Raw genomic sequence first — 72,089 nt, 5'->3', positions numbered from 1 at the left:
GAAAAGTACTTTTCAAAATAAAAAAATATACTTTCAAAAAGAGAAAAACAAACACTACGTTGAATATGGCTAAAGGTGTCAATAAAAAAAATCATTTTTCAAGGCAAAAACCTAGAAGAAAAGTGGATGTTGAATTGGTGTTAAGTTGGAAGCACCAGGAAAACAAACACTACATCCAATAAGGCTGAAGGTACCAATAGGTGAAGATGATGATGTCTCTCATTATTTTTTCCAACCCGAATCAAACATCACAATTAGACTCCAAACAAAACTCATGACTGTTTAAGGTGATATGTTCATTTACATTGAAAAAGGTAAAAAATAAATAAATAAATAAATAAATAAATGGATGACTGGTTTTCTTTCTTGATCTCATGCATTTACGCTTAACTAATAACTATCATTCTCATATTTATTGCATAATCACTGTCAGATTTTTATGTTTTGGAGCTGGTTAATGAGCACTTTAACTAGTTAAGAAATAACAGTGTGATAGTATTAGTAATTTTTTTTAATATTTCTTATTCATAAAAAAATGTTACATTTTATTTCTTAACCAATATCCTCATTAGGACCTTATTAGTGGTTTCTTTAATTTTATAACCACGACTTCATTTATGCGCTGTTGCCCTTGCATATAGTATCTGTCATATTTACACATGTTTCAGGCGCACGGACCAATTTAGACTATTTAGTGCACACCTTTAACAGCGAGACCCTAGCTATCAGACACTCACTCAATGCAACTTTATTTACTTGATAGTTGATATCTTCATCCAAACCGATTTCTATGGCTTTCCTTTCTCCTCCTTTTTAAGCGCCTCGTGAATAAAAAGTTAATGTTTGTGGAATAAGGCTCGTGTGACATAACTTGTCTCTTTCCTTCTTCAAGTAATTGTTTAACTCAAAAGCATAAAGTTTAGAAAAATATATGTGGTTTTACCATTCCACCATGTGAATGCCCCACAAGCTGTATTGCTGCTCAAATCTGCTTCTATTGGATTACATCCAATCGTTTTGCTAAAAGCAACAACTTTTTTTAATGGCAACCAACTTTCTTATTGTATGGTTATATTAAATAGATGCTTGAAACAGTATTCTAATATGTCTTCCTCTTGAGACTATTGAAAAAGTAAAAATATACGTAAAACTGGAAAAAGAAAGTCATGACAATGTCCCAACTACCTAGCGTGGAAGTTCACTTGGAACAGCCAAATATATGTGCAAACAAACAAAAGGCACACTTCTATCACATTAAATTTACATGCAATAATTACTTCTCATTAGATCTTTATCGAAAAAATCTAGCAAGTTCACGGACACTGAAACTGACACTTGCGTTTCTAAGATCCACACATGTTTACAATGTCAGATTCTCGGAAACAAGAAGAACTACTATAAATAGGGTTATTCCTTCTAGCTTATTGAACAATCGAGGTACATGCATATTATTATCAGTTCTTCTTAAAGACCACTTATAAGAATCGAGAGTGTTCAAATATCTTCTTAGATTATGGCACCCCATGGAGAGTGTTTGCCAAGGAACAACAACAACAACAACATTAACAAGAAGATGTCGAAACCTCCAAGGATTGATCACATTCAAAGAACAATCTCAGACATATCGTTTGAGCTAACGAAGGAAGGGATTGATTTGTCACTTGCACCAATAACTGAGGTTATGGAAGCCAAGTGTGAGTGCTGTGGAATGAGTGAAGAGTGCACGCCAGAGTACGTGGAGCGTGTGCGTGACAAGTTCTTGGGGAAGTGGGTGTGTGGTTTGTGTGCTGAGGCAGTGAAGGAAGAGTTGGAGAAAAATGGAGGGAAGAAGGAAGAGGCATTGAGTTCACACATGAGTGCGTGTGTTAGGTTCAACAAATATGGAAGGGCCTTCCCGGTTCTGTTCCAAGCTGAGGCCATGAAGGAGATGCTGAAAAAGAACAAAATGGAAGGGAGAAGGACCAAGTCTTTCAACACAAAGGATCAAAAGAAAGGAGGGATTGCAAGGAGTTCAAGTTGCATTCCAGCAATTACAAGAGAGATTAATGGTCTCATCTCACATTAGCTAATTAATTCTAAGTTTCATCTTATAATATTATCACATTCAGTATTTAATTATTAATCAATTCCTATGTGAAGGGGACATGGTTTTATTCTATCTTTCATTAATTGTTTACCTGTTCCCATGATTTTGTTTTTTCCTACTGACTAGTGACTGCTCCAAGTTTTAGGGGATGAACATGGCCCTATGTTTTCATGGAAAGAAAAGAAACCCAAGTTACCTTGAGGTGCAAGGTTTTTTGGGGTCTCTCTCTCACCACATTCTAGTTTTTGGAAGTTGGTTTGTCTGACTTGACTTCTTTGTCTGTGTTTTAATTCTATTGAGAGGGTTATGGTTTGTTTTTGGTCAGTGGCTTTTCTTGTTTGAAGTATTCCATGTAATCATGTATTCTAGTATTTTCAATCTCATTCTGGAATAACATTTATTTGATGCATTGATTTACTCTACCGTTATTACAAATATTTAGTTCCAGTTTTTTAATGTAATTTTTAACTACCTTACATTATATTTATTTGATGCATTGATTTACGATACCGTTATTACAAATATTTAGTTGCAGTTTTTTAATGTAATTTTTAACTACTTTTTTCTAATCAGAATTAAAATTTTACCTCTATAATAGTATATATCTAAAAGACCGGAACCTATAAGATTCAAAAGGATATATACAATCTAAATTACGGTCATGAAAAAGGAAAATAATAAACCTGAAAAAATTGAAATGATTAAAGTGGATAATGTTTATTTCTTCTATTCGATCATCAAAGAAGAAATATCGTTTAATATTCGAAAAGAGGATAATTTTATGTACCGTTCTTGTCAATATAAGGCTTATTCAACTCATACACTCTATGTTCAAGGTCTTATCTAACAGAGGTGTGCAGGATTCAATTTTTAAAAAAAATGTCACCTATCACACTACACTACTATTTAATCGAATTGAATAGGAATTATTTCAATCACATCATTGATTCAAAATTAAATTACTTTTATAAATAATTTAGAATCAATTTAAAATTAATTTCTGAATAAAACCAAATTTCAAACCGATTAAAATCTGAATCAATTTTAAACTATTTTTTTAAGGAAAAATAGTTTTTTTTTTAAAAAAAAATTGTGAACAAAGTCATGATTAATGTGCTTTTTATAAAAAAAATTAAAAATTTATTACTAATTTAACTTGATGACTAAATAAATAGACACATACATCATAATAGCAAAATAATTATTAAAAAATATTTTAAAAGAAAAAAAAAAGTTCACACAACCCATAGAGGTCTACTCAAAATCATATAAAAAATTATAATTGTTATGTGAACAATTAATTGTGAAACATGATTTGATTACTAACATTTAATTTAATAATTTAAAAATAATCAAAAAGTAAAAAAGATTACAATAATCGTAAAAAATACTCAAACATTTTATACGATATTGTAAATTACTAAAATATAAGAGACATAAATAAAATATTTTGATTTAATTTTATTTTATTATTTAAAAAATGGTGTACCAGTACACATCAAACCTAATTACCTATGTATTTTGATTTTTTAAAATCTATTTTATGTGAACAATGCAATTTAGTTTTTTTTTTTTATAAAAAAAAATTAGTTATGATTTTTTAAAATGATGTAGTTCAATTTTAAATTTAACCTCATTCATTTGACTTTTTTTACGCCCCTATCATTTAATATAATAATGGTAACAAAAATTAAGAAAGTTGTTTGTAAATTTAGTATCATTTCAGAGTATACGGTTAAATCAGATTATGCTAGGAACAGAAATAGCATTGAGGTCAGTTCACAAGATCAATTTTACACCAAGTTTTGGAATTGGCGTATATATTTATACCTACCAAAGCAGCAGCTACTTAGAAGGGTAGCTTTGCATCGGTCCAATGTAGTTCTTGTGAAAGTTCGTAAAGAAAGTATGTACTACATCTTCTCTGAATGCAACATTTTTGCAAGAACATGGATGGATTACATTTATTGGGGTGCAATGATGAAACAGCTAAGTCCCACTTCCTACATTTCTCTGTTTAACGGGATCAAGAGGCAGAACTAATTTTCAATTTTATAGTCAGTGTGGTTAGCAAAACTAAAACATGTGAAATTTTCAATGCAGTATATTACATTCAAAGTTAATTGAGTTAATCAATTTAAGGTCTTGGTCTTGGTCTTGGCTAAGTCAAGTGCACAGAATTTAAATATCCATTTATGAATTGGTACAATAGTCTATTGAGTGCATAAAGGCTTCTTTGATGAAGCAGCAAGGAAACGAGGTATTAGGTGGGTACAAATATTAGTAGATTAAAAATTATAGTTTCATTCAATTCAAAACAATTTGGTAGGTGGTGATGTAGCTGAATTCAAGGAAAATGATGGTTTTATGAAGCAAGGATTTCTGTGTTTTAGTGATTTAAATTTTAAAAAGCAAAGTTGTGGTGGTTTTATGCAACAAGGATTTGAAGCAAAATTTGGGTTGGTTTATGCAATAAAATGCATGGTGGTTTTAGTGAACGTAGCTCGCTTATTAATTATGTAGAAGGGCAGCTAAGTTCTGATCTCGATATTCGAGGCTACCACCTAGCAATCTTCAATGTATGATCTTTGGCTAAAAGTATGTCTTTCACGTAGAATTTGATATGCTAGTTTGTGGTAGAGGGAGTTAACGTGTGTTCAAGATTTAAACTTCAAATTATTATTTAATTTGATATAATCGTGAACTAATTCCTTTGGTCAACTGAGAAGAAAATGTTTTATGACATGAGTTTAAATTTCAAATTTTGTACATATCATATAAATCTCTTATTATTAGAGTTTACTCTAGTAATTGTATGAAATAGTTATATATGGAATTAATCGTGTAATATAACCTTCTTCATTTGTATAAAAATGTATTGTGAGTTCGTTCATTAAGATGTTAGTTACTTCAATGAAATCTATAAATAGAAGTTATACGTAATTTATTTGATATATTTTTTTATTAATATTCTTTTTCATTTGGTCTATGTCAGTCATCTTTATCTAGCTATTCTATCTTTTGATTATCAACCATTTATTTTGAAATAAAAATAATTAATTTTGAATCGTTGAATGTAGTTGAGATATGTGTCCAAATTAATCTCAGCTATAAATTTTGCGTTAATATGTACGTACAGTGGGAGAAATTAATTTTGAAAATGGCTAACTACCCTTGCCCTCCTTAATAGAAACAAATATGTGCTTAACCTATCTAGTACCTTGGGCTAGATAAATGGCATTATGGGAACCTTTGGTCAACCATTACAATATCCTAATAAATGATGTTATTAAAATTTTTAGTATTGATTTTTTTTCTTCTCATTTTACATGCATTAATTTGTTAACAGTGTTTAACCCGCATAAAGTTTTTGATTTTTTCCCTTTATTTGAGACTTTTTTTTCTCTTCCAAAAGGAACTTCATAAAGACAGAGGGACAGGAGATATACGAAAATGTGGAAGACTAATCAAACCTCTATGTGTCACAATTTAAGTAAATATATTAATCTGACTTTAGGAGATGAAATTTTTGTTTGCGCATCATAATGGTTCCTGTTAAGGTCATTTTCAATCATTTCAATTACACGAGCCAATGATTGATATTAATAGCACTTAAAAAAGAAGTTTTGAGAAAAAGAATTGTTAGATTGCATCACAAAATATGATGACAAGAATCTTAATTAATGTGGAAGATTTCACGTTAACCAAATGAAACATAACATCCTCTTTATAAATTAATTATGTAAGATTGAACTAAATCAAAAACCAACATTCTTAAAAAAAGAAAAATCTATTTTCAAGAATTAGACGTTATTGTATTAGATTTAAAATGATGAAACAAATTCCATAATAATATGTAAAGACTTCCGAGTTAAATAAAGTGGTCCATGAATTTGATGAAAGATATGTATAGTAGCAGGAAATATGAAACGTGAGGGGCTCCAATGTGGCACTTTAGCATCCAGTTCAAGAATGCATGCATGATGAAGCCATTGGTCACTCTAATCCGACACGTACCAATACATTTCCTCCACGTTTTGCTTCTCCACACTATATAAACCCAATAACCCTTGCTCTTCTCTTCAAATTCAAAGCATTAATTTCTTAACCTATAGAAATGGAAAGCAACGCCCCAGTACTATCAAAGAAAGTGTGGAACATGCTGCATGCACTCTTGTTCATGCTCAGAAAAGGCATAACCAAGGGGAACATCATGGCCCTCAACCTCATGCTCAAACGCCGCACCAAGATCGCCGGAAAGGCCATTGCCAACTTAATGTTCCACCACGCTGCTGCCTCCCACCACCACTTCTCCGCCCCGAGGGAGTACGAGTTCAGCTGCAGCAACACGCCGCACAACTCCTTCCAGGGGAAGCGCCACCGCCACTTCTTCGCCTGCGTCCACGCCCCCCCCACGCACGACGACGACGCCGTCACCGTCAACGCCATGAAGGCCGTGCTGGAAATGCTCAACAATAACAACGACGTCACGGCGGCGTCCCCTCTGCCGGGGTTCGGACGGAGCCCCGCCGTGGTGAGGCAGCTGCGCGTGACGGACTCGCCGTTCCCTCTGCGAGAGAGCGACGGCGACGGCGACCAGCAGGTGGATAAGAAGGCGGAGGAGTTCATAAAGAGGTTTTACAAGGACTTGAAGAAGCAAGATTAATTCATTAGCTACCTTGTTTTATTTTCTCTCTTCTCTTTATGTATCAATCAATGTATTGTTGTTCATTATCAAATTTTTGGATCTTTATCATCTACGCTGTCTTTCTCATCATTTAAGATCAACATGTGCATGTCTTTTGCTTCATATATACTTCATACAATAAAACAATAAATTTACAGCCTCACCACTCATTCATCTCTATCGTTTTCTTTCTTTCAACAATCGCAACTACATATCACTTTTTCTTTCTCTAAGCCTTCATAGCTATAGCCGTGCATGCTTTTCTAAACGTACGTCCTTTATCAAAAAGGAGCTACACTAATAATTCAATCAGGAAATAAGACTAATTAATAATCAAAGTGTTGTAAAAAATAACATACTTTATATGTATTTTGGTTGTTTGATAGAATGTGTTTGGAAGGTTTCTCGCATTATTATTAATTGAACTTAAAAAATAAAAGAGTGAATTTCGGTATTATATATTATATGATCTGACAAAACAGGAAACAATTATTGGAATCTTTTTTGGCCGGGTATCCAATTCGTACTCAAAGAATATATTGAATCTTCCGATCTAGATTTAAATACCATTCCTACCTTACAGAATTTTGGGCTGAAATTAACCAAGCTTTGTTTTTCCTTATGTACTTGTCCTGATTTGTTATTCATCGTTTCTTCTTCTTTTCTGGTTTTTCAAGTTCCAATTTTCTTACGTTTAGTTTCTTGTTTCATCTTCGTGCCTTCTAGCTAGCAAGTTAATACTATTATATCTTTGTTGAATATATAGAAATTGCCTGCGCGTATCTACATATAGACAACATTGGGTAACAAAATATTGCATTGATATAAAATATTTTTTTGAAAGATTTTAACCTGTATTGCATTTGGTTGGTGTGATTGGTGAATGGTGACCATGGTTTGGTTTGTAGTTAAATTGGCTTTTACAGCATCACATCCACTCCCACTTGGTTGTCCTCATATGATTCTACTAACATGTCAAAGTGAAACTATTAACTATATCGGTCCCTCCAAAATATGGTTGCCTTTCTCAACTTTTGCCTTTTTCTGTCTCTCTCTTCCTTTATTTCCCTCTTCTTTTACCTAAATTAGCGTAAGGAGCTATTCAAGTTTTCTAAAATGCTACTTTTCTGTTCCTTAAGCTGGTTACTGGTTATGAAAGAAAGTGTTCAAGCACGCCCCTCATAGGAAGATGACCCACACATACATAAAGAATAGGGTAAGGTGACCAAATTGACATTGTTTAACAAATAATGCTTTTGATCTTCCCATTACCACGTACGTACCTTTAAAGATATATATAAGACACTCAATAATCATACAATTATAACCATAAAGTTTTTCGGATAAATATCAATTTTCATTTAGTACTTTCTTTTTAATTATTTAAATTTCGTATATATGGATAAATAAGTGGATAACTTAACCTCCCAAAAATAAAGTGGATGACTTATCTCTTAGCAGTTCGATAGGGAAACTTGAAAAATACATTTTGAATAATTTCTTTAAATACGCTAAATATCGTTTTCAATAACATTTTAAATATTCATTTACAGATTATGTTATTAACTGATGTATATTACGTATATATTTTATCTCACATTTTAATAACTTTTATAGTATTATTATAATATGATATGATTTTTAATTGTAGTAATAATGAAGTGAGGTGGCTGATTTGATTTGTTGTTTATTGCGGGCAAATGAAAGATGGAAGAAACGACCCAGTCGTTTTAACTTTTTTCAATCACAATGAAAGGTGGCAGTGTGTAAAGCCAAATGTTTAGGTGAAGTGCTTGTTGAAACGACCAAATTAATTCACATTGGGAGACACGTGTACCTTAAAGAACTTACCACCTCTGTCTTTTATTTCTTTATTTATTTATTTTTATTTCCATTTTATTCACGTGTAATTAATTGACATGCTATCACAGTTTTCTGTATTTGCATTATTCACTGCTTCATTATGTTATACAGTAGTATTTTAAAATGGAAAAGAAAAAATACGAGCAATATAGTTACATAAGATTTTCCAAACAAATAATTTTTGACGTGAATAAATATATTAATTTAAATTACTTTATAATTAACTTACTGAAATATAAATATAAGATTTATTCATTTATTTTTTTTCTGACAATGATTTAGTTCATGTTATCGAGAAAAAAAATTGGCGTAATATATACAAGAATTTTTAGTTTGTAAAACAATTTATCCTCCTATATATCAAATAAATTAAATGTTATTTTAAATTTAGAATATATTTTTGTTTGTTGAGTGAATATTATAATATTCTATATATATTATATATTAAAAATTATATACCAACTTGAGTTGACAGAAATAGCAAAAAATTGATCATATCATTTATCAAGCGACTGAAATCAAATCCTGCCTCTTATTAATATAAAAAACTAGAGAGAGAATATTCATCTATTTAATGAGCATATCAAATATGATATTTTTAACTTATGAGGAATAATTTTCCAATAATAACATATTTTAAAAAATATATCTAATCCTACATCTCAAAACAAATTCTCTTACTATATATATGCTGAGGTACAATAATTAATTAAAATTAAAAATATTGTGAAACCCAAATCGTTGCTGCAGCAAATAGAGAGCTTCTCTTATTTGTAAATCAAAACCTTTCGAGTTTGGAGTTTATTAACATTAATTCTTAATTAGGTTGATTTTAAGTTTATTAAAATAACTAAAATTTTATTAGGAAAAAAAAAGAAAATAAGTATTAATATTTTCCTTTTCCTTTTCCTTTGCGTGCATGAATTAATAACTAATGAACCGTATATAATATCTACTTTTAGCTGTCTAGCAACAATGTTTTGAGCATAAAAATTTATATTTCTATGGTTTTACCGTTTTCCACGTGAGCCCCCCTTCCCTTTTTCCCCATAATAGCTCCTTTTATAGAACCATATGGAAAAACTATAAAGCATGAAATGCAGCTAAAGTTTCACCAGTTGACCCCTACTCAAATTCCACATGACGAATATCGATACTAAAGCTATCTGAACTCTTTAATTTTACAACCTTTTGTTATAGTTCATTATATACCTTCTCCTCAACCTCAAGTTTAATTTGCTTCTATATATTAGTATATACATACTTCGTATGAAACATTGTTTCTTAATTTATTCAAAATAATCAGAATGAAAATTTTCAATTGTAAAATAAAGAATGAAAGCTCAGATACATTAATTAATGAGTATATGTGGCTTAATTTCATCCACGTATATAACAATCAAGTGCACTAGCTAGGTCCGTTTGAATAATAATGGTGACTTATTTATATCTGGGACCTTCATGTTGAAGATATTTTGTTCACAATCTGAATCTAGCAACTGATTACAATTCAATTATTGGAGTTGAAGAGTATTATTCTACTCCATTTTTCAATTCTTTTCCCCGCTAACACTTTGAACGTAAAATACATTGGTGTCCTTTCTGTAATGGAATGTTTGTTTTTACATTGTTTTGTCTTCTATGATTGGAAGTGGTTGATCCGTCGAAATCATTATGATGTATACGAACATGGATCATGGAGAAACCATAGCACTCATGATTTAGCTTTCATTAATTTTTTAATTCATTAATCAAACTGAACGTACGTATTAAAATCTATGTCATTTTGTACACCAAGTTTGAGGCAAATCCTTGTTCCACTTCTATGAGCGATATTCCCTGATGTAATATGTCCAAAAAATTGTAACTATTTAGTTTTACTGTATTTATTTAAATTTGCCGTGCACTGAACTATAAGAAGATGATTTAATAATTAGCAGCTGTTATGAATTGCTTTTGTAGGGTAACCTAGTAACCTAGTGGTCTTTTATCCCTGAAACTAGGCTCGAATTTTACTTATTTATTTGCACAAATATGAAGAGAAAGGAAAAATGTGAATAAAAAACAGCATGCATTATATTATAGAATATAGAAAAAGGTTGAAAGAGGGGTGATGTTAGGAAAAAAACTAATTTTCTTTGGGGTTAAGGTTTCTCTTATTCGTCCACAATAACAAAACCACACGCTCTTCCAGTAACAATTTCCCACCATGCCAACTCATTCATCAACATATCAGCGCGTGTTCATCACCTTCCACGCGCTCTACATTATCATAATACTACTCATTAATCATGTGTCATGTCCATTCAAGATATGCCAAACCCCCTATTTAAGCATCCTTCAACTTCAAATATATACTAAATATATGAATGCAACTATATAAATAGAATTTTCTAAACAATGTCAGAATCCAATAATACGTACTAAATTAAAATATTTAAAATTCTATTGTCATTAATTGTGAGGTAATTCCCATTTTCTTCTTGTTTTATATATACAAAAGGGAAACATGATTAAAAGTTTAAATCACGATTCACTTTAGGTTTTTTACATGGTAGAGTGAACTTATATATGGATATTAAGAAAGTTAAAATTATGTTACTAAAATAAGAATATATATACAAGTGTGGATTAGTTATCGAATAAACTAACTCAATCAAGAATAACTACTGATTATTATAGTAACTTGACTTTTTTCTCTCCTGCAGTTAAAACTAAGTCTCTCTCTCTCGATAAAAAAAATAAATATTTATTTAATAATTTTTCATAAAATAAAAACTTAACTAATTCAACCGTTATATTTGTATATCAATTACCCAAAGGCTAAAAAGGAATTGGTAATAAAAATAAAAGCTTGAAAAATTATTTATCATGATCTATCTTTATATAATTGGGTGATACACTAATTTAGGTTTTTTTTTCTTTTCAAATTTGTCCTACAGACTTGAAATTTTTATTAAGATAGTGAAACAATTTTAAGACAATTTTGTGAATATATATATAGAGACTAAAAGTGAGTGATAGGATATTTATTATTCTCTATAACTTTTAAACACATAATTTATCCATATGTTATAAAATTTTAATATTTATTTACTCAGAAGTGTGATCATTTTTAGAAATTATTTTTTACACTTTTTATTAAAATAATGTAACATACTTGTTAATTTTAGGATGAGTGAAATAAATCACATTATCATAATCACTTTATCTAATTTAGCAACCAGTTTGTGTTATGTAAAAATTTTAATTATTTTTTATTGTGTAATATTGCTATTTATTTTTAGAAAAAAAGAATAATACAAGATCTTCAAAGCCACAACATTATCAAATAATTTTTTATTTTAATAATGACGATATCATAAGTTAAACTTAAAATTATGAATATATTACCTTAACCTTCTATTTGGAAGTCAATCCTAATGGTCCCATTATCAAATAATTTAATCTCAATTAATTTACGTAAAATAAATGATTGAATTTGTTTATGTGTATACAACAATAATATGCCTCTTGTATAGTCGAGTTCTTAGAAAAAAGCTGGTTTTGAAATAACAATAAAAAGGAAGAACAACTAAAAGTGAGGCAACTCGGTGCGCAATTATTGAAGTGGAAATGTTCAATTCTGCTCTACTAGTTTTTTCTCAAATATATGTAATAATCCCCACTTTCTTTCTCCATCACGACCACAAACCCACGACTTTTTAAGGTTTAGTGGGCCTTTATAGATTTATGTGATTAATATATAATGCATGTTAGACAAAGCCAACTTATAAAAATAGTGTTGTCTTCAAACCATTTGATTTGCGACACTTGCATTGCATCTACATATATCGACTTAATGAAAGAAAAACTAGGCAAGTAACATCCAAAGTAGCTTTTATTACACGCGTAGTATTATCGATTCAAATATGTGCATTTTACCTTTATAATTCATATTAGGTAAAATCATGCGCAATAACCTATATTTACTTGATTTTGCTAAGAAAGGAACCTTCCTCAATTCTCATTTCTTTTGTAAGTAAGGTTAAGAGAGTAAATAAATAAAGTCCCCAAAATGAAAAAAAAAACAAAAAAAAAGATATTTTAAGATTATAAAGTATCTATAATCTCAACAAATTACGGTATAACATACATGTTCATTTATGCGTTTTTATCTACATTTTCCTATATTTTTATGTTAAGAAAATGCATATAATGAAGAAACAAGTTGGAATAACTTTAATTGGATGTAAAAAATCACGTTTTTGATGTAAATATAAACATATTTGACATGTATTTAATAAATTTTTCAACTTATAAGAAAATAATAATTACTTCTGAGTATATATCATGTAGAGACTAATTAAAGATCATGTGATTTAGGATTACCTAACAACTTCTCCTAAAATATATATATGAGAGTGAGGATTACAACGGATATATTTATTATATAAAATGCAAATGAAAAGAGGTTGCTTTTAATCACTTCTAATTGTTTACTCAACCAAATAAAGGTTGTTGCAAATTAAAGCATAGCTGCCGCAAACTAGTGATAAATTAAAGGATGAAGACTATTAGATTAAGGAAAAATGATCTTTTGGTTATCGAAGGAAGCTGCTGGACTTGGAGGTGGCAAATTCAGACCAAGCCACCAAATTCCAAGCTAGCTATGCTCCCAACTTCAGTTATAACTAAATATGTTCATTTTGCTTTTACAATTATCCATCTTTTCAAATGCTATGCTATTTTTGTTCTGCTTCTTTACTTTAAATCAAGACTATATTCATTTAACTTCACTCTAGATACCAGATTTAGTAAAATAACACTTTTAAAGCTTTTTATAGAAAATAAATTCTACCAGTTTAATTGTTACACGTGCGATATTATGTTAAAGTTACCATGTATTAAATTTTAGACGGATAATTTAAATATTTTTATATTGTATTTATAGTGACGTTTTTGTAGTGATATAATATCAAATAGAAATCAGCAATATAGTAGGCTATTCAATTAAAAAAAAAGAATAATATTAAACTAGTTACTAAATTAGTGATGACCCTATTTTCTATTTATTGGTTCGATTATAGGATTGAATCGTGGCTGAAGTAAAGTTTCATTTTAGATCTTAAAATGGTAATGATATAGCTAGCATTGTGTTGCTTTTTGAGACGTGTCAGAGCAACCATATACAATGGATCACCTGACAATACAGATATAAAGGACTAGATAAAATTTAGCCTTATCCATTTTGTTGAATTCATTTTTTCTCACAATCGCTTTTGTTATCATAAAATAATGATTATGATTGTCTTCAGAATCTAGATTAACTCTTCCTTAAGAATGTCTCCCTATTTTAGTGGCAAACACAAGATAATTGATCATAGAAAATTTCGCTATCTCCAATGGAATGGATAAAACGACATTATCAACCCAATAATCAGGCCACGCACATTTAGGCTTCTATCTGAAATTAGGGAAAAGCTGCATATTCTGCTGCTTTATTTTTTTATTTAGTGCTATAATTGCAAACTTCCTTTATGACTTATTGACTTGTGATTATTTCTGGTACGTGGTAACAATAATCGAAAATTCACTCTTATTTACTTGTTTATTTTATAATTTGCTCACACATTTGCAACAAAAAAGGGTAGCTAAATAATTTGACTTTTCCATTTTTTTTTTGGGGGCCATAATATGAATGGAAATTTATATATTTTGATATGCTGTTTATAATCAACCGTAAAGCATTAGTTTGATTCACTTTACATTTTAATTTAGGCTTGGATTTAATTTTTTAGGTCCAAGGGGTGGGGTGGTGGTATTAAGATTATGGGCCTTTACAGCACTATTCCTCTGAACTATATACGGGGGACAATTTTGGTTTCAACTTTGTACATGTTAGCCCACCGGACTTTGGGTTTCTCAAGTTTTGGATCAAACACAAATAATTTGGATCTGATCGATTTTATTTTAGTGTCGTTAGACTATGATATATAGGTTAGTCATAAAAAATAAAAAAAAAAACTAGGATTTATAGGTTGATGGATATTTTTGGCCTTCATATCAATTCTATACATTTTTTTGACAAAGTTTTTAAGTAAATTGAGTCCTTGGGCTCATGGCTAGAACATGTTTCAAGACTCAGAATATAAAAATACTTGCAAATAATCAACTTGATCTTTCAGGTCAACAAAGAAATCTAACTCACGTTTTTGTAGGAAATAGGTCTTCTCCAGCCAGCTAGATCAAGCTTTGTTGGTTTTATTGGTGTCAAAAATCTCCAATTATTTTAAAAGGTAGCGAAAAATAATTTTTTGTTTTGTGGAATGCACAATACTAGCATTTGAACTTCTGCTATTTTCTGGTTCCATTTAGTCTTGTACTTATGCTATTTTATAACCCGTGATGAGAAACTATAATTACAAACGAGGGTTATGCTCCATTTGGTAGGAAATTGGAATTGTTTTTAGAGGAAGTGTTAATACGCATTTGTTTACTCTCTGTAAAGCTAGGTTTCTCTCTGAAAAATCCCTCCCAATCTTCTTAACTTTTACAACAAGGACATGGACACAACCAAGAAAGTCATGTTTGCCTATAAGCAGCTCTCGTTGCTACATGGATGACTTTAGCCACAAGGGAAATGAGCTTCTCCTTTTTACGGGACCTAATTAGATTCAAATTTATTTATGATAATCTTTTGCCAACCTCATAATTTTGAAGAGGATGCTATTGATCTTATTGGCTATTTGGCATATATACTATACTTAACTCAAAAAAGATGATATTGGAAATTCCAAAGCATTAATGTGTGTTTAGCAACTCCAAAAAAGTCAATGACAAGATCAAATTTTTTTGTAGACATAAATCAGGACATGATAGACAATGGTCAGAATCATAGCTAACATGGCTTGCAAGGCTAGGGAAATAGTTCTTTCCCTACTGGTTTCATAATTGTTCTTGCTGTTTGGTGGAGAATAGAGGAAAGCCATTGAAATGAAGTCCCCTTTCTCACCCTTAAATATTGGCCTTCCAATCACATGCTTGTAGTGCCCGTCGCTCAAAATCTATAACAAACAATAACACAAGTTATTATAGCATTATAGTTATTGGAGGTATTTTATACATATAAAACCATATTAAATGGAAAGAAAAAAAAAACCTATTCTACCATATTCATCTTGTTGTCCCTCTTAACTTTGTTACTTCAAAGCTAGTTGAGACTAGATTTATTCAAGTATCACATATATTTCTTAAAAAGCACATTTAACAACTTCCTCCAATTAATTTGTTACAATTTCAGAAGACCAACTACAAAAGTTGATTTGTGAATACAAAAAGTGATCACCATTTTTTAAATTAATTTATTTTTCTTAATTTGTTTCAATATATAATGTGCAGAAACTAAAAATGAAGAGTTAAAAGTGGAAATTAACCTGAGCTTGGTCCCCTCCGGTGATTACTAGGGCTCTTTTTTCTGGGGAGAAAGAGAGCCAACCTTTCTTGGAGTAAAGTTGAAAGTCTAAAGCATCATGACATACATGCAAGCACAATGAATGAGAGTAATCGTTTCCCCTGACCAACATCCTAATCACATCGTACCTTAAAGAGTTTGTCCATTGGCTTTGCGTATTAGCTGGATTGTGCTTATAAACACAACAAAGTGTCCCACGTTCATGCCCACCAATCATCTCAACACAATTTGCAAATTTTTTGGGAGAATCTTTGATTATCACTGTCAAAATTATCTCCGCAACCTTTTCTATCCTCGACTGAAGAGTGTCCATCTTCTTACTGAAAGTTCAACAAATTTATAATCAGACACATTATCACTGCTTGTTACATGAAAAATCTTGGCATCGATTGTTAATTGCGTTCCGCATTGCACTGCCATTGTTTATTTGAAAAATTGTTGAGTTTATTTAAAAAAAAATTATAAAAATTAAATTATTTCAATAATCGATTATAATTATAATAAAATTTTACTTGGGTAAATTTGTAAGAAAAAATAATTTTAAGGTGCTTATTTTTTTTAATATAATAAGAAAATCATTTTTTTTTACTTTTTATATAGTAAATCAACTTAAAATTAAGTTGTTGAAAAATAATCATAACTTCCAAAACAAAAACAATTTTCTTAATAACCGCTTCAAATTTGGAAAGTTTGTCCTCCTCAACTTATATTTTTATTGTTTGCTACATTATTCATGATATTTTTTTGGTGTTGTTAATTTTTCTTTTAATTTTTTGAATGATCCAAAAAAAATTCCAGTTTTTTTTTAAAATATTTTTTTTACAAATTTAAGTTATTAACCCTAAAATATATGTTTTGTTGTGTTGTGAAGACTCAATATTCTGTTTTTCAACGGTGAACTACTGATTTCTTTTTTGTCAACTAACTATAATGAACTAATGTATAAAGTAGTCTGGTCTCATTCAGACTCTTGGGCCAATCATCGGCCCAAATCTCAAATATGAATTTTCAGTTGATGGGGCAGTTCAACTATGTTTTGCATTGAGTTATAATGTATGACAGGCAATATTATGTTTCTCTTTCTCTTCCTTCATTCTATCAAAGCTCAAACCAAAAGACTATTTTTAGCTTGCTAATGGACTATTAAACCCTAACCATCTAAATTATACAAATATTATATAAATACAATCACATTTTTTACATATCAGATTAGCAAAAATAATGGTAAAAAAGTTTTTTTTTAATAAAAAAGTATAACCTATTCTTACTAGATCAATCTATATAAAAATAAAATAATATCTCTAATTACATCACATTCAGCAATTACTCTTAGATAACATAATATGTAAATCAAATGAAGTCATAATTAAAAATAAAATAAATAAATATTACGAACATGTATCTTAATTTGTTTAAAAGAATTATGGTATTTAATGACAATTGATTTGCATGTTAGATACCTAAAGTTTGAATATCCAACGGGAAAAAGAGTCTCCATTTTGATGTTGAAGTCGATATCTGTACCCCACACGAACTCTTGGCTTAACTCATTCTCCTCTGAATCCTGTTCCTCGAACCCGCAAGGACTCTCCGGCGACCTCGCGGCGGATGCTCGCTTCTCCGGCGGCATCTGGAAGATTCCGACGGCGTCTTCCGCGGTCGATGCGATCAAGTCCAGTGGAATCCCATGGTTGATCAGCTGAAAGCATCCGACAGTGGCCAAAGATTCCGAAACGACATGTCGGAGAGCGTTGTCGGAACACAAATATCGAAAGTCAACCTTGGGAGGCGGTGGTTGTCGGTGGTCGTTAATGGTTGGGAGACGGAGCGAGGTGTCCAAGAATTGGCGGAAAACGTCGTCGTCGGGGAGCGACGAGCGCCGCGCAGAGGCGACGGGAGATGGCGGCGGCGCACGGAAATCCATTGAAGAGAGAGAGGAGTTATGGATTGAATTAAGCTTAGGTGTACAGTGTACTATTGTTGTTAAAAGACGAGAAAAGAAACAAGTGAAGCATTGGTATGCATGATTAGCATGTCCCACGTTCCATTCACTTCTTCCCTTTACAACCATCCTTACGAATTTTTAACGTAAATAATATTTTTTTTAAAATTTTTTACCAAAATAACACCCGTGCAACTTTATTTACACAACTAGAACCATTTACTGTTCACATTCAGAATTCGGTTCCCGGGGAACCGAATTCTGAGCTTCAAATTTTTTTTTTCTTTTTTTTTTGTGCTCAGAATTCGGTTCTCGGGAACCGAATTCTGAGTTATTTTTAATTTTTTTTTTTGTTTATGGCTGATTTTTCGCGAGTGTGGGAAGTGGAACGGGCCGTTCTGCTTAAACACATTGAGTGTTTTTTTTAACATTAGAACGGGTCGTTCCAATTTAAAAAAAACACTCTATGTGTTTAAGCAGAACGGGTCGTTCTGCTTCCGGAACGGGCCGTTCTGCTTCCCAGACTTGCGCAAACTAGCAAAAAATGCAAAAAAAAAAATTAAAAACAACTCAATTCGGTTCCCCGTGAACCGAATTCTGAGTGTGAACAGTAAACGGTTCTAGTTGTGTAAATAAAGTTGTACAAGTGTTATTTTAGTAATTTTTTTTAAAAAAAATATTATTTACGTAAAAAATTCCCATCCTTACCCAATCACACCATTATATATTCATCTAAATAACTATAAATTCTTTTCTTTCTTTTTTTTCTTCTATTTACATCCTTCTTATTTCGTTTTTCTATTTCTTCATCCAAGCATTAGTTTCAGTCTCTATTTCCAAAAGGCTGTTGGGACACATGCCTTTGTTTACCGCAATTAATGGCCCTATTTTCAAAGCCCTACTTCGAAACTACTATATGTTAGCCCAAAAGAATGGCCTTACGTAAATGTTTCTGTCATTCGCAACAAAATGACCAAAGTTTATGCATTCTAAAAGTAATTTAATTAATGTAAATCAAATTTAAAAATATTTGTCAACATTTTTTTTCTTTTTTTTTTATAGAGGAAAATGTCGAGGTGTAAAACTAAAACTAATAAATTTTTACAATGATTTAAATGAGAAAAAATATATTTATAGTAAAAAAATTTATTTGGTGTTATTTTCTAATTAAAATTAGAAATTTACGCATATAACTAATGTAAACCTCTAATTCTAATAGAAAAACATTATCAACTACACTTGAAAAATTATACTTAGATTTTAACCTTTTAAAATTTATCATATATATATATGATAAATTTATTATTATCAACTAAATTAACTTTTTTTTAATATTAGTAATTGAATTTTATATGAAAACAGGGATAGTATATATTTTAAAACCTTATATTAATCTTATCTTAATAATATTATGACTTGATTAAAAAATTATCTCATGAATTATGCATAGAGGTGTCAAATGTCCAACTCAACCTTACTTATACGAGAAGGTTAAACTAGTCCAATCTATATTCTTTTTGCACTCCTTTTTTGGCCCAACCCAGCCCATGACGTGTCAACTTAGTCCATCATGCCATCGAGCCAAATTGCCCTAATTGAAAGAAATAGATTAAAAAAAGTAAATGCTTTTTTTACAATAAAAGGAACAATATTATAACATAATTAATTAATATTATATACTGTCATGAAATACTTAATTATTTTTGTGTAGATGATAATTGAAATAATATAGGAAAAATGTCAAAACAAGAAAAAAGACTCAATTAGTTAGGTAAATATACTTGAACAATTGACATGTCATAAGATTAATTAAGTCATCAAGGACATAATAGGAGTGATAAAACTCCCACAATGACTAATCTTAACTCTAAGTGTATAACCACAAATCTATAAGCAAATATAAAGGTGCGAAAGACTATTACTATTAGATTATTATTATATTTTATTTTATTATTTTATAATACATGGCAAAAATTATAAATTGATGATAGTTAAGATTATTCCATTTATTATTTAATGGAACAACTCTTAAGTTGGTGGGCGAGACTAATCTTTACCCATTTAACCTGTCAAGCTTAGCTAATCAAACTAAAATGGTCAAATTCTATTTAAGTTATCTTTTTAAAGCTCACTCTGGCCTTATTTGTGGGTTGATCGGACTAATTAGACCCAAATTGACAGATCTTACGGGATACTAATCTAGTTCATATATATTTTTAAAATATTTTATTAATATAATTATTATATTAAATTTATTTATAATAAAAAATAAAAATGAGAATCATTTGTATATAATAAATGTTAATTTTTACAAAAAAATATTATAGTAAATATTGATTAATAATTTTATGATATAATTTTTATTTTCATTTATTGTATCATAGATGATAGATTTAATTAAAAATTATAACATGTGTTAACTAAACTCTTCTTAGGAATTCACTTATTCTAAAAGTAAGACTACTTATACTTATTTCACTCAATAGTTCATGTTTTATATCAAATTTTAATAATTTAAATCTTGAATTAAAAGTTTTTAATACATAAATTAAGTCTACAAAATTTTAAAAAATTAAAAATTATTTAATACTTTATTTTATTAATTTAAATTAATGTATAAAATATTTTTATGACTAATCATCAATATAAATTAATAAAGGCTTAATTGCACTTTTGATCTTTCTAATTTAGTGTAAGAGCAATTTTGGTCTTCATAATTTTAATTCCATAATTTTGATCCATAAATTTAAATAATAGACAATTTTTGTCCTATAAACAATTTATCATCTAAAATTTAACTGAAATCAATGATGTAGAAAAGAAAAATGGTATATGCGCCGAATGGAAAAGTAAGTTAATTGAGAGAGCCGAAGATTTTTACGCGCAGTAAAATAAGGCAATAATCCTGCAATGGCCAAACAACCCCTTTTGATTAAAAGAAAAGCATGTCCAACAATTTGTATTTGCAGAAATATGATGAAGACGAATTTTTTCCCCAAAAAGTTATAATTATAGTGACGATTTGTTTAGATCTATTTTCACTGTGTTTCTCTATCTATTATTTCAGTATTTTATAAAAATAATTTGGCTTTATAAAAAATTAAATAATTAGTGTCATTTTGATGCTTATATGGCACAAATTATCCAAGTCAAAAAGTTATCTTACTAAATTTGTCATGTCATTAACATCCGTTAAAAATTAGATAAAAAATTAATGGTGGAACTAAAATTGCCTAAATTTTAAATTTGTGGATTAAAATTAAACAATTAAAATTATAAAGACTGAAATTACTCTTCTATTAAATTAAGAGGACCAACACTATAATTAAGTCATTAATAAAATATAAATTCAAATATTTTTAAAACTTACACACTTAATATATACATTAAAAAAATTTAATTAAATAATTAAAATTTAATATAAAATATGAATTATTAAATCTATGTTCTGTATTTCTTTATCTATCTATCTTTATAAATATTTTGATATCATACGGAACGATATGATTTCAAATGGAAAGGAATTTTGGAAAATTTTTAAATTTGAAAGCAGTTATATGTAATAAAAGTCATACGATATCATTTATGTCTTTTTAATCGATAATAGCTTTTGCTGAATTAATTTTTTTTTCCTATTCTTTCTCTCTTCACCTTTCCATTTTTTCCTTCCTTTCTCATATGACTATTCTTCTTCTCTCACTTCATTCTTCGTATTCTTCTTCTTGTCTTCAATTAGATTCTTCAGACTTTTTATCTAAAAATTGCAGTGTGCATTTACATCCATTTTTTAATTTCAAATGTAAGTTTGTCCATTTTATACTGCTTCTTAAAATTTTGAAATTCATACAATTTTCTTTTTAATTTTTTTTCTCATTCATCCTCTCTTGCAACATGCTCACAAAGAAGATAGAGAAGAAAGGAAAAAAGTTGCAAAATTTGCGTCAATCGGTACGGTACGTCTCCATCATTTAATATTATAATTTTGATTTTCTTCGGCATCTGTTGGGAATTTTTCTTCGTATTCAGTGGTTACCTATGTTATCATTTTGAAAACATTCTATCTTAAAATACTTGCGTTTAAACGTTTGGAGTATTTGGATACTTTGAATTCTACCTTTTTAACTGAATTTGTTTTCTTCTAGTTTAGAGTAGGCATATGTTTTTAAGTAGTAGTTTTTGTTGATGTTGTTCTAAATATAATTTATTATTATTAATCAGACATCTCTAAATGAAGCTTTCAACTTAAAAATTGCATTACCTAAAATATTGATAGAGTGCTGTTTACTTGTTTATTATATTGCAGAGACATTCATGACCTAAATTTGAGATATCAAAATATAAGTCTAGCTCGGAAAATGGACTGCAACACCGATATATTGCATATTTCAAGAGAGAAAATTATAGGTAGGTTATTATTATTATTATTATTATATCCCTTATAAAAAAATTTATATAAAAACTAAAATCAAAATACGTTTATTTTAAATATACCAAAAACATGCATATTTAACTTTTATTATTTTTTTTTCTATCTAAATATTTCAGGAAGTTATACATTTGAGATTTCGAGGTAATAGTTTTTCTTCTTAATGAATTTCATGCGGTAAGTTGTATTGATACAACTTTATTTGCTTGCGTTGATAATCTCTCTATATATATATTCTTGGCGGATATTTTAATAAAAAATAATTTTAATTTAATATTTACGCAACACTAGACATTGGGTATTACTTGTGGGTTATTTATGTTAAAATATAGTACTTAAATAATGTTAGCTCAGTTACATTTGGCTGTTGTAAAATTTTCTTTTAACTTTCTGGATGGAACTTCAACGAGAAATATATTTGTGGAAGAATATATTCAATTAAAAAAAAGGCATTGAAATTCATTTTAATAATTAAATGATAGAAAATTAAATTATCAGGATATTTTTATTTTCTTTTATTTAATTATCTAATTAAATGATAGAAAATTAAATTAATTTTTTCAACATATCTTTGCAAGTTTTAAATATGATTAATTTTGAGGAGACCTCACCGTCTTTTCTCATTTATCATATTCTTATCTAATTAATTTATTAAAGAGTTTATTTATTTTTATCATTTTCTTATTTAACATCATCTTCGTATTCATAGTTTGATATTTTTTATGGAAGTTTAATAAGTCTAAATTACTTGGAAAAATTAGGAAAATTATGAGAATTTTGTCGAGTAGAGATCAAAACTTGATATACGTGTATAATGATAAAATAGTAATATGATTCGGTAGTCCGGTATAAAAGAATATTCAAATAAATTTTATGGGTTGTAAATTGACATCTCATATTGGATATTAAATTATAAAAATATAAAAACAAAAAGTGATGATCCAATTATTATTTTATTTATTTTTGTAACAATCTAATATATATTATAGCTCAATTATTACATAGCATAATAGGGTAGTAACAACAATCTAAAGTTATCATGCAACAATTATATAAATTATCGTGTAAGTTATATTTATATAAAGTAAAAAATAAACAACTGAAAATGAAAATCCTCACGAGCCATATAAAAATTATGTATAAATATATGTACAACTACATCAAATACATATAGTATGCAAAATAAACCTTACTTGTTAGTTAAGCGATTGTACAAGACCACACTACATTATGCATATCAACTTTGGAGATCTCCTACAACAAAAATAAATAATTTTAGTGGTTAGGTCTTACCGAATCACAACGTGTGACCTACCTTAGCTAGACCATCTAATAACTCAATTTGATTTCTTAGGTTCACCACTTAAACTAGGAAGTCTAGTACTACTATTAAGGTAGAATAATTTGGATATGAGTCTACCACACATAACCTTACATCATTAAGCCACCTATGAGATTAGTTCACCAATTATCCTCCAGGTACTATGCCCCTCCAATACTCGTTTAGGGACTATGTCCACAACTTCGTACTTTACGCAGATGGTATCCTTATATAGGTATACCTTGACCTTATCCACGTACGAATATCACATAAAACCTAGTCGAGACAATGCAATAACTTACCATTCAAAAGTCAACTTACTTACTAAAGGTTCAACACTTGAGCTCTTAAAGCATAACAATGTATATCCACATAATGAGATATAAATTTTTGAAAGCAAAACTTACCCTCCTCTAGTTTTTTGTATCTTAGCAGAGACATGTATCTTTGTCACATGTCTAATAGTTTAACAACTTAACAACTTGAGTAACTAAAACATCACACAACTTTACAACTCTATCCACTACATCGTCTCATTACTTATACAACTCATTTATTAATCAACTTATGGCTTAACAACATGAATATCATCACATAACGTATCAACTCATAACATATAGATTTATTATTATAAATTATCCATCATACAACTTATTCATCGCCTTGCATTTAGAAAACAACTTAAACAACACATAAGAATTCATGGAACCCATGCCCAACGCCACTCCCAGGCCTAAACTACTCGCACTTAGCGTGGTTGAGACAAAAAGTCTTCCACTCTCTTGTGCTTGGTGTGGCAAAACCCACATCTAACCCAAGCAGGTATAAGGTCTCTGCTTGACTTATGCCTAGCACCACACACACTTGTGTCCGACGTGAATCTAGGTAGAGATGAGTCTCTCTCCTAACATTTGACATCATTCAATCTATGCATGACATGATTCCAACTAGAGACCCCTCTTTGGAGTCATGTCTGACGTCTTGAAGGCACATCAGATGTGGTGTCAATTTTCCCACTTATGTAGAACCCAAATCCACGAATACATTTGAAATTCAACAATCCCAACAACATGCATTGTATTAAACAACATTTATATAACATGTATGACACAATTTCATCATAAAAAACAACATGCAACCATAGATTACCAAGAATCACTAAGCACGTACAAAACCCCATCAAGAACCAAAGACTCAACAATTCATCATTTCCTTTTCACTCAGAATTATGGATTCAACAACTATATGAACTTGAAACAACACAATTCAACATGCAATCCATAACAACACAAGTTTTCTTTACCTCTTGGAGAATCCAATCTGAAAGAGGAGGAGGGAAGAACGAAACCACAAACCCAAGAACTTGAGACTTCTAACTCAAAGCTCGAATCCTCCAACTAGCTGAGTGGATAATTACAAGGAAAGGAGAAAGGCAAATTCTCACGAAGGAGGAAGGAAAACTTGAGTTTAAAGAATCTCTCTCTAACCTCTCACTATGATTTCTAAACTTGAATCTCCCAAAAATAAGAAAGAGAAGGATGAACGATGAAGAACAAATGCTCCCTTAGAGTTTGTACGTTGTACGACAACCTCAATCTTTAATTCTCTGCTCCCTTGTTCTGAATCTCTAACGAACACCACAACTCTAATACATGGAAGGATTGAGACACTATTATGGAGATAGAAGAAGAAAATGATTCTTTTAGCTCCAAAGTCCATCTCTCTAAAACACCTTTATAGATTTTTTAGGATATGAACTTATGAAGTTTAAGTTTTTAGAAAATCTTAAATATTTTTTCATCTTGGTCAACTTTGACATCAACTCAACACAATCTTTAAACATCTAAACTTATAATAATTCTTTAATCCTTAAATCTTTTAAACTTTAAAACAACACATCACCAAATATTTATTTAATTAATAAAATTAAATAAACAATCAATCATAACAAAAATTTACAATTATCACAATTTAAGAAACTATAACATGTATAAAGTGTTCATAACTCAAAATTAACATTTTAATTTTTTTTACTAAACGGTTGTTTTTGTTTTCTAATGATTTATTAAAAATAGTCTGAACATTTTAACTTTTTTATGATATTGGTAAATGTCTTAAATATCGAAACAAACAAAATGATCAAATTTTATCTTTAAAAACCTGTTTAAAATATCAAAGTTTCGATGAATGAAATTAACAAGTAAATATTTTTAAAAATAAACAAGTATATTAATATTTTAAATAAATTAAAATTTTATTTTTTAATTTTAAATAATCTAAATAATATTAATTTAATTGATATTATAATTTATAAATTTTAAATAGTTAATACTAATAAAAATAAAATAAAAAATACACTCGAGTTTTAAAATTTTCGTTTGGTATATAAACTAAGAGTTAATCACCTATACACTGCCAGTGTAAAGTCAATCAGAGCCGTTAATAGTACATTTTTATCTGTTTATTTAATTAAATTAAAATAAAAAAAATACTAATTCTGATTAAAAAACTTTACACTGACAGTGTATAGGTAATTAACTCATAAACTAATTATACTAAATACTCTCACAGATTGAAATGGTTATGTTAATTATAATATCATATTATATGTTCACCATTGGGATATCAAATTTCAAGTACTGCTATAGCCTTTAGTTGCTATCCCAAGAGACGCGTGATTGAGAATGCTTCATTTCAGTCGCGTGCTTCCTCACCTTTTTTTTTTTTTTGGTATGAAAGAGAAAATAAATAATTTTACAAGTAAACTCCATTCTTTCAAACCGTTATAAAGCTGAGTCACACCAATTATGAATTTTATAAAATAAATATGTATTATACTTTACGTTAATTAAAAAAAAAAACAGGCCTTATTTTCTTTTATCAATTTTCTTGGAGTGCATTAGAGGTATAACAAATTGTACACTTTCAAATGTAAAAATAAAATGAATTTTATTCAATAGTTAATTTTGACCTTTCACATATTGAGAAGCTATCGGAATTGAGAGGATGAATGTTTTACAAGGTGCACTTTGATAATAGATCCATCTCCTTCATAAAGCTTCATAATGATTTTATCCCTTTTGACAATAGAGTACCATGAACAAAGTACATACAGGCCGGCCTAAGGTGGGTTTAGGGGGACTAAGAATAAAAACTTTAATGTGAAAAAAAAGAATCAATTTTTTTTGACATCGATGCTCCAACTACATTTTGTTACTTATAAAAATCAATTATCGAATTTTAACTTACCTAAATAAAGCTAGTAAAATTTTGATTTGTTTTGAAAAAAAAATTAACTAAAACACTTATTCACATGTAATATTCTGTATCTATTGTATTTTATTATAAGTGATTTTTTCATGTAATAAAATTAGACATTTATTTATTTATTTATTTTTATTAAATATATGTATATTTTAAAATACTAGTACATAAAAAGCCTATATCTGTTATTTTGTTTTAGACTCATAACTTGTCACGACCAAACTTGAATACATAGGAATTCATTACAAACCACTTAATAAAAGTCATTAGATAAATTAAAAAATAAAATAAAAGCATCAGATCAATGACTAATAAGTTGTCATTATAATTTTTGCAAGTATCACAATTTAGTATTAAAAATTTAACGTAACAACGGAAATGAAATTGACTGAGGGTAGGAATCATGGCAGAGGGAAAGTTCTGGGTAATGAGCTGGAGTTTTTGTATTATCATATAAATTAAAGATTTATAGGTTCATTTTAGAATGGTTCTGTTTTTGTTTTTAGTTTTTAAAAATAATTATTAGAAAATAGCTTTAAATAAGTAATTTTTGGACTAATGATTATGTTTCGTTATATTTAAACTTATTTAAATGAGAAAAATCTAAGATGGTTTGCTGGTCAAAATGAGCAATAAATGGATACCAAAATTCAAATCAGATTAATGAAATGGCTTCTAGAAAGGGAATAGTACTGATGATGACAAGTGCATCCATTCCTCTATCCTTATTAGTTTTCTTTTGTCTTTTTGAATTTATTTATTTAAAACGATAATGCACAGATTAAGTAATAGAGTATGCGTATTTAAATTTAGTTATATTAAATTTATGTTGAATTTCTTAATATTATTTGTATTATCATCACATTAGATATTTATGGTGAAGAATGAATCAATGAAGGGAGTCATAGTCAACCAAATTGTCATATAATAAGATAGTATATATGTTATGTAAGAGAGAGTTGAAAGCGCATGGAGCATAGCCTTGTTGAAATAAAACTCCATGAATCATGATAATACATTCTAGAGGCTGCAGCTGCCGTAATGTGCCTACAATCTACAATAATATTATAAAGGTAACGGGGTTTCTTTGTTCAGACATTGTTATATTTCGATTTTCTTAAGGTCCTTCAATATATAAATAACCACTCACGCGCCATATATAATAACATGGAAATGCAAATTACGCAACTAATGTTTGCTTTTCATTGACATGGTCTAATAATTAAGGAGGGGGAAAACCAAGTCAACTTCCTTTAATTTAATCGTTTTTCTTGTTTTCTCGTTAAAAAAATAAAAATGAATCATATTCACATCTCTTAAAATTTAATAAAATTATACTTGATATTTATTTTGTTATACACCGATCTTCTTTAATTTTTAGTTGTTATATGAGTTAATACATGTTAAAGTAATATTTAATTTTTTTAATACCCAAATTCATATTTTTTTCACTTAACCATATCATCAGTTAAAATATTCTCAAACAACTAAAAGATATATAACTACTTATATACCTCAAAAATCATCTGATCAGTGCTTAGGTTTGATTTTAATGTGTGTGTGTGTGTTTTTCTTCTAATTTTGGGTTTAACTGTCTGTAGAGAAAATCCGAGAAGGATACATATAATAACTTAGTCAAACTTCATTGTAATAATTTTCTATTTGATAAAAAAAAATATATTAAGTGACATAAGACGGAGGATAACTTCAGTAGTCGCAATTTATACATGTTGAATTGCTCAGTTTATAGAACTCTTCGATTTTTAGGCCTATATGATACTCTTACTTGCATTTGACCAGGTCCTCAAATACCATTCAGACTCTTAAACAAATTATTTGAGGAGGAGAAAATTGTTGGTTCCATCAATACTACTAGTATTTCATAATGATTTTTTTTTTATCTGGGAAATTGATCTGAATAAACATACTGATCCATCTTATTCATATAATGCATGACCAAATTATTGGTCAAAGTGTCATTCGTGCTCTATCTTTTTAATTGTGACATTTTAATTTGCTAAAAACAAAAAACTAATATCATAATCCTCATCAAATGATACTTAACCCTGCTAGCATTGTGATCTTATGGGTTTTGGACACTTCATATTAATCTTTACAGTAAGATATTGTACGCCTAATCATCCGTTCATGACGGATGTTTAGAGTTGATAAATAATGCTAGCTGTTAAGTTTAAAGGTTGCACTGCATCCAATTAATTGCTCACAGTTTGCCCAATTGAGTATCAAGATATTGGGGTGGATATTTTAGTGTTGGAGTCATATTTTGTATTTATTTGAGTTTTTAATTAATGAAATATTTATGTATTATATATATATATATATATATATATATATATATATATAGAGAGAGAGAGAGAGAGAGAGAGAGGAGGGTTCAAATGACACCGGTGTAACTTTTACTAAGTCTTACACCGCTCAATAACTTTATATTAAATGTGAATTTTGTAAATCTAACCGTTAGATTGAAAGCTCATATCTCTTAGATCATATATATCAAATTTTATATTAATCTAAGATGATTTGATACTTCATTCTCATAAAACAAAATTGACGTAATATATACATTTCAAAATATACTAAAATATGAACACTTTGATTACCTTCAAGTTGTTGTTCAATTTTAACAAAATTTGACATATATGATCTAAGAGATATGAACTTCCCATCTAACGGTTGGATTTACAAAATTCACATTTAATATAAAGTTATTGAGCGGTGTAACTTTTACCAAGTGTTACACCGCTCAATAACTTTATATTAAATGTGAATTTTGTAAATCCAACCGTTAGATGGGAAGTTCATATCTCTTAGATCATATATACAAAATTTTATATTAATCCAAAATGATTTGATACTTCATTCTCATAAAATAAAATTGACGTAATATATTCATTTCAAAATACACTAAAATATGAACACTTTGATTACCTTCAAGTTGTTGTTCAAATTTAAAATTTTTTTATATATATGATCTAAGAGATATGAACTTTCAATCTAACGGTTAGATTTTCAAAATTCAAAATTAATATAAAGTTATTGAGTGGTGTAACACTTAGTAAAAGTTACACCGGTGTCGTTTGAACCCTCCTCTATATATATATATATATATTAGTGATAAGTCTTGGTTTATATTTTGTATTTTTTTTATTTGTTTTGTATGCATTATTGATTATTATTAAATCCAATCAAAAATATTTATATTTTGTATTTGTATTTAATATTTTTGTCGAGAATAGCATGATATATTTTTATTTATGAGTTTTCTTAAAGAAAAATTATGATACAAGAATCAAATATTGATATTATTTTACTTTAAAAATAAGAAAATAATTCTAAAATATAAAAATTAAATAAACATAAAAAATTAATTTCTAACAAAATTAATTTATTCTTTTCTTTTAAAATTAAAGATATTTAGGTGTATTCTTAACGTTTAGTTTATCAATTCTAAAGAATCTAATGATATATAGGAGGATTCTCGGAAATTTTTTTATAATATTTTGACAAATAATCCAATTGATATTACTCTTTTTATTCATAGAAATTAAAATGACAGTAATAAAATTCAATCTTAAATACTATTCTAACTTTTTAACATTAAATCTATCCTAAGGGTTGATCTACCCATATTTTAACTTCATATAAAATATATTATCGGAAGAATAACATTTTTACATATTTTTCATAATACTGCATCTCCACAAAAGACGGAGAGAGAGAGAGTGATGTTGTTCATTGTTCAACATACCCGTTTTGAATGAACCCTTTTTTCTTGCATTTGGCACAACTACACATAGTAAATATTTAATTATTAGTTAGTCAGCAAGTGTCTCATTTGAATATAGGATTATGACAAACGACAATTCTGCCTCTTCTTGACCGCCTCACTCTCTATATATCATTCTCTCACTCATTATGCATCGTACGTATCATTAGACCATATATAAAACTTTCTTCATAGCACAAATTATTTGCAGTTTCCAAATCTTCTCTCAAAAATGAGGGGAAAATATGCAGATAATACATTTCCAAACATAACTTTCTAGTTTCAAGTTTCAAGTTTCAACCCCCAACAACCAACCTTTCCTTTGCTTTTGGTCCTTGTGCCATTCTATAATCCAAAAAAGTAATCCAATACATTCAAGTAAGTAGTATTTGCACTTTCCTAATCTTTTATGTATAGATATATTTTAGACTGATATATATCATGCGTATCATAGTTATACATAATGATATCCGCAAATCATGCAGCAAGTTGGGCATATCTTGTATTTAAGAAAGCATAATATAATATTTATATCAACCTAAAAGTTAATTAGAAACATTGAACAAGAAACTAGTGTGCGTTCCCTTTGTTATATTCTCTTTTGCATGTGATAGATTAGAAGAAGCATCTATGCATGTTTTAATTTGTTCTGAATATGTTTGAAATCCAGTAGTAGTTCAGAAGAAGAAGAAGAAGAAGAGATAGATAAAATGGAGAGTGGGAACTTAACGAGAAGCATAAGTAGGAGCTTAAGCAGGACAAGTTGGAGGATGGAGGATGTGTTTGCGAGTGGAAGATATTCTCGAAGGACTTCAAATGTTGATGAGGATGAAGAGGCTCTCAAGTGGGCAGCCATAGAGAAATTACCCACCTATGACAGGCTAAGAACAAGTATCCTCCAAACATATGCTGAGGGTGATCATGCTCATCACAGGGAAGTAGATGTCAGAAAGTTAGATGTCAATCAAAGGCAAGAGTTTATTGACAGAATCTTCAAGGTTGCTGAAGAAGACAATGAAAAGTACTTGAGAAAGTTCAGAAACCGACTTGAAAAGTGAGTTCAACTGCACTAAACTCTACATTTTTCACAGCTATAGTTGTTGAGCTCTTTTTCTGTTTCACAATATTTTTTACTTTATTCTTTTCTTAAGTTTTTAATAAGATTTTTTTTAATATTTATTATTATTTTTTCCTCAAGCTAAATAGTCCCTAAGTTTCAGGGTTATCTTGTATGTCATTAAAAATATATAATTTAAGTTTTAAGTTATCTCTTCAAATTTTAAATTTTTTAAGGAATACTCTTTATGGACCTTGCTTGCTTCTACTTACTTCTGACTTACTCAATTGTGATTAAGTGGACAGTTACTTGTTCTATGTAATTTAGATTTGAATTATTGGTTACACGTCTGAATAGAAACAAAAATGAAGGTTAGTTTATGATACCACTTTGACTTTGTTTACGGCCGGCAAGCCAAGTTGCAACAAATGTTTTTTTTATTTAACTATGCACATGACATGAGCGTAAGATCTAGCTCGCCCTAGTAACACGAAATATCATATCTTAGGTTTTATTTTTATTGTCTCTGTATATATTAAAAAAAAACAAAAAAGAGTTCTTGTCTTTCTCATTTCTTCTTAACAAACATAAAATCAAATTCAATGTTAAAGAGTGCGATTTTAAAGAGGTGGGGATTATTGAAAAGACGAATTTGGATCTTTTCTTGCAATATTTTCTCTCCAGCCTCTCTCTAGCAACATTAATAATCATTGAATATAAATTATTTAAAAAGTTATATTAATTATAAGATTAAATTTGAGTCATTAGATATATCTCATGGTTATTAATGTTGCTAGAGAGAGAATATTACATGAAAGGATTCAAATTCTTGAAGAGACACGGACGGGTGACTTAATTTTTTTTTACCTTCCTTCATGCTTCTAGATTGTTTTTTGTTATCTATCTAGATCAGATTAATTATGGAAATGGAGGGGGGAAAGAAGGTAAAAGGTAGTTGCATTCTAAGGCCTAAGTCAATACACGAATAAGCAGAGTGATAATATATGTAAAATACTGGATCTTGTGATTCTTGTGGGGTAGAAAGTGTCCCATTTATAGGACTAAAAACAAGTGAGAACAATCTTGGTATAAGAGTACTCCCTGTCTCCCACGAAATAAAAGTAAAGTGACGTAGACTCTTTAACCACTGAATATTCTAAAATCTGTTGGCCTAAATTAAGATGAAAAAAATACCATGAGAATTAGACTGGGTGATTTCAGATGTATAGAATCATACCAAATTGGATTTTATTAGATTGGGCCATTTCGTGTAGATTAAAAAAATTAAATAGCTATATTTGTTTTTAGCTTTGTAAATCAAGATGAAAGAGTTGAGATAGTATTTAGTTTTGTTACTGTGATTGTAATTGCTAGTGATAAAAAAAATGAAAAATGAAAATGTTAGGTTGAAGAATGAAGTGAAACGAAACTGGTGATTGCATATTCTCTAACATATTTTGAATGGCAGGGTTGGTATCCGACTCCCAACAGTAGAAGTGAGGTATCAAAATTTAAGTGTTGAGGCTGATTCGTATATTGGCAGCAGAGCTCTGCCGACCCTGCCGAATGTTTCATTAAACATTGCTGAATCAGCTCTTGGCTTATGTGGGATTAGTACCACAAAGACAAGAAAGCTCACCATTCTTAAAGATGTCTCAGGCATTATTAAACCTTCAAGGTACCACCTCGAACTTTTCATCATTAACTTCTTCGGAGCAATCTTAATAAATGATTTCAAGTTTGTTTAAATACCATGCAGGATGGCCCTTTTGCTTGGTCCCCCCTCTTCCGGGAAAACGACCCTTTTGCTGGCATTGGCTGGAAAATTGGGCAATGATTTGAGGGTATGTATAATCCACCTCCAGCCCTTTCATTAATTTGTATCACGTGCATTGAAACTATGGTGTTTGATTGAAACAGGTTAGTGGAGAAATCTCTTACAACGGGTGCGAGCTTCACGAGTTTGTTCCTAGAAAAACTTCAGCCTACATTAGCCAAAATGACGTGCATATTGGAGAAATGACCGTAAAAGAAACCCTCGATTTCTCTGCTAGATGTCAAGGAGTTGGGACACGATATGGTAATTTAGTCAACAAATCCTGTTCAATTTATAACTGCAAAACCGTGAAACTTATTTGACACATATGTTGTTGTAGACCTATTAGCCGAGCTTGCTCGAAGGGAAAAGGAAGCTGGCATATTTCCAGAGGCAGAACTTGACCTTTTCATGAAGGTATTCATTATTATGTCCCAAAGATTAAACAAAACAACCGAAAGTTTTCTCAACTTTTAGTTCTCAGTTCTCACAGTTTCAACATTTTTAGGCCACTGCAATGGAAGGAACCGAAAGTAGTCTCATCACTGACTATACTCTCAAAGTAAGTGACTTTTCTTACTCAACATTTATGTTCAAGGAAGCATACGGTTGAAGATCACCTTGACAATTCAGATTATGATATTATATTATAAAACTATCCATCCACACACCCGCAAAAGTCCAAACTATAAAGTAATGGTTTGATTATGTTACAAGAAATCATTTTTTTATTGTTTGCTGTTTGAATAGATATTGGGACTTGATATTTGCAAAGATACCATTGTGGGTGATGAAATGCAGAGAGGTGTGTCTGGTGGACAAAAGAAGCGTGTAACCACAGGTAATAACTACAAAGTCAAAATCCAAATTTCTTAAATTCTTTTGTTCCCAAATCCCTATCATTCATGTGATCATGTCTTAGTTATTTTTATTATTTTTTTAATTTTTATGTTTGAATAGCCTTTGTTTAATCAACTTATTCAAAGATGGTACGAACTTGCTTATCCAATCTAATATTTCCCCAAGGTCAAGATATGACCACGTGTACTTGACTGACTAAAATGTTCATGAGAAATTAATTATTTCTATATATTAAATTTCAACTAGAAGGATTCAATTAATGTGATTTTCAATGCAATACAAAGTAAAAAAAGTGTAATAAATTTGTTGTTTTTGATATGATAAAAAAAAAAAAAAAAGTGTATTTCATTTGAGTTGTTAGTATGTAATTAATAAAAAGTAATGATTTGGCATTAGGGGAAATGATTGTTGGGCCGACGAAAACATTGTTTATGGATGAAATATCAACGGGTCTTGATAGCTCGACAACATATCAAATAGTGAAATGCTTCCAACAAGTAGTGCATCTGACGGAAGCAACCATATTGATGTCCCTACTCCAACCTGCTCCAGAGACCTTCGATCTCTTTGATGACATCATCTTAATATCGGAGGGCCAGATTGTTTATCAGGGCCCACGTGAAAACATCGTTGAGTTCTTTGAATCTTGTGGATTTAAATGTCCCGAAAGAAAAGGCATCGCAGATTTCTTACAGGAGGTATCACTCTTCTCTCTTTCTTTTTTCCTTTTCCTTTTTTTAAGTTCTCTCATTTTTTTAATTAATTAGTATTTTATCATACAAATACATAATATGGTATAATATAATTTAAATTATATTTTTTTCATTTATCTTAATTTTTAGATTTATTTTAGTCTTTTATTTATTAATATTTTGTTTTTATCATTTATCTTTTATATTTGAACCAATATGATCTTTTCAAAATAATAATTATTTTCAATGTTACAACATTATTTTAAATTATTTTTTAATTGATTCAAGATGCGAAACTTATAGTATTAAATTTATCTAAATGAAAATTATAAAGTTGAATTGACTTTTGAATCTAAAAGGCTTATAAATATAGTGAAAAATATCTGATAAAAATTAGAAAATAATATGAAATTAAATATTTTTAAATTTTAATTTATTTTTAAACTTATTTTTATTTGATTTTTATCATGTTTATGACACTTTTTTGTTTGAATTGTATTTGTGTTCAATAGTTTTAATATAATTAAATCTAATGAGACAATGTTTATGTTTTAAATTAGTAAAAAAATGATTTAGAATCATGTCTCAAAAATAGAAACAACCATCATTTTAAAGGGACCAAAAATGACTGAAATAAATTTTTAAAATAAAATAAAAGACTAAAAACATAATTTAGCCTATAATATAATATAATATATATAATTAAAATATATAATGAATGATTAATTTTAATATGAAAATTACATTATACTTAAAATTCATAATTAATAAATATATTTAAAGAAATAAGTTATATTTAAATTTAAATTATTATATAAAATTATTTTTAATTATGAATAATTTCTTTTAAAATTCAATTTAGAGATAGAGTTATAAGAGTGTAGGTTAAAAGGAGATATACAATTAAGAAAATTAAGCATAAAATAATAAAGGAGAATACTTTAACATGACTGAGTTTTTTTTCTTGCTAAATAAAAAAATATATAGTGTATGAAATGATGAAATGCATTTTTAAAGGTGAAGAGAGAGAAAAATATTGAAAATATGTGCGTAAAAAGTGTGAGAGATTCACTCTCTAAAATTTGTATTTGAATTTATAATATTAATGAAGAAAAAAAAATAGTTCTTGCTTTTCAAAACACGACATTGTTGTTAAAAATAATAATACCAAATAATTGTAATAATGACAATTGAAGTCAAGGGTAAAATTTTAACTAAATTTGGTTTAATAAAATTAAACCAAAAGCAACTTTTACATAAACTCAGTTGTTTCACATAAACACAACTAATAAGAAGCTTAATATATATTAATAAAATGGAAGAAGAAAATTTTGTACAAAAGTTATTCGAATGATTTCCTAAAAAAGGTATTTTAATTTTTTTTATTAGTTGTATTTGTAGGCATCGAGTCGATTTGGATATCATTCTCAACAATAATCTATAACAGAAGAAAATAAAAAGAAATCATTAAAAATAAAATGAATCAAATTTGTTTAGAAGTTCACCCACTAACTTTTTCATAAATAACTATAAACTCGTCAAAATTTAACATTCTTACTTTAGAAAAATCTTAATTGTAGGGTTTTACGGTGGAAAATTTCTTATAACGTACAATAAATGCTTATAAAACCAGGTGCAACCAATACCATAAATATGCACTCCAAGGGCTTATTTTGTGATAAATTATTACAAAAGGGCTTATTTCAATTTTCAAAATGTGAAAAGGGATAAAATAAAACAAATGAGACTTGTTAATTTTGTATAGGTCACTTCAAGGAAAGACCAAGAACAATATTGGGCAAATAGAAGCGTACCATACCGTTACATTGCAGTGAGCGAGTTTGTAAGCAGATTCAAGCAATTCCATGTTGGAATGCAGCTTGAGAATGAACTTGCTGTGCCATTTGACAAATCAACGGGGCATAGAGCAGCTCTGGTGTTCAATAAATATACAGTTCCCATAAAAAAACTTTTTAAAGCATGTTGGGACAGGGAATGGCTACTGATCAAGAGGAACTCTTTTGTCTATATATTCAAGACAGTTCAAATATGTATTATGGCTATCATATCTGCAACTGTATTCTTTAGGACCAAAATGCATCGAAGGGATGAGGGTGATGCTGCAGTTTACATTGGTGCAATTTTGTATACCATGATCATTAACATGTTCAATGGTTTTGCTGAGCTACCACTCACAATTGCAAGACTCCCTGTATTCTACAAGCACAGAGACCACCTTTTCCATCCTCCTTGGACTTACACCGTCCCTAATTTCCTCCTAAGGATACCCATTTCTATGTTTGAGGCTATTGTTTGGACACTTCTCACATACTACCCAATAGGATTAGCTCCTGAAGCTAGCAGGTAACCTTAATTACCTTTTTTTACTCATATTTTCATCCAAACTTATTCATATCTTTTTAATCATCATAAAATTGAGCAAATTATGATTACCTTCTAACAAATAAAGGGTTTAATGGTGATATCTAATCACAATTTACATAGATAATTAATTTATTGACTTTTATAATAATTATCTTAAAAGTTATATAATTTGAGAATTCTAATTGGTTGATTGTATAAAATATTTTATATAGATAGTATATCACCATTAAACCTAAAAGTAAATAGCATGACTGTAATAGTAAGTGATGTATTTATAATCCAACTTTCAGGTTCTTCAAGCACTTGCTGTTAGTTTTTCTTGTCCAACAAATGGCGGCTGGAATGTTTAGGCTGATATCTGGAGTTTGTAGGACAATGATTGTTGCTAACACTGGTGGAGCTGTCATGCTCCTTATTGTTTTTTTACTTGGAGGTTTCATCATGCCTAAACGTGAGTCACTGATTAAGCTTTAAGTAGGCATTGTTGAAAGTCATCACCAGAATAATATATCATGTCATTTTTTCAAAGAATGTGCTCACCTAAATGTTCACACCTCTTGATGTTAATAGGTGACATTCCAAATTGGTGGATATGGGGCTATTGGGTTTCACCATTAACATATGCATTCAATGCTTTTTCTGTAAATGAAATGTTTGCTCCAAGGTGGGCCAAACCGGTAAGTAGCATGAGCTTTCAATAGTATAAGAAATTGCAATTTAAAGGCTTAACTTGAAACTTATCTTTTACGTGAACTTTCTTTGTTTGTAGTCTACAGATCCTACAACCTCGATTGGTATAGCTACATTAAATAACTTTGATGTTTATGCTCAAAAACGATGGTACTGGATAGGTGCAGCAGTACTTTTGGGTTTCGTCGTTTTGTACAATGTTCTCTTCACCTTTGCACTTATGTTCCTCAATCGTAAGAACTCGTCTTCTAATTAAATTTTTAAATGAATTACTTCAGTCACTGGTTGTTTTGTGTTGATAATCCTTTTATTGTATTTTCTATAATTTGATTTACTAGCTATTGGGAAAAAACAAGCAATTATATCTGAAGAAGAAGCAAGTGAAAAGGAAGAGCCTAACAGAGAGATAGCCCTTCAATCAATATCTTCTACCGATGGAAGAAACATTGGTAAATATCAAACTAGATAACTTTGACAATGAACGGTTTAGCTAAAAGTGTACTCTTTGTATATGATACTTGTAATGTTCCTAATTAACCTTGTCTTGTAAATGAATCGTTTGATGAGAAGCAGCAATGAAACAAATGAATAGCCAAGGTGATTCTAGTAGATTAAGAAGCATTGATTCAACACATGAATTGGCCACTGGAGTTGCCCCCAAGAGAGGAATGGTTTTACCTTTTCAACCACTTGCAATGTCTTTTGATAGTGTTAATTATTATGTGGACATGCCTGCTGTAAGAACCCCATCATCACCTTTTTCAATATAACTTTGTATCACTCATAATCAAGGTGCTTACTTACATAGGAAATTTTAACTTTGAACAGGAAATGAGAGAACAAGGAGTGACAGAGGATAGGCTACAATTACTTAAGGAAGTAACTGGTGCCTTCAGGCCGGGAGTTTTAACTGCTTTAATGGGAGTTAGTGGAGCTGGAAAGACAACTTTGATGGATGTTTTAGCAGGGAGAAAGACAGGTGGATACATTGAAGGAGATGTCAGAATATCTGGTTTCCCCAAGAACCAAGAGACATTTGCAAGAATTTCTGGCTACTGTGAGCAAACTGATATCCATTCACCCCAAGTTACTGTTCATGAATCTTTGATCTATTCTGCTTTCCTTCGGTTACCTAGAGAAGTCAATAATGAGGAAAAAATGGTAAGCACTAAGCAATAACATTATGTACACCTTTGAGTAAACTTCTCCATAAATATTTTTGAGAGAAAAAAATATGAAAATAAAATAAAATAAAATAAAATGATTTTTTTTTATAAACTAAAATTACTCTAATTTTTTTAGAGAAATTACATGAATTTTTTTTTTTATAAATTAGTTTATACATAAATTAATTTTATTTCATGAAAAAACATATTTTATTTTTTCTTCATATTTTTTTATCTCCTAAAAAGTGCTTTTTGAAAAAGTTTAAACCTTTTTTTTAATGTTCTTGATAAATTTACATATAAGAGTGAAACTAAAATCTCGCTTTCTTACTCTTTTGTAGAAATTTGTTGAAGAAGTGATGGATTTGGTCGAGCTAAATAGTCTGAGGGATGCTATAGTTGGGCTTCCAGGTGTCACGGGGTTATCAACTGAACAGAGAAAGAGGCTAACAATTGCTGTTGAACTCGTTGCTAATCCTTCAATCATTTTCATGGATGAGCCCACTTCAGGTCTCGATGCAAGAGCAGCAGCCATTGTAATGAGGACTGTGAGAAACACTGTTGACACTGGAAGAACAGTTGTATGCACAATTCACCAACCTAGCATTGATATTTTTGAAGCCTTTGACGAGGTACCAACAAACTTGCAATTTATGTGTCATATGCTTCTCTTTATCTCTGTGGCTCTTTAGTAGATAAATATTTTCTTGTGCACTAGTTGTTATTGATGAAGAGAGGAGGGCAAGTGATCTACTCAGGACCATTAGGAAGGAACTCACACAAGATTGTAGAATATTTTGAGGTATTACAACAAAATAATAGTTTTTTATTTATGAAATAATTTAACTAGAGATTCAAGTTCAACGTCTAATTTCATGGTCTCAGGCAATCCCAGGGGTCCCAAAAATTAAGGATAAGTACAATCCAGCTACATGGATGTTAGAGGTAAGCTCTATAGCAGCTGAAGTTCGACTTGCAATGGACTTTGCCGAGTACTACAAATCATCATCTTTGTATCAGTAAGTCTATAAAAGTTGTGTTGTCAAGTGAGATTACATGCATTTACTTCTTGTGTTAAGCTAACATTTTTACGTGCTTACGAGTAGGCGAAACAAAGCTCTTATAAAGGAGTTAATTATACCTCCTTCAGGAGCAAAAGATTTGTATTTCCCAACTCAGTATTCTCAATCTACTTGGGAACAATTCAAATCTTGTTTATGGAAGCAATGGATAAGTTATTGGAGGAGTCCAGATTATAACCTTGTCAGAATTTTCTTCACCCTGGCTGCAGCTCTCATGGTGGGGACAGTGTTTTGGAGGGTTGGCAAAAAAAGGTTTAAAGTTGACACCTTTGACTCTCTTAAGCATTTTGTTTTACATTACAACTAATGTTTTTCGCATCATATTTTTACAGGGATAACTCAACCGATCTGAGTACCATTATAGGAGCATTGTATGGTTCGGTTTTCTTTGTTGGTGTTAACAATTGTCAAACTGTTCAACCAGTGGTAGCTGTTGAAAGAACAGTGTTCTACAGAGAAAGAGCTGCTGGAATGTATTCTGCTTTGCCTTATGCCATTGGACAGGTTAAAGGAGGAATCTATTTAAAGAATTATGAAACTTCTTTTGCATCTAGTATATGTGGCTTAATATGCTTCCATTGTTTCAATGGCAGGTTATATGTGAAATACCATATATATTTCTTCAAACTATATGTTTCGCATTCATAGTGTATGCTATGGTGAGCTTTGAATGGACAGTGGCCAAGTTCTTTTGGTTTTTCTTTATTAGTTTCTTCTCCTTCATGTACTTCACATATTATGGGATGATGACTGTTTCCATTACACCAAACCACCAAGTGGCATCAATCATGGGAGCAGCATTCTATGGACTCTTCAATCTCTTTTCTGGTTTCTTTATCGCAAGACCAGTAAGTATCATTCTAATTCAGTTATTGTGCATCAAAATATTTAAGAATTACTCTTGTCATGTTTGTTCACTAACATTATAATTGCTATATCAACTTTGGCATTTCAGAAAATCCCTAAATGGTGGGTTTGGTATTATTGGATTTGCCCATTAGCATGGACAGTATATGGGTTAATTGTCTCACAGTATAGAGATATTGAGGACTACATTAGTGTGCCTGGTAAGCAAAATCAAACAATCAAGTTCTATATTGAGGACAATTATGGGTTCAAACCAGACTTTATGGGGCCAGTTGCTGCTGTTTTGGTCGCTTTTCCAGTCTTCTTTGCCTTTATATTTGCCTTCGCCATCAAAACACTTAACTTCCAAACCAGATAAAATAAATGGTGAAAAAGGAAGTTATGTTCTTGCAAATTTTACTGGTGAATGTACCTCATGTATGCTTAAAGATAGCAAAATGTATACTTATTCTAGAAACCATGATAAGATTTTGGGGTTGTTTAGTAAATATCAATTATGTTGATTGTGTATTTTTTATATGAGTGTTTTCATCATTTACGTAAAAGAAGTTAGTTCTTTTATGTGGTCAACTTTTTTGTTACAAACATTATCATTATTTGCAACAATATTTAATGTGACTAATAGTCCTGTATTAAAAAAAAAATTCTTACATACTTTTTTCTCTTACAAATATACATTTTTATTTTTATTTTATTTATTATCTCCCCTTTAATTATTAGTGTTGCTCACTGGTCACCATGTCACCTTCTGTAAGTTTTTCTTGCTATTTTATACTCTTTTACTCAAAATCATGAATGGTAGATAAAAATATAGGCAAATATTAACTATTTTTTATCCTATCCAATGATATTATATTAAAAAATATCTGTTATTTAATTGAGGTTTTATTTCAACGGCTCTTTTTATTTTATTTTTTAATATCAAATTTCAATAAAATACAATATTGAAAAAGAAAATATTGCTAATTGATATTAACAAAATTAAATAATTTTAATTAATTTTGTTTATATGTGAGTGAGTGGGGGAGGGAGAACAGTTTTTAGTAAGCCAGTTAAAGACAAAAACCACAGCACTTTACAATAATATTACGCGGGCCATTTCTCGGCCCAAGAGCCTTTCTTTGGTAATACCTCTTTTTGGTAATGACCCAAGAGCCTTTAAAATAAAAATAGTGCAATACGAAGAAAACAAATTATGAGATAATAATATTTTGTTCTATCTATTTTATACAGTCATACATGATTTGTAGAAAATAAATATAACCATTAAGTACAACTAAATAACTAAATTTATAAAGAAAAATACCCCAACTAACTTGGTGAAAAATATTTTTAAGTCAAAAGTTTTTTTTTAGCCCGACAAATCACCCGTTTAACATGGATAAAACTTCTAATAACCCTTCCAAGAAAGAACCCATAGGAACAAGCAGGGCCTTGACCCCTCCTTCTCCAATAATTTTTATGCATGTTGCAGAAATTATTTTTTTTTTTCCTGAAAGAGAGAGAGAGAGAGATTATTTTTGCAACATGCATGCAATGTGTGGAATTTTATTAGAACACTTAAAACTCATGCACCTTAAATATGTTACAGGGTACTGATTGGGACTATAGAAATCATAAAAATTATTATTTTGGATAGATGCAAATAATAGTTATCCCTTATCATGTTGGAAAGAGAAATTTCATGGGTCTATTTCAGACAGATAATTTATTTATTTTTAATTAAGGGTGTGATAGAACTAGCCTTAGGAATGAACCGTTGAACTCGAGACGTTTTTATTTGTGAGCAAGGTTAGAAAGGATCAAAACAAAAAGGCCAACGAGCCCAACAGACAGGGAGAAAACACTTGTGCACCAATGAACTTGGGCTTGGCCTACCACAACAACCACTTTACTCGATAGATAATAAATTATTTACAACACTTATTTTACGCCTTTTTTCTTTACTTTTTCATGTGAGCAATAAGTTCAATACCTTTCCTAATTCCTACATATGAAATAATTGGACGCAAACTTAGTGTGTATTCGGACAAACTTTTACAAAATTGTTTATACATGATGTGTGTTTATTTTAAATAAATGCAAGTTTGAAAGAAAGTGATTTTAAAGTATAACTACAAAAGGATATGAAATTACAATATTAAATTATAAAATTACATTTCATAAGACATTGCTTCTCACAAAATTATATAATTTTAAGTTTTAAATTAATTTTGTATAAATTTATGAAATATGATGACGCAAAACACAAACTTGGGTCCCTTTGAAAGTTCCTTCGAGTTTCGTGGTTCAAATATCATTTATTCGAAAGTTGATTTTGAAAAAGCGTGTGGGGTCCACTCTACTGCGTTTTACCGGGATGCGGCGACCTGAACGTGGTTTATCTCTGCCCACAAAACTATAAAAATAAATTATTAAAAAGTTAAAATATAATTATTTACACATCTATACATATTATAAAAGAAATAATAGAGTATATAACTAATTTTAGTCTCTATTTTTTAGTAGATTATTATATCCTTCAAATATTTATACATATTATCAAAGGGATAGTAAAGTATGTAACCGTTTTTAGTCTCTATTTTTTAATAAATTATCATATCCTTCAAATATATAAAAAATTATATATTTTCTGAATAATTTCACACAATTTTTTAATATATTTACTATATATAATTATTAGAGACATGAAATGATTTAATGTTTCTAGTAAAATTATAAAAGAATTAAAATTTGAGTGATTTAACAAAAAATATATTATGGAAAAATTCCTAAAAGTTTTAATATTAAAATAAAAAATAAAAGAAACATATTTTAATGTTTGAATGTTTGAATGATAATTTTGGCACATTCCACCTACCCTACAAGGTAGTGACTACCACCAACTTTTTTCGACGTCGACACGTGAAATCAAATTCTGCTCTAGTTTCATCAAAATCCTGGATACAATGCCCCATGCATTTCTTAAAAACTCCGTCTAATATTACTCTCTTTTTTTTTAAATAATATTTTCAATTTTTAATGATTCATAAATTATGGTTGTTTTATTTTTTTATTTTCTGCTCTCAAAAAATAAAATAAATCAATTGGCATGACTCATTTTATCTCCTAGCTATAATTTTGTTCAAGCTAATAATGTTACATTAATTTAATAGTATAAAACAAGTTTTTTTTTTTCATGTTTGTTAGATTATTGAGAGAGTTTGGTTTTATGTTCAACGAGAGTATTCCTTAATAATAATAAAAAATAGTACGGTATAAAACAAGTCTCTTTCTAAATGATCAAAATTAGTATAAAACAAGTGCCGTAAAAAGAAAGTATAAGACAAGTTAAAATTTTAATTAAATTGTGATCAGGATTTTAATTAAATAGTAACGTACTTTAATTAATTTACAGAAATTAAATTAAAAAGCAATTTTGACTCTGTTACTTCGAGAATATATAAAAACTAAAATTTTTTTTTAGTAATAGTCATGTAGAAAGATTACGAAAAGTAATTACTGTAAGAGAATAACATTATTAGGGGTTAATTTTAGTAAAATGTAATCGAAACGTGAATGATAAATAACTAATAAAATTAGTTTTTAATTATTAATTTTATATAGGGCATCAATTATATTTATTAAATAAAAACTAAGATGAATTGCTTTAAAAAATAAATACAAAGATTAAGACTTCAAAACTTAAGAAGTAAATGTTACGATAAATGTTTTTCTGGTATATTAATAAATTCTAACGTGACTTATGAATCAAAATTAAAAGTAGTTTATAAAATTCAACTCAACTTATTTTTATAGTAAGTTAAGTTGTCTAATTTGACACCTTTAAGAAATGAAGACAAATAAGGGTTTTTTTTTTAGATCTCAGTTTAAATCTAACCAGTTAATTATAATTATATATATATATATATATATATATATATATATAAAATAAAATAATCAAGAGTATTGTTTTTACATTAATTAAAAGAAACGTGTGCATGTCTACTTTTAAACGTGATCATTGGTAAATTTTTCTATATTTTTCATGAAATATATATTTATTGAAATACTAGCACTATACAACATGTTCATTAATTAAAAAATATTACTCTAATTTCTTTATATATATATAATGTAACTATCATTTAATTTTACAAATTAAAATTAAAATTGATTAATTTAATTAGTTTCATGATGATTGATGAATTATATAATAGTCTTTGATATAAAAAAAATGTAACAATCTAATAAGTTATTATACTTATTATAGTTTAGTTACTAAACAACGAAAAATATCAAATACAAATTAATTATTTTTAGGTCCTCACGCAACAATTACCTTGTCATTTGTATAATAATCGTTTATATAAAAGATGTAATGATTTGATAGGTCGCTACATTTAATATAGTTCAGTTATTAAGCAACAAAAAATACCAAATGCAAATTGATTATTCTAAGATTCTTAGGCAACATTTATCTGGTCATTTATGTAATTTATACATGTATATAAAACAGTAAATAAAACAATTAAAATTATAAAATCCTTTTATAGGGTTACATACATACTCTTACACCATTTACATACATGTACATAAAATGACTCATAATCATCAATCAAATGTTTATACAACAAAATACTATATCAAAGTTACATGAACAAAATTAGGTCATCACCAACATGACACTCTGTCAACTAACCAAGTCATCTTGTTAATCTTGTATTATTTTTGTACATAATATGATTATTACAATTTCATCCACAAGAAACAACAAGGATAATCTTGTGAAAAGAAATCAACATACATTCACTACATTGGCTTACAACAATGCAACATAAACAACTTAATCAAGATTTAATGTAACTCTATATATCAACTTTTAACTTATAAACAACATCATTCTAACATCTCAACACTTTACAACATCACAACAATATCGTCATAACAACTTTAAACAACTAATACGTTTAAATTCATATATTAAGAGATATACAATTGAAGTGATTAAATCTTATAGAACCACAATATTTAACTTATCACAACTAAGTCGAGTATAAATAATGTTAAGTCTCATATAATGCAAAATATATAACTTAAATTAATTTTGTAGGTTTTGCCATTTAAATCATTAAGTGCAAAACATACATTGTTAAAAAAATGGAAGTAATAACTTTTTATTTTCTATAATTTATTTTGTCGCTCTTCATTTCTTTGTTGGTTACCCTACAGTGTACAAAAGCATAAATGAGTAGTGGTATTAAAAGAAATTGAGACACTTGTTTATGACAATACTTTCCACCGAAAGAAAGAAACCTCCCCCGGATACATCCATCGGTATTGTCGCCACTTGCTTCATGCACGTGTGCTCCGCTCTGCACGTGTGGATAAATAGCTTGAGTTTTTAGTTGGACGTTGAAACCAAAATCCTCACTAATTATTACACTATTAACAGATAATGGCAGCATCAATTAAATGCCCCACAACTTACAACTACAACTTTCCCCAAAACCCTTGCTTAACACTTAACACACACTACCCTAGCTGTCGCCACCACATTTTCCACCTTTAATTCTTTCACTACATCATTAAATTTATATTGTTGCATTATTTCTTCTTCAACAAATAATTATCCTACATGTTTTGACACGTGTAGTCACTAGTACTGACTACAATGACTTAACATATACCATCTATTAACTATAAAAAAAAAAACTATTAAGCATTAAGACGATCTTATATAGTTAATATTATATTTTTTCGCTTAAATATAATTTTAAGTTACTAAAGTATTTTGCAGTTATGTAAATCATATAACAATAAAACACTGCACCATATAAATGGCGAGCAAATCATATGAGTAAAAAAGGTCAAGGTGAAAGCAAAAGTTAAGCGTGCACCATTTAGGGATTAAGCTAAAATCACTATACACATTTATATTAAAGGGATGGCTTAGAGTTATAAGAAAGTTTGATTTATTCTCATTCTTCATCACTCTCGTTCCCATAGTTTTACTTAGTTTTATTTAATTATTTAGCAACATGTGTCGGTGATAAAAATTATTTTGAGGTTTTTAATTGAATAATATGTTTTTATAGATATTAATGAGCTGAAAATAAAATAGGGTTTGAGAAAGAAAAAAGAGTACTCTGTGTGTTTCAATGAAAATACGAGTCTTGAACTTTTATTTTCGTGAGTCCATGTCTTTCGATTAGGGTCGTCAGGATTTTAATATAGAGTAATTTCCTAAAACTTTTGATATTTAGTATATAGTTAAAGAAAATAACTCGACTCTAACTAAAGATACATATAAAACAAATAACATAACTAAGAACATACAGAAAACAAACAATATAATTGAAGTTGGTATTAATACAAAAACTACTTCTAACGACTACAATAATATACTTAATTTTAGAACATAAAATCAAACAACAAAACTAAACATTCATAGTTAATAAGAAAATCATATTAATTTAACCAATGTTGCACTCAATTTGAAAGCACGGTGGATAGTAACGATGGACTTATATATATAATAGGAGAATGTTGATCCGTATTAAGACATGGAAAAAGAGGAGAAAAATAAATAAGGTGGCCTACTTTCAACAAACTTGCGTTGTTATCATCCACATAATCATATGGTCACTCATCGCCCACCTATCCAATGTAACTCCATTATACCACAAAGGTGCCTCTATTTTTCAGCCATTCAACTTGCTTGGAATTGGACCTTTCCCTTCTCTCAACTTTTCCTATGAATTGATGGCAAATTACCAAATAATATGAAATCTCATCTTATTTAGATATTTTAAAATATTACAATATTATATTAGGTGAAAAGAGGAAAAAGTTAAAATGATCTATGAAATCATTCATGCTAAACTTTAGTATAACGAACGACTTAAAAATATCCAATGGTTGAAATATGTTCTTTTTCTTGAAAAATTAGCTAATTTTGATCTTCTTATTTATAAAAAAAAATATTTATTTTTTAGTCTCCATTTTTATGTAATCATTTTGTTTATTAAAATAATAAGTGATTATTTTAGGTGGGTTAGGGCAAGGCAACCTGCCAATCAATTTTTTTCAAAAAAATATTATGTAATATTTTTTTTAGTATATTATCACTTTTTATAATATTTAAAATAAATAGTATTAATTTTGATCATTCTAAACTTATGTTTGTTATTAATATATATATATATATATATATATATATATATATATATATATATATATATATATGCACATTAACTATATGTAAATAGTCTCGTTAGTTATTTTTATGAAATATTTTATTTTATTATTATGTCAAAATAAATTATTATTAAAAAAATAAGTTAATTTATTTGATTTTTACTAAATATATAAAGAAAATAATAAAAAAATATGGATTGATCTAATAGTAAACAAAGAGAGTTAGATTTTTTTTAACCCATTTTATTAAGTGCGATAGGACCGAACTCATTTTACCACCCCTTATTAAAAATGAAAAATGATAGAATATTATAATAATCATTTCTATGTTATGTGTTGTTTGATCTTTGTCTTTAACATTATTGAAGATATAATTTTGACTCAATAATAATAAGTTGTCTCTTAATTAAACAACTAATATTTACTTATATATAAATTAAACTTTAAATCTTTTTATAATATCTTTATTTTTGTGATAAAATAATATTATAATAAATGTTCGTGTTTTTTTTTTTGCTTATGTGTGAGTATGAGATGAGTTAAAAATATATTACAATAAATATTTGTATTTTTTGGTTAACTCGTTGAATTTGTCCTATTTTAGTGGATTGAGATAGTTTTTTTTTAATTCATTGGAATTATAATAACAATATAGGATTCGAATTTAGGATCATGTACATGTCTCTTAACACTAATTAAGTTAGGTTGAATTAGATAAATAAACTTATTAAATTTGTCAAATCAATAGATCTATCTAACAAAATTTTTTACAATAAAAACAAATTTATAGTGAGTTTATGTTAGATAAATATTTTTGTTTTATAATTTAATTTCCCTTTCTAACTACTTGTTTACATTGTATATAGAATAAAATTATATTATTTTAATCACATGTTTTACTAGTACATTTTATAAGTGTCTTTTTTCAAAAGTACAATTTTTTTTTACATTTTATTTGAGTTGTATTAGTTTAAATTAAGATTAATTTTCAAGCTTATAATTTGATTATAGAAATATATATTATTTTTTCTCTTTACATGAAAAAAAAAACTTCTCTAATGAATTTTATAAATAATAATAAACTTATAAATTAAAGTGATAATGTATATTAAAAACATTTAATTAATTTTTTGTTTTTTTTAATAATTTGGGTGGCTTGAAGGTAGACCAATTTATCAATCCACTATTTTTAACCAACTAACAAACTCTTTAACTTATTAAGTGAGGTGAGTTATATTCTTCAATCCTTTTCTTTTTGTGAGTCAATTCACTCCACTTCACTTTACATGAGTTGACTCACTCTCTTGCCCTTTCTTATTTTCACTAAACAAATACTATCTCAATTCAAATATATAAAAAAATAAATACTTAATTCGTTAATATCAATAAAAATAATTAAATTATTTAGTTGTAATTAATAATACTATTATTGAAGTTTTATTCTAAAAATACTCATAAAATAAATGGTGCAAGTGGAGATTATATTTAATAACACTACTCAAAAAAAATAAATTTTCAATTAATAAATACGACTTACGGTATTAGTTTTCCAATAATACATTTACTTTTATAGATAATGAATAGATGACTCATTGATAAATATATAATAAAAAAATATATAAATATATCTATTAATATATTAAAAATAAACTTACGTTTCATGCAACTAGAAGCAAAATAAAACTACATGATGTTATATATATATATAAGAAAAATTATTTTATTTCAGGAGTAAGTTTACCTAGATTTACTCTGTTAAATAACTTATATTTTCGCATCAAATTTCAATGATCTAATCATTAAATTTAAAGTTTTTAATTCATAAATCAAATTTCCAAATTTATAGAAAATTTGAAAATCATTTGATACTTCGTTTTATTAATTCAAAACAATGTATAAAATAATTTTATGATTATCCGTCAATTTGAATTAATGAAATAAATATTAAATAATTTTCAAATTTTCTAAAAATTTGTATATTTAAACTTTAAATTAAGCGGTTGGATCATTAAAATTTGATATAAAATATGAATTATTAAACGTAATAACTAATAAGTCTAGGTAGACTTACTTATGGAATAAAATGATCTCTCCTCTTTTTCTATCTTGATATATATATATATATATATATATATATATATATATATATATATATATATATATATATATATATATATATATATATATATATATATATATATATTTATTTATTTATGGAGTTAGTATCTACTTTAGTCTGTGAGTATCTTTTCTTGGTACCCGTAAAATTCCAGTATAGTTGACATCCATGATCCATGGTATTACATGAAACAACAATCACACAGAACAAAAACACCATTGTATATTCAGAGTAATTATTTGTCACAGAAACGAATATGCTGTTTGTCATCTCCGTAAGAGGTACCGTTGTATGTCGTTTTCATTTTTTTTTTAATTTATGTTCCTCGTGGCTTGAAGAACATTTTTACCACACAGAATTTTTTTATTTTACCACATTTATGCTCCTCCATTTAGTATTTGGATGATAATCATTTACCTCAAATCATAATAGTATAACTCTCTTCTATTTAATTCATAAAATAATAAAATTATATACATAACAATTCTTTAAATATCGAATATCTATTCTTTTAGTTAATGAGATATTTATTTCTGACGGGATTTAGTTAACGAGTTAGAAACCGATTTGATAACTTTTTTCAATATTTAAATGACTACCTATTATAAATTTTAATATTTAAAGAATTACTTATATCATTTTCTTACGTAAGAGCATTCAGAAGAGAAAATAATATTTTAGAAATGAAATCGAGAGTTTATTCAATATACATTGACTTCGATGATAAGAAATTGGTTAAGTAAAAAAAAAACTGATTAAAATTGGTCACAAAACGGGTTTAAAAATATTTAAAAGATTATTTTTGTTGGTTCTTATTTTTTTAAAATTATTTAAAATAGTTAAAGACTCGTGTAATATATAAATAAACTAGTAGTATTTAATTATTTATTACAGTATAATTTTTTTGTATCTTATAAGAGATGTAAAATGAAATTGAAAATGTTATTACATTAATTATATGAAATTGAAAAAATAGATTTGAGTATTTTGATGTAATAGATATAGTTGAATAGAGAAAACATAGGGAAAGAGTAGAAAGAAAGTGATGGGAGGAATTGTTTTGTTGTTACGCTGAAGGGCGTCTAAACCCAAACAGGAAACGGACAGGGGAGAGAATTTATGATTGAATCTCTGGGAAAACGGACATCAATCTCAAAGGAAGGATCTCACGGCTTCAAACACCTTTCATAACATCATACAGTGCCACTCAACCTTTTATTCGCCACGTGTCAATATACACTCACCACCACCACTATTTCCTTTCTCACCCCACCTCTAAATTTACACTAAATCTTACTTTAATTATATTATTTCTCAAATGGTATTTTTATTTTCTATCAACTTTAAATAAATTTTGTTTTAATTTTAAATTAATATTTAATTAATGCACAAGGTGATTAATATTTAAGTACGTAAGGAGTAGTTGTATGAATATTAAGTTATTAACCAAAACAATAAAAACGTGTTTTTGTCCTTAAATAATTGAAGAAATGGTATTAGTAAAAAAGCTAAAAATACGGGAATTGTGGAGACCCCACAGATTATGTGTGTGCTGTTTTGCGTATTTTTAATAATTTTGACAAGGTAAGAAAAATAGTTATTGAACAAGTCCAGTTGAGGGTAGTTAGGTAATATCCGGAGAAGTTGAGTTGATGTTGATGCACTTGCACACCCACCCTTTTTAAGGTCGCAGCAGAGATGAGTGTTTCCTCACGTTGCTTCCTTTGTTTTGCTTCGTGATCTGTGTTGAGAGTTGTGTTGTGTTGTGTTGTGTTCTTGCGTGCGCCAAATTGAGAGGGAGAGAGACTGAGGGAAGACAACTCAACACTAAACTTGCAACTTTTCTTACAATCTCTCTCTCTCTCTCTCTCTCTCTCTCGCCATCATGATCTCTTCAACCAGATGCGCTTTCCTGGTAATTTTAACAATCCACTGTCGCCAAAAATTTACTATATTTATGGGCTAAAAAAGATTTGATTTTTCCTCTGATTATCCTGAGATTTGGTGATTTGTTTATCTGGGTGGTGATAAATTATCTTCTTTTGTTGTGCAGAGCAACTCAGGGTTAGGTGGGTGTAGCAGCTTCTCCGATGCGCAGAAAAAGCGTTCAGGCCCTTTCAGGGTGGTGTGTATGACCCCAAGCAGCAGCAGCAGGTCCGGGGACAGAAACGGCAGCGTTGTGATGGAGACGCCGTTGAAAGAATTGAAAAAGGATTCCCCGGTGGCTGACGTCGACGACAACGCCATCTCCGCCGGTGGCCCTCAGGATGTCTACGGCGAGGATAGGGCAACGGAGGACCACTTTGTCACTCCTTGGAGTGTCTCTGTGGCTAGGTGAGACTCTTGATCTTCTGATTTTACCATTTCCATATTTTTTTTAGCCTTCACTTTGTCTTATTTTAGATTCAAATTGGGTGCTTCTCTGTGTCGGTTTCACTCCTTCAAATGGGGGTACCTGAGAATTGATTGAACAAATTTTGGTGTTTTGTTATGGATGAAACATACAGATTTATTTTTGTGTGTATATAGAGAGATCTTAAATAGGTGCGGTTTGGTTAGTTTATGTCGGCAAAGATTTTGGTTCTGTTTCAGCTTTATATCCTTGGAGTGCTGGTTAATTTGCATGATTTATGCATCTTTGTGTATCTTGTAGTTATTTGTTCATTTATTGTCTTTAGATTATGAACAGATTATACTGATGTAGCCTTGTTTTTTTTGACAGATTGAATCACTGATATGATTTATTATTATAAATATTACGAGTTCTGAATATGTCTATCTGTCTAGATTTTTTATTCCAGTGGCAGCTACACTCTCATAATAATACATATATATATATATATATATATATTTTTTATTTTTTGCTTTTTGGGGGTTGCATGCAAACATGTCCTCATTCGTATTATTTGTTTGCAACTTTGCATTCCCTTCACCTTTCTCTAACCATTGTGTTTGTTGAATGTTTATGTGCAATTATATTTTTTAATGGAGAAGATAATACTGTTCATGTTTATCTGCGACTTTCTGTACTATATGGCCAGAGAGAAGCATGTAGCCATTATGTGTATTCTTACTTAGATTATTCTCGGTCTGTAGTGGATATACATTGTTGAGGGATCCCCACTTCAACAAGGGGCTGGCCTTCACTGAAGACGAGAGGGATGCCCACTATCTGCGTGGACTTCTTCCCCCATCAGTTATTCCTCAAGAAACTCAGGTTAGTTATCTGACTAGAGTATTCTGAATACTTTATTTTTATTATTTTCGAAAGCAATTAGATTGCACAACATCAATTCTAATTTATTGCTACTTGACTGGGCAGGTGAAGAAAATGATCCAGCACGTACGCCAGTATCAAGTTCCGTTGCAGAAGTACATGGCAATGATGGATCTTCAGGTGTGGCCGTGTGTACAACTATGTTTAAGGAAAAAAATAACTTCTTTTGTATTAAAATATCTTGAGGGATGTTTCTTCTCACGGTTTGATTGGTAAATTATAGAATTGGACTAATGTTTTTACTTTGTTATGTTGGTGTGTTACAGGAGAGAAACGAACGTCTATTTTACAAGCTTCTTATTGATCACGTTGAAGAGTTACTCCCAGTTGTATATACTCCAACTGTGGGTGAAGCTTGCCAGAAATATGGCAGCATCTTTATGCGTCCTCAGGGTCTCTATATAAGTTTGAAAGAGAAGTGAGTTTGACTTTGATTTCTCTTTTATCCTCCTGAAATGCTTTGTAGGCAGTCACTGTTTGTATTGATCTTCTTGTTCCTTTGTCTCTTTATAAAAAGGGGGAAGATCCGTGAAGTATTAAGGAATTGGCCTGAGAAGAACATTCAAGTCATAGTCGTAACTGACGGAGAACGAATCTTGGGTCTTGGCGATCTTGGTTGTCAGGTAATTTCTATTATACGTGTTGACATTTAATATTTTTGATAGTTATATTGAATCACAAGATCTGATGCTGTAATCTCTCCTTTGTTAATCTTTGCTGAATTCTCAGGGTATGGGAATACCAGTGGGAAAACTTTCGTTATATACAGCACTTGGAGGAGTCCGCCCTTCAGCTGTAAGTATATTTGGCCCACGGTTAATCTATAAGTTCTGCCTGTGTTGTAAACTTGCAATGATCTGTTAATTTGTTAAAAGATGCAACTTTCATTTCTTACATCTCTTATAATGTTATCCTTTTCAGTGTTTGCCTATTACCATTGATGTGGGTACAAACAATGAGAAGCTGCTCAATGATGAATTATATATTGGGTTAAAGCAAAGACGAGCAACTGGGCAGGTTCGTGATTTGTTTTCCTTGACGAATCACATGGAAATAATCATTTTTAATTTCCTAATATGCCATGGTATTTATTTTGTTCCAACTTCTCTGATTCCAGGAATATGCTGAACTTATGCACGAATTCATGACAGCAGTTAAGCAAACTTATGGGGAAAAGGTCCTAATTCAGGTATTAAGCAGTGTTAAGAGACAATATTTATTGGCTTATTGGACTACAGTGTTTGCTAATCTCACTTTCTTGTTTTCTTTACCTGGTATGCCATGTATTTAGTTTGAAGACTTCGCAAACCACAATGCTTTTGATCTGCTTGAGAAGTATAGATCAACACATCTGGTTTTTAATGATGATATTCAGGTGAGAGATTCTTGTATACTGAATTCAGATACTATGTTAACTATACTTGTAACTTGGCCCTAATACCGTATCTACCTTGTTCCAGGGAACAGCATCTGTGGTCCTTGCTGGACTAGTTGCAGCTCTGAAATTGGTTGGGGGTAACTTGTCTGATCACAGATTCTTATTCCTTGGTGCTGGAGAGGTGAGTCTGTATAATGCTGGGATCTTGTGTTGTTCATTGTTTTGGTCTTACAGAAGGAAAGGGGTGTGTTTGATCACTTTAATTTAAATAGTAAAGATTAAAAAAGGGGTGGGGGAGGCGGGTTAGAGCATTAAACTATGCATTTTTTGGTCCAAGAGAATGGAACTACTTGACAGAGCTAGATTTTTCAAAGTCACTTTGAATGCAAACTGTTTCATCCATTTTATCCCTCTAGCTTAATTGTATAGTTTTGCGGTTGCAGGCTGGCACTGGAATAGCAGAACTCATAGCACTTGAAACATCAAAACAGGTAGCTGGCTACTTTTAGTGTTGTTACTTCATTTGAATTCTTTTTAGTGGAGGATGGTGACAAGGTTGAGATGTGAGCAATGCATAAATGTTCAAGATTTATTGAAAAACTACATTTGTGATGCAGACAAATGCCCCACTGGAGGAAGTGCGCAAGAATATTTGGTTGGTGGACTCAAAGGTTGTGTAATACCCAATTTAGCACCACCTGTATGAAGTAAATTGTCATTTTCCATCTGATTAATCTTTTATTCGTTCTTTTACAGGGATTGATTGTCAGTTCCCGCAAAGATTCACTCCAACATTTTAAGAAGCCTTGGGCTCACGAGCATGAACCTGTTAAAAATCTTGTAGATGCTGTTAATGTATGATTGATCTTCCTGTTCAATACACTCGTACACAGAAGTTTCAATGTTCTAACATTTTTCAATGTTATTATTTCAGCAAATTAAGCCAACAGTGTTGATTGGAACATCGGGACAAGGAAGAACTTTTACTAAAGAGGTGATTGAGGCTATGGCTTCTATTAACAAGGTACCATTGCAACCTATTTATCTACCTAGTACCTACCATGAATTTCACGTTCATAAAAGCTGAGCAATTTTTTGTTATATGGTCATCTTTGCAGAGACCTATTATTCTTTCTCTTTCCAACCCAACGTCACAGTCAGAATGTACTGCTGAAGAAGCTTACAAGTGGAGCCAGGTAAACACAAGCAACTCGTATTTTTGCATTACAATCCAAGCTTTCATTATGTTATACTGCTACAGAGTCAATTTTTGTTAATTAGTATTTGACCAATACTAACTATTTTATTTTGTTCCCTTGTTCTTGTGCATCACCATCAGGGACGTGCCATTTTTGCAAGTGGTAGTCCATTTCCTCCAGTTGAGTACGAGGGAAAAATGTTTGTGCCTGGCCAGGTATAAGCCCTTGAAATTTTAACCAAACATTAAAACTTTCACGTGTAAAATAAGGTCTAATTTTGGATGTTTTGCTTCTTTGTTCAACAGGCCAATAATGCATACATATTTCCTGGATTCGGTCTCGGTTTGATAATGTCTGGAACCATTCGTGTGCATGATGACCTGCTTCTTGCTGCCTGTAAGTGCACAAAAGACTTGCATTTTATTATCCATATGATGTGATTTGGAGTCAATAGGTTTTATAAGCAACATGGTTTATAAGTGATTACTGATAGTGATATGTCATCATTATTTGATGGAACAGCTGAGGCTTTGGCTGCACAAGTGAGCCAAGAGAACTTTGATAAGGGACTCATATTCCCACCATTCACCAACATCAGAAAGATTTCAGCACACATTGCTGCCAATGTTGCTGCTAAGGCTTATGAGCTTGGTAAGCTCTTTGTCTAATCTATTGGAGGTTTTACCTTTTACGGTTGCACATTTTGAAGCTTTTTTTTTCTCATAAATTGTTTACATTTTTTTCTCAGGATTGGCCACTCGCCTTCCCCAACCCAAAGATTTGGTGAAGTTTGCTGAGAGCTGTATGTATACCCCTGCCTACAGAAGCTACCGGTGAAGTGATAGTAGTTCTGTTTTCTTTTTCTTTTACTTTTATCATAAAATCATTTTATTGTCGATTTTTTTATTTATTTTTTCTCTCTTGTTGTTGATGTTCGGTTCATGTAAGTTATTGGGTGGGGGGTTAGTAGGTTAGGACGGTGCTGGTAGTAGTGGTAGTTGGACTAAAAGGTAGCTTCAAGTTCTGTTCTGCTATCAATGTTATGTGACGGTAATCAAAATTAGAAAAGAAAGCATTTCTAAAGTCCGCATTTATTAATTCTTGCAAGTAATTATCTGATCAATCTTTTTTTGGCTAATATTCTTTTGACACTCCCAACAATGGAAATACCTGTTTAACGCTATTTTCTTCCTTCTCTGTCTATTTCATCATTCCTCTTTATCTTTTTCTCACCTATCGGATGGCCCATGGAGACTAGACTAGGGTGTTCAAAGAGAAATTGCGTAAAAAACAAGAATAAACCAAATCAAACGCATGTGATGCACCATCCTAAGTTGCCACTACTATCCATTCTTGATGAATCACCTCATAATAAACAACTGGGAGGAGCCTTGGACTTATTTGCATGATAAAAAGAAAATGGCTCACGGGAATGATATTTTCAACTTCCGAATTTGTCTTTATCCGCTTTTTTTTTTAATTATATTTTATGGTATGATAATGGAGTATAACTCCTTCCAAGGTTGGCTTTTATAGGAGTGAAGTAGTCCTTTCGGTTGAAGCTTCATCCAATGGTGATTGAACCGTAGTTTAAGTTACAATGCGGTGATCAAATTGAAGTGTTTTGATAAAGAACTTGTCTAGTGTAGTGTCAAATTACTTTTATTCTCCTTGTCTAGTGTGCAACTGTTGTAATCAATAGGGAACGCTAGCTCCATATAAATGTTGAGTTTTTTTTTTTATATATTTAAAAAGAAATGTACTTTTTGTATGAAAAAATAGCTATTGAATTCATTTCTTTGTAAATGGTTTCTCTAAAGTTGGGCCATCTTAAGTTCTTTCTCCTTTCCAAAGTCTATTGAACCAATACATTATTTGGGCCCAAACAATAATAGAAGGCAAGCTGAAGTTTTACATTTTTTTAGAAATGTTTTCTTATGTAAATCTTTTATTTATACCTTGTTTAATATTTATTATATTATGGTTATTATTATGGGAAAGCTTATTTATAAAATCATTCGACTTTACTCTATTTAATTTAATCAGATTCACTTTAAATTCATTTAATAATAGCTGACATTTTTCCTGAAGTTAAAGTTAGCCGTTTCTAGTTTGTAGAAATGTTTTATATTTATATTACTGCTTTTTTAATTTTTTTACGAATAATTAAAAATTGGTACATTGTTTTTACTTTGTCTTTTTATATATAGTTTCAACTTTCAAGTAATTGTACAGAAAGCTTTAAAGTTTGGTGCGTTAGTTTCTATTTTCATTTAATTAAAAATAAAAACTATCACACTTTTTGAACTTTGATTTTTATAGTTTAAAATATTTATACAGAAGAGTAAAAAGAATAGGAAATATTATTTTTATAATTTATTGTATAAATTTTTAAAAAAATTATAATTATACGAAACAAGATATGTAATAAAATTCCACAGATAAAAGTTGAGTGGAATTATGTTTTCTGGATGAGATAATGAGATTGTGAGGAGCAGAGTAGAAAATGGTTGGGTTTTGGAGGCGTTGATTGGGTCCAAATGAGTCTTTTTCAGAAGAAAAGTATATTAATGTGCATCGAGCTTTCATAATTTGACCTTTCTTAGTCAAACAAAATATTATGTTACCTATGCCATCGTAGTTCGTAGATATGCTTTAGCTTCATACAGATATTTTTTGTCATGTGGAAAATAAGGAATTATTCCACTCCTCATTTTTTCTATCTAAGGACAGACAAGTATCCATCCATATATATAATTGCAGTTTCTGTCTCTTTCTACTCCATTAATAGTCATACATGAAATGATCCCAACCCACTACCCTATTTCAAAGCACTCTCTCATATTTTTTATGTATTACAAGAAAATAACACAAGGAGGTGCATGTGGGTAACATGAGTACGTAGAAACTCTAAATAAATCTGCCCCCTCAAAGACTTATAGTACATATAAGAGTACTACAATTTTTAAAATTGATCGTATGATTTAAATAAAAGGAAAATAAATGTTCCTAAACTAAACACATAAAAGTATTTATTACCATTTTACAAAAATAAACATTGTATTTAACCTATACTCTTCAAATATTTCTTAATATACAAATAGCAGTAGTGGATGCCCCAAAATATGAGGAGACAGTGGCGGGTGAAGTGTGAAAACTTACACGAATGTTTGACTAAGATGGATACATACATTAATTGGATGTTTCGTGGTTTACCACTTTATTTTCAATCTAAGGTCTGGTGTTATTAGACATTTTACTAATTTGGTTTAACCGATTAAATCCATTGTAGGTAGTCTATGTTTTAATCTTGTTTTTTTTATTATTATTTATTATATATTCATTTTACTCATTTATGAAAACATGACCAACTTTATATAAAATATGTGTTTCGCGTGACATTTGAAAAGTTTAATTATAAAAATATCTATAATTATTAATGTATATTTTATGACTCCCTTAATGTTGATTTAAGATTTTTTTTTCCAATGTAAGAACCTAAATTGAGTTTTTATTTTACTTGACGTGAGTTTCATAATCAACCCACTTTATTCCCTTATTGTTATAAGAAATTAATTTTTGTCTAAACAATTCGTAATTTAAAGAGACTAATAATTGACTTTAATTTTATATGGTCATATTTTTCTTTAATTTAAACTTTTTATTTTAAAAATAAAATACTTTCAATTTAATCATGTCGTTTATAACATTCCATCATTATAACTTATAAAATTTTAGTTATTATTAAGATAATTTTGCAAACATATTTAAAATGAACATAGTAGTAAATAATTAATTTAAGGAAGTAGCGGTGTGTTAAAAAGAAAATAAGAATATTTGGGGTCAACCCCGCGTTTGTCACTATCTGGATTCTGGGAAATGGAAAGAGCGCGTTTTAAGTTTTAATTCACTCGCATAGCATCTCAGACCAATTTTGGTTTCGATTCAATGCGTGTGAGGTAAGAAATCATAGCTGTCATGCGTCAAAATTATACACCCTCTATTATGTCGTTCTTTTTTTTTTTTTTAAATAAAATTATTCTTTTTATTTTAAAATTTAACATAATACTGGATCCACATATATCAATCAAAGTAGTTAAATTTATTAATTATTATTTGATGTTATATTTTAAAATTTTATTTAAAAAATATCATTAAATTAAATAGTGTAACTGTGTTAGAGATACTTATACTATATTTAATGATATTTCTCAAAAGTTAATGAATAATTTTGTTTAATCAACATACATAATTTATAGTATTAGTTGTCTAATAAATACATTCACTTTTATAAAAAAGAAAATAAGTAAATACTGTTAATATACTCATTAGAAATTAAAAATATAAAAAAATATATTAATTAATACATTTAAAATTAAGTAGACTCATATGTTTTATAATTAGAACCAAAATCACTTTTGTATCTTATATATAGCTAGAATCGGAGACCATGTTAATTATTAATTTTCTTTTTATTCATGGGTTTGTCTAATTTCTATTATTAAAATATGTAATTTTTTATTTTTTTTAAAGCAACTTCTATCAAATTTTTAAATAATTATTTTTTTAAAAGTATTTATTAAGTATTTTTTAATATTTAAGTTATATATATATATATATTATAATTTTCATTCATGTATTAAAAGATATACATATTTATTAGGCTTAAATATGTTTTTTGTCTCTCAAATTTAAGGTAAATTTATTTTTATCCCTCAAATTTAAAATTGAGTATTTATTCTTAAATTACACTTTCAATTATTTTATAATATGTAATATTTTTTAAAGAAATTTGCTACTGCTTTCATCTTCTTTTTTTATATATCATTTTTGTCTATTTTTTTTAAAGGATGTATCTAATACTATATTATTTATTCTAATAAATATATTAACTTTATTTATTATATTAAAATATACCCTATGTTTATTATTTTAATATGATATAAAATGATGCAGCATAAAAATTAATAGAAATAGAAGAAGGTTAAAGTCATTGTATGCTTACTGTATGGAAATATTAAAATTAAGTTGATTTTTTCTAAACATTTTATTATAAATATATTTTAACATTATTGAGTTGTTAAGCATCGGTATGTTAAGCATAATTGATGCGATTTGATCTTTATATTCATTGACTCGGGTAATGTATATAAATGATGTATGTTGAGATGTTGATGTTGAGAATGCTATAGACATTAAAACATGTTAATTGACTTAGGACTAGATGAAAGAATGTTAATTTGAAAGTTGAATATCCCATGTAGGGAATATTGGTGTGCCATTCTAGGAGGCTAGTTGTTGAAAACCCTTATTGAGTAAGTGTGAAACTCTGAGAGTGAATTTATTAAGTCTTGTCTAGATCCTTAATCAATGTCGAATACAAAATATGAAGTTGAGGCCTACAATCCTTAATTAATTATTAGGAAGGTTGTGTGATTTATTGAGGATAGTTAGTGAATTAATTTCTTAAGTGACTTGGTAATGCATATCAAGATTGTGGTACGTTTATACCCAATTATACTAGTCCTGATAGTGGAACCAAACTTTTTTAATGTAAGTAATGACACTCGAGAAATCAAACAATAAGGATTGATATCCCAATTTGACTATCGATCTAGCAGACTCACGAGACGTGACAATGATTGAGTTAGTTTAGCAGGATAAAGTTACTTAAATTACTTAGGTGCAATAAGAGACATGTGTAGGTGAATGTGTGATGATACATTAGTTGATGTATTTGCATGTGATGTGGGGTTGTTTGATGTTGTTTATATGCATTGGATAAATACATTGTTGTATGGTATGATTACGATGAATGTTTGAATTACTTGGATGTTAAGCTTTGAAACATGTTGATATTTTTTTGAATTGGTAAATGTTGTAAACCATAGAGTGTTATTCTTTATTTTCACATTGATGTTAAGTGATATATGTTTTCTTCCTATATTTTTATTTCTTTTGAAATTTAGTTTACTCTAATATTTTTTTTTTGAATGGATTGATGATATTCATAAATTTTTCATGGAGTCATATATTGATGACATGTAATTAGTTACTACTTTAAAAGATAATTTGTATAAATATTGTTTAATTCATAATTTAAAATATATATTTCTACTTATATATATATATATATATGATGAAAATATATAATTTTAAGTAGTTTTCCTTACTTGTGATAAATGATGTAAGTGTGGTGAGTGGTGAGCAAGGGTCATGGATAGAATTTCGATTTTCATAACAGGCTTGATATTCTTTTGTGTTGATAAAAGAATTAAGGTAATCTCAGATTTATAGAAGTTAGAATCGAAGATAATGTATAATATGATGGGGGCAGGGAAAAGGTGTAAGATAAGAAAGAGTTGGTATAATATCCTCAAGGTCATAGACTCCTACGAATTTGTGTATAATTAATTAAATACAAGTCTGCAAAGCTTAACCTTTCCTTGGAGCGGCGTTTGGCAATTGAAAAACGTGCACGTGACACGTGTCCGTACAAAATTACAAATGATATCACATTTTTTTATCTTGTGGATAATATTGTTTACTTATGATGATTATAATTATTTGGATGATGAGCAATCTATGACTATGTCTTGTCGAGTGAATGAATCTGACGCCATACTTTACCTTGCTTTTTCAAACTGCAAACTGCAAACTGCAAACCAACCTTTTCTTTTATTATTGGAACAATGTACCTCAACTTATTTTATCTAATTTTTTAGTAGAAACTGTCCAACGACAAAATAATAAGAAACCATATAATAATTATCCGAAAACGAAGATGAAACCATCTGATTTAAGGAAATGTTTATTTATTTTTAAATATTGTTTTATTTCATTTTAATTTTTTATTTTTTATTCATATTATTTTTACTGTTTCAAAAAAATTTAAAACAAAACAAAAGTGATATGATATTTTATAACTAAATGATACAATACAAAATAAAAACAAAAAAAGTTTCCCATAATAGATATAGACGAACCTCGATATTAATAGGAAGAAATAAAGTTATATTTTAAAAATATTTTCTATAATTAAATAAAAGAAAATATATTATTATTATTATTATTTTCATATTTAACATTTTTTTTAAAGTAAATTGTTGATTTGAATGGTAATATACTCGATTTCTTGATCATAAATTTAAGTGTTATGCGTAAAAATAACGTGGTTAAAAAAATTATTTTATTGAAATATTATAAAATATTTATTTATTTATGAAATTATTTTAAATTTAAATTTAATTCAAAATAATTAATTTAATAATTATAAATTTAAAATTTTAATTAATATTAATTTTAATAAAATATAATAATTTTATTGTTATAATTTTAAATGACCACATATTTTAAAATTAATTATTTTTAATTTATATAATAAATTATAGTCAGAATAATTAATATCCCTTTATATAAATATTGTTATCATTATTTATTTGATTTATTTTTAATAAAAACTTTGTCGGTTAATATTTAATTGTATTGTTTCGAGAATTTAAATCAATTTAGATTCAAGATTTATGAAGAAGAATTTAAAGAAGTTATGATGTGTATGGCAGATGATGCAAAGCTAGTGGCACGTGAAACCACCAAAGACACTGACGGAGTTGAGCTTGAATGTCACCCATGGGTTGAGTCTGGTCAACGGATGCTGATTGTGGGAAAGAGAGGTTTCTTGCATCAATTATGGATAAGCTCTTTCTTTTTTGGCCCTCTTGATGGAATTTATTCATCCATTTTCTTAATAAATACTTTATATTAATAATATTATTATTTTATATATATTTTACCATGCAATAACAATGTATGATAAATACATAGATATTTTATAAAGAAAACAAAAATGTAAGATGCATCAATCCAAAATCACATCAAACAAGTCTAACTTAGTAAGTTAAACATGATACATTAGTGCTTGAATCTCACACAAAAACACACACATATATATATATATAATATTTATTAGATTTGATAATAATTATGATACTTTATAAGTCAAAGTCATACAAACATGATTTTATTTAATTAATAGTTTATAAAATTTTACACCAGCAAATCATACCTATTAAAATCTATTATCAATATATTATAATTAAATAGTATTATAATTTCAAAAGTAAATAAAGCTAAAGATTTGTTTGATTTCCTTTTTATTTTTTGGTTTTAAAAATGTTTTATAAAATTATTTTACACTAGTTAATATTCAAATTTTTTTTATCCAAAATTTATTACATTTTAAAAATTATCTATAAAACAAGCCTTTTAAACATTAAGAAAAGTGATTCAATTACTTCACAATTAATTTTCAATAATTTATAGTTTATATTATATTTTAACAATATAATTGTTAAATTATTTTTTTAATTAATATATAATTTAGTACTTTATTTTTTTATAGAAATTTTTAATTAAGTCTAATATTTTTTTATTATTTTTTTTTGTAATATAATCCATAAACTTAAACATTCACTTATAATTCATGAAATTTCATAAAATATTCTTAATACATATAGATAATAACATTGAATAATAATTTAATATAATTATTCAAATACGTGATTATTAAAAATATTTTATTAAATTTTACATATTGTAAATGAATTTTTATTCACATGAACTAAATTATAAAAACATACAAAAAATAATTAAATTACAAATTCATTTAATTTAGAAACTTGATCGTAAATTTTGAAAAAATTCATAGACCGAGTAGTATATTATAGGGTGTTCACAAAACTATTTAAAACTAAACTTTTTAAATAATTAAACTAAAGTAAACTAAAATAAACTAAATTATTTTTTAATAGTTTAAACCAAACTATTACTTTTAGTGTAGTTTATAAAGCTAAACTATTAAAATTAATAGTTCAGTTCACTAAAATCAAATACAAGCACTGATTCACGGAGACTACCACGTTCATCGTACGGACTCGCGGAAACGTAAGGTATTCTGTTCGGACTGAAGCACTGAAGTACATTCAAGGAAACCAAATGCCATGGTAGCCAGTTAATACGAAGGAGTAGGAGATTTTGTAGGTAACAGTGCTCTCACACCCACAGGATGCAAATATTACCAATTGATTCTATTTCTATCTCATTACTGACAACATGCCTTTATTATTTTCCAAAAGCAAATAATAAATTACATATTAGCATTAAAGCTAAGGGATTGATGTCAATGTAATATTTGTTTTGTATTTCAAATTATTTTAAATTTAATTTATAATTAATATTAATGATTTGGTAACTCAATTTAAAAATATTGATTTTAAATTTATTTTTTTAATGTAGTTTAATTTAGTTTATAATTAATAAATTTAATTTATAATTAATAATAATTTAATTTAATTGATATTATAGTTTAGTTCAAATTCTTAGAACTATAGTGCACTAATTTAGATAATAGTTTAGTTTAGTTTAGTCAATATTTATTTTAGTTCAATTTAGTTTAGTGAACTATTTATTATAGTTTAGTTTAGTTTTCTTCTAGTTTAATTTAGTTTAGCAATTTGAACACCCTAGTATATTAAATTTAAATAAATTAAGTATAATTTTTATAAAGTTTAAAAATTATTTGATAATTTATTATATTAATTAAAATTAATGTTTATTTATAAAAAATATTATGTATTAAATTTTTTCGTGAGAGATTATATGTTAATTTAAATTAATATAAATGTGTTTAACGAATTAAAAAATATAATTAATTAATTTGATTAAAATTGGTATGTAATGAGAAAAGGGAAATATTCGTTTTGGATTAGGTGAAGAAATAAAGCAATGTGACGTAAAGTAGGTGGGGCCAGCATCTATTCCACGTGTCCGTATTTGTAGAGTTCTAATCTCATCCAAACACGTCTAAGGCTCTAAATCACTTCACTACAATCAAACACACCACTCACTACCATCCATTCCCGATAATTGCGCAATTTTCTTTTATATACCATCATCTAATATTTTAATTATTTCATCATCATAATAATAATATTCAAAATTCATATTTAATGAATTTACAATGTAAAACTTTTTCATCAACTGTAAAAAAACAGAATTAAAAAACAAATTGAACATCTATTTTATTTAATTTTAATATGTTGTTTTGATAAATATTTTTATACTTTTTCTTTTATTGTTATACTTTTTTATTAATATATTGAATTGAGTAATTTTTTTAATAATAATTAACATTTTAGAGTTTAGAGAGATTTGAGATGCTCAATAAATAAATTTTCTAAAATATTGTCAAATAAAATTAGATTTAGAACTAAAAATATATTTGAAAGAATAAATAATAAATAAAATAACATATTCAATAAATAAAAGTATAATGAGATACGTCGTTCAATCAGTAATAATAATTATTAAAAATGTTCTTATTTAAGAAATCTTCTAAAGAACATTTTTTAAAGGAAAAAAAATCATAAAAATACTTTTATTAAAAAAAATGTACTTTCTTTTACAGCTTAAAAAATTGTTCTTAAAAAAAATGATATTATTATTTGTAATTTATAACGTGAAAGTAAATAATAAAGTCACGGATGAATCAAAACTAAACATCCATTAATAATTGGTTAATCTTACATATAGTGACTGTGAAAAAGGAAATCCTTATCCATAGATAAAATGACAGATTTTAAAAGATATATGGATATGGGTAACGAGAATACATAGGAGTATCATTTTGGTGATTTTTTTTTATTAAAATCATTCAATGATTATTAAAAGAGTAGAACATCATTGACTTGTCTCATAATAACTAATACCACTAGTGTTTTATTAAAATAAACAATTTTGAAAAATTCAATTATATAATAAAAATTAATTAAAATTAGTTGATAAGTATATGTAGGAGGGATAGATATATACTCATAAAGTTTGTATCCGTTTTCACTTTTCACTCTTATAACCATCTTTTTCATAACTTGTTTCATAATCAAAATAAAAAATACGATAACATATTATTTTATGAATTAACAAAATAGCGTAAATATGTGTTTAGATTATTTGTGACAAGTCAACATTTAAATTACTAATTAATTTTACAATTAACTATATAAAATAACTTTTATGTTCGAAGATATTTAATAAAAGTTACTTTAAGATATGTTTTTTTAAAAATTATATAAATGAGTCAAATTTCATGTAATAAAAAATTACAGGCATGCATAGCATAACTTATATTTAAAAATGATTAAAAAATAGGACAATTTTTTTTAATTATAAATTTCAAGTTTTTTTATTATTTATCTTTAAAAACTATTTAATTATCATGTATGTAAAAAGTTAACGTGCTCCATTATATTAGGAAAAACGTGTTTGTTTTCAAAACAGAATCAAGAAAAAACATTTTTTTTTATCATTTGTTTTGTTTTGCTTAATAACCAAACACTTGGAAGGTATCCATATATTCACCAAATGCTCATTGCTTGCGATATTTATATATAAATAAAGTTATTCCAGCTGCATGCAGCCATGCCTGCAATATTCTTATTTTTTCAATAAAAAATATAGTGGTACAATAAAATGATAAATTGTTGACATGAATATCTTTTGTTTGTCTATCTATATTTCATCATATATTATTTTTATTAATGATAGAAAGAGATGAAAAGAAATAATGATATAAAAATTAATATAGGCGCATTATTTGATTGATCCATCCAAACTTTTCCTCAGGCATGTCTGGGAATGGAGAACTCGGGCGAGTCATGCCGTGGTGGACTCGGTGGAAGAAGGAGAAAAACAATGACATGTATAGAAATTAGGACCTTAAATTCTCTTATACGGATAATATAAATGGAAAGTATAGATGTATTAAATAGGTGTTTAGAAGTTATAGAATTAAAATAAAAATTAAATATTGATAATAATAATAATAAAAAAAAAGAATTGAAAGAAAAAAAAGGAGGAAGGAGCGATAGAGCGCGTTCCACTAAGATAAAATTAGAATCCCAGATATAACCTCGGGGATATTCCAAAAAGGCGGAATTATCCAACGGCATGTTTATTATGGTTTTACTTTAATTAACCACACAACACAACACAACACAAACACAACACAAGACAACACAACACACATGTACTATTGTTTCTCTATCCAATTCCATCCATATTTTCATTTGCATCTGGTTCCCTAGACCGAGTCAGGCGGCGGAGGATCGGCATGACTCGGCGGTGCTCTCACTGCAGCAACAACGGGCACAACTCCCGCACCTGCCCGTCGCGTGGGAGCAGCGGCGTCAAGCTCTTCGGCGTTAGGCTCACCGATGGATCAATCATTAAGAAGAGCGCCAGCATGGGAAATCTCAACCACCTCCATTCCCTCGCCTCCTCTCCCAATCCAAGCTCTCCCTCCTCCGACCCGCCGCACGATTACTTGTCCGATGACCCCGCCCATGCCTCCACCTTCGCTAACCGCCGCGCTCAAAGAAAAAAAGGTTCTCTCTGTTCACCATTTCCTGCTCTTCATAAATACCATTTTTTTTATTTTTCTCTTCAACCTTTTTGCCTTCTGTCTTGGTATTCTGTATTTTGGTTTTCTCTTTCACATTTTACTTTTACACAACTTCATCCTGCTGTCTAATTGCCTCTCATAATGTCCTCTGCTTCATGGTTAATTTGGATCAACGCGAATCATTTTCTTTTATCATATGGTATTGCTGTATTTGGGCACTTGGGAGCTCATGGCATGGATTTTTACACAGGACTTGGAAATTTTTAGTGCTATTCTGCGTATTGCTGTTGCATATTTCTTCATTTTTTTTTTTGTAAATGCGGTAAATATTAGATACTAGTACATGTTAATCATGATTAGCTCACACCTTAATATACAGAGTTGGTGTGGGAATTAATTATTGTGTTTGGCTTTAAGGTAGACAGAATCATGACTTCTGGATTTTATCCCCGTCTCAAAGTGGTGATACTCGAATGCTTTATTAGTTTACTAGAAAAATTATACAGGGCTTGTCCGAGATATTTTCAAATGTCAACTTACAATCAATTGGTGTTATCTTATTTATTTATATTTGTTTTTTTTTTCCTGAAATTGTTAATTCCAATTTTACCTGCATCATTTCTTTCTTAATAATTGTTGTAAACTTGTAAATGCATTAAATTACATGACAATGTGTTTTTAACTTAATGGAATGTGTTAGCAAATATTTATTCTGCCCAATTTTGTTGATTATTTGCTGTATATTCTAAGTTGCAAGTGTATAGCATTTTTTTGGCAGAGCCACGGCATACGATGTATTAGTTTGATATTTTGTTTGCCATGGTTTAATTTGGTGCCATTTCTAGGGAATCAATTGCATGAAAACTTTGACTCTTGCAACAAAGATATTTGCCTATCTGGGTTTTAATTCCATTAAGTCATACTTATTACCCAACCTAGAATTGTTGCTTCCTTGTGTCATAGTCTCTCAACTGTTTTGCATTTAACAAATCTCTCAAGGATAATAATAGTCGTGTATTGGATCATTGTTTTTTCTCAAGAACAGCTGACTCATTAAACAGGCTGAGTATTCTTTTGTCTCTGGTGGTTGGATTACTTAATTCAATGTTTTTTTTGTTTGTTTTAGGTGTTCCATGGACTGAAGAAGAACATCGGTTGTTCCTAATTGGTCTCCAGAAGCTGGGCAAAGGAGACTGGCGTGGGATAGCGCGTAATTTTGTTGTATCAAGGACTCCTACTCAGGTAGCAAGTCATGCCCAGAAGTATTTTATCCGGCAGAGTCATGCTACCAGGAGAAAGAGACGTTCCAGCCTTTTTGACATGGTTCCAGATGTGGTTGGTTTTCTTTCATCATATCTAATTGATCATGCATAAATCCTTATGTCTACTTGTGTAATAAAATAGGAAATTGGTGTCGTCCTTGCTTGTGCACGAGCACCAAGTTTCTTGTTGACAAACATGTCATGTCGTGTTTTAAAAACACCACGGTGTTTTTGGCTTGAATATCATGATATGATGGCACCTTGACTGTGTTGGACTTCCTGACATTGGTTTTTGCTTTAGATAAACTTTTCTATTACTGTGACTCAATCACAGAAACCTGTATTTGCTAATGAAAGCAAATGGGATCATCCTTTTTGTAGCTGGATGTTGACTATGAGTTTTTTAGTCACAAGTAAACGTAGTAGTAGTTTTCCTCTGCTTTTTCCCCTCTAGCTAACTGCTTCTTTCCTTTTGATCCTTTGTCAGTCTTCAGATCCACCTTCAGTGCCAGAAGAACAAGTACTGCTTCCACCTTCCGAGAACTCACAACCAAGCAATGGGAAATCACAACCTTCATTGAATCTCTCCCTCAAATCAGAATTTGAACCCATGGAAACTACTTCTCAAGAAAATGTGGAAGAGACCAATGAAACTATGGTGGGATCAAACGGACTGACACCAATGGCTCCTCCATTCTTCCCTGCTTATTTACCTGTTCCATTTCCCATGTGGCCATCGACTGCGGCTTCCTTTGAAGAAGTTAAGGGAGGAGAGACATCCCATCATCAGGTCCACAGGCCAATCCCAGTCATTCCCAAGGAACCTGTCAATGTTGACGAACTAGTGGGAATGTCTCATCTTAGCATTGGGGAATCACAGGTACGTGATAGAGAGCCTTCCCCACTATCCTTAAAGTTGTTAGGAGAGCCCTCAAGGCAGTCAGCATTCCATGCAAATACTCCAGTTAGTGGTTCGGAGTTAAACAGGGGCAAGAACAGTGCAATTCAAGCGGTTTGAGGTTTAAAGTTTTGGTGAAGACAGCAGCAGCAATTACGGCTTCTTTTGGTCATCTTTTCATTTGTACTATCATATATAATTTTTTTCCTCTGAGCCCCCTAGTGTTTAATTTTCCTATTAGTAGCAAGTTATAATGTGCTATGTAGCTCAGGATAGATAAATTCTTGGCAAATATTTATTCTTTCTAACTGTAAACAAATGAAGCTTAAATAATCAAATATCACCCATAGGTCCATGTTCCTCTGGGTTTGATTATATGGAGCTTTGGAAAAGATTTTCAATATATACTTATAGGAAAATAAAATATTTATCAACTTATTAATGACTAATTTTTGTTGAGGAATTAATATTATAGTTTTTGTTTTGTTTTTATCGGAATTACATATAATAACAGTATTAGGATTAGAATCTACAACTATGTGTAATACTTTAACTTGATATTACTAGCTTGACTCTAGTGGATTAAAACTTATGTTGTATTGAAATTAATTTATCTGATTGTTTTCCTCCTTTAATTTCTTTATAAATGCTTGTAATTTTGTTTTTAAAAGTTGAGATTTGGATATATTTGTTTTAATTAAAAGCTCTTGTTAGTTAGAAAGTTAATCCAAGTTGAGTCATAATAGTTGGCTAGCAGGGTCATGAATTAGTGCTCCTGCACCACAGCAAAATAGTTGGGTCAAATAAGTTGAGTTGAGTCAAATATTCAAATGCGTTAGCCTTGGGGACAGTTTCGGGCTGCTTTCGCATAGTCA

General features: G+C 29.0%; 6 protein-coding genes across 12 annotated transcripts; 5 read left to right on the top strand and 1 right to left on the bottom strand.

Annotated features, from left to right (window-relative positions):
• The first annotated feature begins 1,416 nt into the window (after window positions 1-1,416).
• Window positions 1,417-2,503, top strand: LOC109809833 (uncharacterized). Its single transcript, XM_020373234.3, has one exon. The coding sequence runs from the start codon at window positions 1,514-1,516 to the stop codon at window positions 2,063-2,065; it is 552 nt and encodes a 183-aa protein (XP_020228823.1). The 5' UTR covers window positions 1,417-1,513; the 3' UTR covers window positions 2,066-2,503.
• Window positions 2,504-6,092: 3,589 nt separating this feature from the next.
• On the top strand, window positions 6,093-6,842 carry LOC109809566 (Avr9/Cf-9 rapidly elicited protein). The gene has a single exon (XM_020372904.3). It carries the CDS (start codon window positions 6,204-6,206, stop codon window positions 6,750-6,752), a length of 549 nt encoding a protein of 182 aa, XP_020228493.1. The 5' UTR covers window positions 6,093-6,203; the 3' UTR covers window positions 6,753-6,842.
• Window positions 6,843-15,382: 8,540 nt separating this feature from the next.
• LOC109809470 (jasmonate-induced oxygenase 1) lies at window positions 15,383-18,126 on the bottom strand. Of its 2 annotated transcripts, none has more exons than XM_083065901.1 (3): window positions 17,550-18,123; window positions 16,052-16,409; window positions 15,383-15,682 (listed from the first exon to the last, which is right to left on the bottom strand). In XM_083065901.1, exons 1-3 carry the CDS (start codon window positions 18,011-18,013, stop codon window positions 15,461-15,463), a joined length of 1,044 nt encoding a protein of 347 aa, XP_082922027.1. In that variant the 5' UTR covers window positions 18,014-18,123; the 3' UTR covers window positions 15,383-15,460. The 2 variants fall into 2 exon arrangements, with proteins under 2 accessions (XP_082922027.1, XP_020228387.1); XM_020372798.3 differs by having other exon boundaries at window positions 15,449-15,682; window positions 16,218-16,409; window positions 17,550-18,126.
• Window positions 18,127-21,946: 3,820 nt separating this feature from the next.
• On the top strand, window positions 21,947-42,015 carry ABCG29 (pleiotropic drug resistance 1). Of its 6 annotated transcripts, none has more exons than XM_029273300.2 (24): window positions 22,345-22,435; window positions 22,577-22,601; window positions 31,503-31,883; window positions 33,355-33,564; window positions 33,646-33,730; window positions 33,807-33,966; window positions 34,043-34,119; window positions 34,211-34,264; window positions 34,453-34,543; window positions 34,960-35,261; window positions 37,021-37,619; window positions 37,931-38,091; window positions 38,211-38,317; window positions 38,410-38,563; window positions 38,669-38,779; window positions 38,901-39,067; window positions 39,159-39,491; window positions 39,838-40,128; window positions 40,215-40,298; window positions 40,382-40,515; window positions 40,603-40,830; window positions 40,911-41,082; window positions 41,172-41,426; window positions 41,534-42,015. In XM_029273300.2, exons 1-24 carry the CDS (start codon window positions 22,387-22,389, stop codon window positions 41,801-41,803), a joined length of 4,500 nt encoding a protein of 1,499 aa, XP_029129133.1. In that variant the 5' UTR covers window positions 22,345-22,386; the 3' UTR covers window positions 41,804-42,015. The 6 variants fall into 6 exon arrangements, with proteins under 6 accessions (XP_029129134.2, XP_029129133.1, XP_029129132.1 ...); XM_029273299.2 differs by having other exon boundaries at window positions 22,349-22,435; window positions 31,500-31,883; window positions 38,904-39,067; XM_029273298.2 differs by having other exon boundaries at window positions 22,372-22,435; window positions 31,500-31,883.
• Window positions 42,016-52,439: 10,424 nt separating this feature from the next.
• On the top strand, window positions 52,440-57,695 carry LOC109808063 (NADP-dependent malic enzyme). The gene is made up of 20 exons (XM_020370882.3): window positions 52,440-52,658; window positions 52,797-53,077; window positions 53,840-53,960; window positions 54,066-54,140; window positions 54,287-54,438; window positions 54,538-54,643; window positions 54,750-54,815; window positions 54,942-55,037; window positions 55,138-55,209; window positions 55,312-55,395; window positions 55,481-55,579; window positions 55,842-55,889; window positions 56,016-56,069; window positions 56,155-56,253; window positions 56,333-56,422; window positions 56,517-56,594; window positions 56,738-56,812; window positions 56,903-56,993; window positions 57,120-57,248; window positions 57,346-57,695. Exons 1-20 carry the CDS (start codon window positions 52,629-52,631, stop codon window positions 57,432-57,434), a joined length of 1,935 nt encoding a protein of 644 aa, XP_020226471.2. The 5' UTR covers window positions 52,440-52,628; the 3' UTR covers window positions 57,435-57,695.
• Window positions 57,696-68,625: 10,930 nt separating this feature from the next.
• Window positions 68,626-71,663, top strand: LOC109809051 (Homeodomain-like superfamily protein). Its single transcript, XM_020372271.3, has 3 exons — window positions 68,626-69,037; window positions 70,181-70,389; window positions 70,804-71,663. The coding sequence occupies exons 1-3, from the start codon at window positions 68,764-68,766 to the stop codon at window positions 71,332-71,334; spliced, it is 1,014 nt and encodes a 337-aa protein (XP_020227860.1). The 5' UTR covers window positions 68,626-68,763; the 3' UTR covers window positions 71,335-71,663.
• The last annotated feature ends 426 nt before the right edge of the window (window positions 71,664-72,089 follow it).

This window comes from Cajanus cajan, chromosome 10 (genome assembly GCF_000230855.2).
Source record: "Cajanus cajan strain Asha chromosome 10, NIPB_CcT2T_4, whole genome shotgun sequence".
Classification (NCBI taxonomy): domain Eukaryota; kingdom Viridiplantae; phylum Streptophyta; class Magnoliopsida; order Fabales; family Fabaceae; genus Cajanus; species Cajanus cajan.
Note: the sequence above shows the minus strand (reverse complement) of the source record. Positions and strands in the feature narration are given on the sequence as shown.

What these genes read in the sequence shown, in the direction of transcription:
- LOC109809833 (XM_020373234.3), top strand. Translation starts at nt 1,514, where the DNA reads ATGGCACCCCATGGAGAGTGTTTGCCAAGGAACAACAACAACAACAAC.
- LOC109809566 (XM_020372904.3), top strand. Translation starts at nt 6,204, where the DNA reads ATGGAAAGCAACGCCCCAGTACTATCAAAGAAAGTGTGGAACATGCTG.
- LOC109809051 (XM_020372271.3), top strand. Translation starts at nt 68,764, where the DNA reads ATGACTCGGCGGTGCTCTCACTGCAGCAACAACGGGCACAACTCCCGC. An exon ending in CCGCGCTCAAAGAAAAAAAG is followed by an intron (nt 69,038 to 70,180) that starts GTTCTCTCTGTT and finishes TGTTTGTTTTAG; the next exon opens with GTGTTCCATGGACTGAAGAA. An exon ending in TTGACATGGTTCCAGATGTG is followed by an intron (nt 70,390 to 70,803) that starts GTTGGTTTTCTT and finishes ATCCTTTGTCAG; the next exon opens with TCTTCAGATCCACCTTCAGT.
- ABCG29 (XM_029273298.2), top strand. Translation starts at nt 22,387, where the DNA reads ATGGACTGCAACACCGATATATTGCATATTTCAAGAGAGAAAATTATA. An exon ending in TGGAGGGTTGGCAAAAAAAG is followed by an intron (nt 40,831 to 40,910) that starts GTTTAAAGTTGA and finishes ATATTTTTACAG; the next exon opens with GGATAACTCAACCGATCTGA. An exon ending in GTTTCTTTATCGCAAGACCA is followed by an intron (nt 41,427 to 41,533) that starts GTAAGTATCATT and finishes TTGGCATTTCAG; the next exon opens with AAAATCCCTAAATGGTGGGT.
- LOC109808063 (XM_020370882.3), top strand. Translation starts at nt 52,629, where the DNA reads ATGATCTCTTCAACCAGATGCGCTTTCCTG. An exon ending in TATTCCTTGGTGCTGGAGAG is followed by an intron (nt 55,580 to 55,841) that starts GTGAGTCTGTAT and finishes TTGCGGTTGCAG; the next exon opens with GCTGGCACTGGAATAGCAGA. An exon ending in TTTGGTTGGTGGACTCAAAG is followed by an intron (nt 56,070 to 56,154) that starts GTTGTGTAATAC and finishes GTTCTTTTACAG; the next exon opens with GGATTGATTGTCAGTTCCCG.
- LOC109809470 (XM_083065901.1), bottom strand. Translation starts at nt 18,013, where the DNA reads ATGGATTTCCGTGCGCCGCCGCCATCTCCCGTCGCCTCTGCGCGGCGC. An exon ending in GTTGGATATTCAAACTTTAG is followed by an intron (nt 16,410 to 17,549) that starts GTATCTAACATG and finishes TTGAACTTTCAG; the next exon opens with TAAGAAGATGGACACTCTTC. An exon ending in CCGGAGGGGACCAAGCTCAG is followed by an intron (nt 15,683 to 16,051) that starts GTTAATTTCCAC and finishes TGTTTGTTATAG; the next exon opens with ATTTTGAGCGACGGGCACTA.